Genomic DNA, 72,089 nt, shown 5'->3' on the forward strand with positions numbered 1-72,089 from the left:
CACAGCCATAATGACTGACAGCTGGATGGGCCAACATTCACGTCCCTGACCTGAGACAGAACCTGCTCAGTGCTGTTTCTCTATCCTGACCCACTACCCCCAGAGGTCTCCCAGATTAGAGCCCCCAGAAGAAGCACCACTCTGGAGGGTCTTTCCATCCCCCACCCCTCAGATCCCAACACTGTTCATCTTCTAGGAGAGACCAGCCCTGCCCCTGAAGCCTCTCCGACTTCCAGGTGGCACTGGATTTACCACATCTTGAGAAGCCAGGAGCCAAGAGAAGGAGCTTGGCATCCCAGTTCTCTGTTCTTTGCCCAACAGTTACCAAAAAAAATGTATGGTCTCACAGCAGGTGCAGCATCTTATTTCTTTTAAAAAATAAATATTTATAAACTTAGGGAGGAAGATTCAAAGAATCAGAGTATTTTTCCCTCCAAAAGCACAAATGTTTCATGTGAATCAAACCAAGGTAAGTCCACCAACCCAAGAACAAAACACCACCCCCCGAGGGCTCTGCCTTGAAGGGCAGAGGAGCTGGTTTTTGGCTCCGAGCCCTTCAGTCCCCCTTGGTGATCAGGTCCTCGATGTAGGCATCCAGCTCATCATCTGTGTTGATGTCTATGTCCTGGAATAGAAGGGAACAGTCAGCTGGGGGCCTGAAAGCGGTGGGGGGGCCCACCACCTCCCCATCCTTCTTGCAGCCCATGGAGCCTGAGCCCAGAGTCCCCTCCTCTTCCCCCTCCGCCCTGTCAGGCCTATCCCATCTTGGTCATTCTCCCCCCTCCCCATCCTCTATGCACAGATGACGCCCAGATTTCTTGCTACTTCCCTGCCTCTACCCCAGGTTTCTGGTTGCCTTAGATGTGTTGCAGGCTTCTAAGAATCAGTACATTCAAAACAGGCCAAATGCACCGACCCCCCCCCCCCCCCCGCCAGGTTGCATCCATCTCAGTACAGGCTACCACCTTCCCTCACCTAGGGATGCAAGACAAACCGAAGAATCACCTGTTTCCTTTTTCCCTCAGATATTACAAATCTGTGTTTCTCACTGTCACCAATCCAAGAATCAGGCCACCAAAATCTCTCACCCAAGTCCTGGGTTCTAACCTCTACCCCACTCCAGGCCTTCCTACAACCAACAGAGTAAATGTCTTGGATTGCAAACTGGATTGTGCCACAACCCTCCAGGGACATCCCACCTTGTACAAGCCCTGCCTCTTCTCCTATGGCCCACAACTCCCTGCCTTGGGCCTCAGGTCCTACTCTTACATCTGCCTAAAGCACTCACACAGCCAATCTTGTATGACTGATTCTACTCTCAGCTCAAATATTAATACCCCTTTCTCAGGTCATCCCTGAACACCCTAGTAAAGTGGCCTCCCTGTTTTTCTTCTCTTGTATTTACTTCACAGGACTTCCCATAATCAATATTCTGCGTCCCTTACCACTGTTGGGCCATGAGGATAGGGACCTTATCTTGCCTATCTGGTTCACCCGGTATCCACAAGACAGACACAGAGCCATGTCCTCAGTTTTCACTGCCTGGATGAAGGACTGAGACCCTCTAGGGGTATTCCCCACTTCTAGACAACCCAATCCCATCTGGGCGTCATCTGGAACAGTGAGAAAATCTTTGTTTCATGGCGTGGAGGATTTTCAAACCAGGCTATAAATCAGAAGATCTAAACAAGGGCAAAAATCTGATACCGTGGGTCTGGCTGGGATGAGGCCCAGGCAGCCGCACCACCTCCAGCCCTCTTGGTCAGGATGCTGTGCAGCCAGGGTTGAAACCACAGATTCCTGTGAGTGGGGAGAAGGGAGCAGGAGGTGCCCAGGCCCCCCTCCCTGAGACACCAGGTGGTCCAGCTGCAATGAGAGGGCTGCCTGGCTCACCTCCTGCACCTTTTGCAGGAGCGCCACGATGTTGGTCCTCAGCTTCTGCAACTTCTCCTCTGTCTCTCGGAGCTTTCTCTCAGAAGTGCGCAGGCTCTCCTCAGAGGCCTTGGCCCGTGAGTCAGCACGGCTCTGGTAGGAATGGCACAGATTCTGGAGCCCCACTTCATACTGCTTGAAGTACTCTTTCTGTAGGGGAGAAACCCACAGAGTGAGTGCATGGGCTTACAGGGGTCCCCAGGGCCCCTCTAGATAGGCACTAGTATCCCCAAGTAGCTCGGCACAAGGATGTGTGAAGGGATATCCATATAAGGGACAGTGGGCTCTTTAGTTCCAGAGTGGAAGACCCGATGCCCATCTCGCGGGGCTGCCATGAGGATGGAGATGAGATTACTCATGTGAAGCACTCAGCAAAACGCCTTGGCAGACAGCAAGCCATCAGGAAATGTGAGGCAAGATTCTTCCACTCCAGTTAGCACTAAAAAGATGAGTCTCCCTCCCAGCTCAATCACATCTAACTTCACCACAGCCCTTTCAGCAGTCCATTCCAAGTCACATCCCACAATGTCAGAACCAAAAATCCTGTTCCAGAAACATTTATCAAGCACCCACCAATAGCAGATACCTCAGATTTGTATAATATACTTATATAAGCAGGATCAGAGCTTTTACTATCTTTCCTGAGTACCTGAAACTTCCAAAGTGTGGGGAAATGATGTTAACTAGCAGTTTCTCTAGACATGAGGCTTTTCAAACTTTTAAAAGGTAGCAGAAAACTTGCTTCAAAAGCAATGTTACATGGAATCTCATTAAAAAATTTGAGCAGTAGCTCTTTATGTTTATTTTTAAATTCAAATTTATAACATAATTTACTCATAAGTCACCAATGAGAACGATAAAACCATTTTGATGAAAATGAGTGGTCCTGACTGACCATTGCGGTAATATCAACTCCTGCATTTACATGCTTCTATGTACGAGCTATTTGGCATTTAGCAGTTCCTTACTGCTGTTTTTAAAAACTATTTTGCTACAAGTACTTACCTTACAATTTTAGAATATTATCCTATTAAACCAAAATGGCAAGAGAAATTTCAAGTTCTGTGTAGAAAATAATTACCTTGGCAGCACAAATTAAGTGTTCAAGCAGGCTCCAAAGTATTAAAACTTTAATTGTATGATGTTTTGAGCCCATGATCTGTGTTCGTTTAACTCTTTAACTTTCTATCACAGATTTGCATGGTTATATTATTTTAAACATATATATTCATATATATTCATATATATGAATCTAACATTTGCAAGACCTTCTGATGGCTTTATGGAACTCCTAGTCCAGCATGAAGGGAAAAAGGATGATCTTTTACAGACAGACAAGAACATAATGACTATTAGACTGTTTTGTCTGTTGACATTAAAAAAAATCAGTTTGACTTATTTTACACATTCTGGTCAGCAGACTATAAAGTTGATGCCTTGGTGGTATACCTCCTTTTACAAGCATTGGCTCAGATGCTTCTGGCTGTGTTTATGGTCTGAGCAGCAGAGATCCCACTGCACCCAGAGTTTGCTCTGTGTCTGGCAACAACCTTAAGCCAAAAGCAACAAATCTGACTGACAGGATGCCAGGCCATCCTAGCCAGCCTATCAGCGTTTTTTTTTCCTGGAACTTTCAGACAGCACCTGCAGCCTCAACAAGGTCAAGAGTTGAGGTATGGAGCTTTCTGGGAAGCTGCCATGAACTCTGCCATCCTCTAGCTCCCTTAGCTTGCACCTGCCTTCTCATCTCACAGGGAAGCAAGGCAGCACTGGAAGAAGGGCAAGACCCTTGTCCTAAAGAAGCACCTGGAGTCAAATCTGGGCTCTATTACAACAGACTCTACCTCTCTGAGCCTGTTTCTTCAACTCCTAACCTCACTGTCTAATGGAGGTTAAAATCCCCATCTCTTTCCTCAAGCACATACCTGCCACATGTGGGCCTGACATCTTGAACATACTAGCCCTGCAGTTTTGATTCTAGTTCTATTTTCTAGAAACTCCTCCCTGAAAACTTAAACTATTCCAACCATAAAGATATCTACCTCATTTGATGTAGACAAGTCACAGATCCCATCTGCAGCCCTGGCCTTCCTGCCCCTCCAAGTTGAGAAGTTGGACTGAGAGTCCCCAGTCTCCACCTGCCCAATGGACACCACCAGAACTGTAGGTGCCGGTGCTTCCAGCCCAACACAAATCACAATTCATCACCTCTCTTGCCCTCACCCTCTGTTTTCTCTCCAGTTAATAGCTTTGTCATCATTTCCCACAGGCCTGAGACACAGGGAAGCATGTGGCCTCTGCCTCCTCCCCCATCACTTGCTTCCTGTCAACAACTTCTGACACAGCCCTTTTACTGGCCAGTCCACTTTCACCACTCTTGTTCCTGTTCCCGTTCCCTCATCTCTGACCTTTCACGACTGGACCCGCCCTTGCATCTTCCATCCACCCAAACAATCTGCCACCAGAGGTATCCTCTTAGGACAGGGTCAGTAAACTAGAGCCCAGGCCAAATCAGCTGCCTATTTTTATAAATAAAGCTTTACTGAAGCACAACCACATCCATTCCTTCAAATTATCTACTGCAGCTTTCACGCTCTAATAGTGGAATAGTCGCCACAGAGACTCTAAGACCCACAAAGCTGAAAATATTTGCTAACTGGCCCTCTACAGAAAAATTTTTTGACCCCTGCCCTAGACCGGGTTCAGACTAACAACAACCCCAAGCTCCAAACTTTTGCTGGCCCTCCACTTCACACAAGGTTTAAACTACTATAGCTAAGATCAGACATTCAAGACACACCATAACTTGGCTCTCAGGCCCTCTTCTTCCCTAAATGCTCACCACATGCCTGCTGCCTTGACTTGGGAACTTTCATTCCTCTGACACCTCACTCACAAAAGTTCCCCTGCCTCAAACCTTGCCCATCACTTACACAGGCACTTGCAGAAATCCACATCTTCTTCAGGCTGCTGCTCTCTCCTTCCCCAAGGCTCCCACAGGCCAACTACCTGCTTCCACAGCACTGACTGCTCTCATTGGTCTCTTGTCCAGCTACCTGGTAAAAATTCAGTCTCTACTAAATCTTTAGTCCCCTGCAGGCAGCACTCTCTTTTGTTGCTCATTAAAAGGTCCAGCAGAGGGCCTGTGACACAACAGCATACCACCACCCAGTGCTTGCTTCCACACATCTCTACCTTCCTCTAAGAGTCAACTTTTAGGCACTTTGAACCTAAGTTCTTCACTATTGCTTGGGACAAGTTTACTCCATCTGCCAGGATAGAGGAAGAAGGACATATTCATTGTAAAATGTGAAACTAGGCTTCTATCCATGAGGATTCAGCCCCAGCATCTTATGGTAGGGTGTGCTCGGCTTCTGCACACCACAATCCTATCCAGCTAAGCTGCTTCTTTTTCTACAGTAAGTCTCCTATTCCTTTTAGCAAAAAAAAAAAAGGGGGGGGGGGTACTGGCTGGGGGGTGGGAACACAGCTGAGAGCTTGTAATCACAAGCACAAAGGGGCAAGGGCATGTGCAGTTAAAAAAAAACAAAAAAAAAACCACCCCAAAGATTAGGCCAGACTCACCAGAGGAAATGATATTAGCTCATCTGAATTCATAACACTCAGCTCCTTCTTGGAGATGGGGAAACTTGGAGGCAGGAAGTACCGTAAACAATTCCTAAAAAAAGAAGGTGGGGACAGGAATTCAGAACAGCAAGAACAAGGTGGAGAGCCACTGCTAGCCCGAGTGGGAAGACACACGCACCGGAGGATCTGAACGAGCAGGTCAATGGTCTCGTGGTTGGTGCTGGGGGCAGTGGTGTCAGGCTCTATGCGGATGCAGTCAGAAGTGGAGGGCTCTGCCATGGCTACAGCCTGCTGGGCCACCAGCACCTCCTCTTCCTCCTCCTCTTCCTCCTCCTCCCCACCCTCCTGCTGAGTGTCAGGGCTCTGGTACTCCGGAGAAGGAGGTTTCATCAGCCGCACATCCTCACTGCCTTTCTCCACCCTAGGAGGCACACAGCATTTATTATGTGTCTCCCAGACTCCCAGGATGGGCTGTCTGCAGGAAAGCTAGGGACACACCCACCCCCCCACTCCCCCACCCCAACACCTGGCCAATTTTGTCAGCCTCTGGAAAGGGGCATTACCAGCGGTCTCTCGGAGTGGTGTCTGTGGGCACGTAGTCAAACTTCACCTTCCACCGCACCACATGCTTGCCCACCTCCACAGCTGTGACACGGCCTGTGTACCACTCCCTGTTCACACGCACCTCCACGTGCAACCCTTTATCTGAGACAATGAGGATGGAGTGAGTGTCAGAAAACTATAGACTCCCCCACTCAGCCAGGGTCACCTTGACAGAGGCAGCCCCAGGATTTGCAGGGACAAGAATCCCTAGATGCTTGCCCTGCACTTTTCCAGGAACATGCAGCGCAGCCACCCTAGTCTCCTTCCCCATCTACCATGAAGGTACCAAAGAGCAGCAGGATGAGTGACTGCTAGAGGTGCAAGCCAAGAAATTTGTGCTAAAAATACACATAAGGGTGTGTTCTCTTCAGACTTCTTCTTGGGATCAGACTTGGAATGATTGCTGCACAAAAGCTCAGAGCCAGGAAAGCCTCCAAGAGTCTTTAAGATAAGCTGTTGCTGGCCGAGGGGTCCGAATACCCGCTTCCCCCACAGGCTGCCAGGAACCTCCCCAAACTCACCTTTCTGAGCCCTCTTAAGGTCAGCTGGATCCTCTTCCCCAGCACTGTCCGAGAGCTGCAAGAAGAACAGTCTGTTAGAGGCATCCCCAATGCCCCTGAAGAGCAGATTTTTGCATGACTGGCCACCCAGGGTCATCAGCTATCACTTCATATTGCATTATATGGCTGTTTAAATCTCCATGCCTCACCAAGAGCTGCTCTCTAAATCATCTACCTTGTATAAACAAGATAACACACAAAGGACAGAAAATCACAGACACAGGGAAGCAAAGGGTTTCAAGCCTTCCTCATCTGTATGTGATCTCCAGCCTGTGATTAGAGCCAGAAGCCAGTCTCACTCAGAAGCCTACCTGACACCATGTTTCTAAATCATCTGCATAACTAAGAGTCCTACAGAGATGAACTGGGTTTCTGGAAGACTGAGGTCACAAAACAGAAACAGAGCTGGTGCAGACTGCAACCCTGGGGAAGGAGGATCTAACCTCACCTGGGACCACCTACCTCATTCAAGTCCTTCTTTTCCTCCTTCACAGCAAACTTGCCCCGCTTAGACCTCTCTTTCCTCCTCTCAGCCTCTTCCTCAGCTTCTTCCTCGTCAGAAACCCCAAGAGTCCGCTTCCGACTAGGAGTGGTCTACAGCAACAGGAGAGGGAATGTGAGGGGCCCTGTCAGCCCTTGAGGTGCAGGAAGATTTCATCTGGCCTAAAGGAGCTTTTCTACTTGTATGCTTCTCAGTCCCCCCAGGGCTGAACCTTCCCTGACATTACTCAGTACACAGCAACCTCCTAGTCCCTGTGCCCACGAGGACCTTTGCTCAAAGCTGTCGTAGGGGGAGCCTCTCAGTTCACTTCTCTCTTAGTCTGCCTGGCCAGCCAGGTGTGATGTCCCTGAAACATACTGACCATCTGCTGCGGCCCACCAATGCTGCCACCAGGCTGCCAACCTATGCCCACAGCATAGAAGCTGATGGAAGTGACTCAAATTTATGGCAGACCAATATTCAAAGGGAGCAGTGAAGAACTCCCTTCAATTATTTAGACTCCTCCTGAAGGGCAACAGAAAGCTCCCCCAGTACAGCTCTGACACAGCCTGATTCCACTCCTACACCACTGAAGGTAGGTTCAGGTTGGAAAAGCATCTCACTGGGGAGAGTTTACTAGGTGGCTCTGGCTTCTTGACCACTGGAGTCTTGATTGCTCTGGGAGCAGGGACCTCCCGAGGGCTCTTGGAGTTGGGCAGCAGAGATGGTGATAGTGGCTGCACCATGGGGGTGGGCCGGGATGCAGTCTTGACCGGCGTGTTAGAAGGCTTCCGGGGTGCCTCCGGTGGTTGGAGAAGCCTGGATGTACTGGCCTCCTCCCGGGCTGCCAGGACAGGAGGCTTTGGGGTGGTGTTGATGACAGCAGCCTTTCGGGGCTGGCTGGCTGGCCTGGGAGCTTGCAAAGAAGGGGGCCTGCTTGGGGCATTCTTGATGACAGCAGGTAAAGGAGGTGATCGAGGTCGCTGAGGTCTACGTGCAGGTTCCTAAAAAAGATCCAGAGAAAGTGAGAACACTGATCCTAGCACAAGACACCTAAGGAAAAGCTCCTCCCCTGTGCCTGGGCTTTACCTCAGTGGAAGGTCTGGTGGTCACTTCCAAAGGCAATTTCTTCAGGTCAGCTTGGGAACGGATAGGTGTGGTTTTCTGCACAGGAAACATGATGATCAGGTTGTTTGCATATCTTGGTACATTCAAACAAAACTCTTTTTGGATCCCTACTATGTGTCTGGGACAGTGGGAAAACAAAAAAGAAAACCTAGGCCTATTATAAAACTCCCTACTATGATAAGACTCCCATTCTCACTGGGGAGACAAAAAATAAAGTCACTAAACCATCAGCAAACTACAGGATTCTATGTCTGATTAACCTAGCATTGGAGAGACCAGGAAAAAGTGTCAATGGACTAAATTCCTACAAAAGAAGCCAGAAAAAGTAGGAAAAGCTTAACGGACAAGGCCAGAAGGGACAAGTGAGATTCAGCAGACAGGAAGGCACGCATAAGACATCCAGGTTAGTGTGACCATCTCCACAGACAGGGAAGCCAGAAAAAAAAAAAAAAAAAACTTTTATAATAAATACAATAAAGGATTAATACCTCAAATATATCTCAAAAACCTGACAAATCAATTAAGAAAAAAATAAATCTGAAAAAACAGAAAAGGAAAAAAATTATCCAATTTAGAAATATGAAATAAATTCTAAGATGCATAGCTTTGTCTGTCAAATGTGCAAAAAATACCCTAAAATAAATGTTCTGCTTGTAAAAAAACAGAAATTAACACATCTTCTGGAAGATAATTTGGAAGCAGTTATAAAAAGCCATAAAATTTTACAAACCCTTTTATTATTTAAAATTTCCTGAAAAATTATCCCAAGAAAATTGTGTGCTAAAAAAACAGTTTGTGTGTGTGTGATGACATTATATATATGTCGTGACCTCCATATTTTTATTAATATATATATATATTTATGACTATGTAGGCAATCATAAAAAATTAGAAGAATATGTTAGTGGCGGTTACCTCTATGGTAGGATATTTATTTTCTGACCACTTGGGAACATATAAATAAGACAGTTTGCTTTTTTAAAATGATCATCATGAAAAAAGAAAAAAGGAAAAAAAAAAAAAAAGGCCAGGTGCCTGGGTGGCTCAGTAGGTTAAGTGTCTGACTTTGGCTCAGATCATGATCTCACGGTTCATGGATTCAAGCCCTGAAACGGGGTCTGTGTTGATAGCTCAGAGCCTGGAGCCTGCTTCAGATTCTCTCTCTCTCTCTCTCTCTCTCTCTCTGCTCCTCCCCCACTTGTGCGTGCTCCCTCACTCTCTCAAAAATAAACACTTAAAAAAATTTTTTAAACGCTCATGGTGTACTCAAGAACCAGTGAGTCACTGAGGGTTCCTGTCCCATCCCAGACAGATCCCTGATACAGGCTGGCTCTGCCCATTGCCCATGACCCATGTACCTGCAGGGCCTCTAGCTTCTCCTGCTGCTGGCGAATTTTCTCTGTCAGCTGCTTCTGCTTCTCTTCTTGTGTCTTCAGGTCCTTTCTGAATGTCCCCAGAGGAACCTTCTGCTTCTGTTCAGAAGCCTCACATCTGTTGAGAAAAGGTGCTAGGACGGTTGTAGCAAAATAGGGCTCTAGGGGTGCCTGGGTGGCTCAGTCGGTTAAGCATCCAACTCTTTTTTTTTTTTTTTTTTAATTTTTTTTTCAACATTTTTTATTTATTTTTGGGACAGAGAGAGACAGAGCATGAACGGGGGAGGGGCAGAGAGAGAGGGAGACACAGAATCAGAAACAGGCTCCAGGCTCCGAGCCATCAGCCCAGAGCCTGACGCGGGGCTCGAACTCACGGACCGCGAGATCGTGACCTGGCTGAAGTCGGACGCTTAACCGACTGCGCCACCCAGGCGCCCCAAGCATCCAACTCTTGATTTCAGCTCAGGTCATGATCTCACGGTTCATGAGTTCAAGCCCTGCGTCGGGCACTGTAAGTGCAGAGCCTGCTTGGGATTCTCTCTCCTCCTCCCTCTCTGCTCCTCCCTGGCTTCTGCTTTCTCTCTCTCTCAAAATAAATAAACTTAAAAAACAGGGTTCTAAGTAGGACATGGTCCTTCTTCCTCAGTCAACCCATTCTCTTACCATAGTATAACAACCTCAGGGTTCTCAAATGTACAGAATTAATACTCACTGCAGGACAGACATGTATTCGTATTTCCAGGGCACTTATTATTTGCAGAAAGACAGAAATATGAGGATATCAGCAATGACTTCAAGATGTACAGCGAGTTATTTACCCAAAGAGTGGAGAGAATATAGTGGGAGAGATAGGAGATACCCACAATCTCCTTGTTAGAACAAGTGCTCACCGGTCCTGCTCAGGATCAGGGTTCATGGAGCAAACCCAGGTATCAGGGTAATCTTTTTCCACAGAACTCAGCTGGAAGGGGAGGGTTCGCCACTTCAGACACAAATCTGTGACACAGAAAACACCCCAACAAACATCAGCTATACCCGACAACAATTGTAAGCAGGTTCCTCCCAAGCAGGCACAAGGCAAAGATGCCCCCCGACGTTCCATGCAAAGATCTTCACTCTGGCTTCAACTCTGCCTCCCTTGAAGAACAGTAATTCTTCTCAGGGACAGTAATTCCAGCAAGAATAGACACTTTACATCGTGGACTTTCAACACTCCCAGCCCCTCTCCCTCCAACAGGATCCTGGCTCAGTCACTACTCACACTGTTAACAATGTGGTACCAAACCAAATGAGGTCTGGCAGGTTAGACACCTTCTGCCTCATTCAGGAGGGACAGGTAGAACCTGGCACAGTCCCAAGGCTGAGCTCCCAGGGCCATCACCAAACAGACATCCCCAGTGGGACCAAAAGTCCATGAATGTTAGTCAAGTCAGGAGGCCAGCAAGGGTACAGTAAAAGAGGTTCATGGACTATATCACATGGGAGTCAGAAGGGGGTTCTGACCACTGGCTCACCACACTGGATTGTGGTTGGGATTTCCATAGCTCTCCGACGCTTGTAACGTAGCTCACTGGATGGGGGCTGGTTCCAGTTGGCAGAGAGGTAGCCAAACTCATCCCAGAACTTGATGATTCCCCTCTGGGCTAGAAAGCAAACACCCACACATCATATTAGGAGCTAGCCTCTCGCTCTTCCTAAATTCACACCCTTGGGTGCTAAGAGTATCTTAAGATTGGAAGTGAACAAAAAGGTAATTACCAATGGCAATGTCCTTCCAGTACTGTGCCAGATGCTCCCCCATCGCCCTCAACAGGTGCCGGTACTCCTTGGCATCAGCAAAGTCCTGCTTGTTGTGTGTAGGTTCCAGGACCAGGTAGGGCACATCAACAACCCCAACAACTCCACCACATGCCCTGCAGGGAGAAAGAAGACATTGCTCTGTCACCCCATTGGCCAAAACCCTCCCTGCCATCTGCCTTGGGCTGAAAAGTCCTCCTTGGGGAATACTCACATGCCCCCTTCCAGCTGTGGGCCCACTTTCTCATACATCTTGATCAGGCGGCTACAGTTATAGATGAACATGCCATCCAGGTCCCGGTGTTCAATGTTGACCCCAAAAACAAAATTCAGTTCCTTAGGTTCTTTAAGTGCTCTGAGAAGACATGAGATAAATTCAAGCAGATCAACCCATTAACACACAAATACCATGGTGTTTAAGATATGTTAGCTTACGCTTGAAACTTGAGACACGTTAAGCAAAAAGTTTTGCATTTCCATTCAGTGTGTAACCTATTAGACTTGGTGAGGATACATGAAGCACAGTGACTCTAAACATCCCAAATTAAAAGCATATGACTTTGGCTTTTGGTAACAAAACAGGGATGGATTTAAGTATAAATGGGATACTGTGAAATGGCTACAAATCGCTGCAAAGATAGTTACATGGTGGACCAAACACAAGGTTATACCTATTCTACTAACGTGACAGTAATTAATCTTAAAAAGACAAAAATTCACCCGCACAATGAACGTGTATGTGAGAGAAGAGACTATCATGTGATACAGATCAACAAAATCATGGAGCTGGAAAGCAGATGAATGGAGCAGTGAAATGACTTAGAAGAAACCTGAAATTGATGCCTATGATAGGAAGGCCATGAAGCAGCAACCCAGGAATTCAAGGTCCAGAGCCCCAAGAAGCTCCAGACATAAGGTGGGACATGGAGATAATCAAATGAGCCAGGACAAGTGCCCATTCCAGATGAAAAAGGTCCAAAACTCAATTTACAGCATTATTCCACATTTGTAACCACAGATAAAATATTAAGAGAAGATATTACCAAATAATATAAATAAAAGGGAGTTTTAAAATCCTATTTCTTAAATGATCTGTGCTTTACAAGTTTTATACAATAAGCATTTTCTACATCCTTTAAATGAAAAGGGAAAAACAAAAAAGGACAAGAGAGGATAGAAGGAAAAAAAAGAGAGTGAGGAAACAAAAAGAAAAGAAAGAAAGGAATAAAGGGAGGGAGGAAGGAAGGAAAGAAAGGGAGTTTCCAGGAAGGAAGGTCTGGTGTTCAATTCCAGGGATTGGCCCTGCCCTGGCTTTTCCTACCTCAGCCAAGAAACCTGCAGTGGGCATGTGACAAGCATTTGGGATCACAACATCAACAGTTTTCTCAAAGCAATCTTTGTGACAAAAATGGCACAGGAGGGGGAAGGATTCCCCAAGCTCTTTGTCAATAACGAGTACAAAAGTTACAGAATTTTAAAAAACCAAAAGCCAGCCCTGGCACTCACCGCTGCTTGGCCTCCTTGATCCGCTTCTTGACATCAGCTTCCCTGCGCAGGGTAATGGCTGTGTTCTGGACCTGCCGCAACATTACCTGGAAATGTACATTGGCACAAGTGAGGGAGGAGGTGCTCTGGGCCACAGCAGGCAATATTATAACAAACATCTAAAACTTCTTTAAATCACAGGAATTCAAAACCACATTCAGAGATTTACTTCTTTCTACAGAAAGTGGTCTTGATGAGGACAAACTCAAAAGCTGTGTTTCACCTGACCAGGCTCACTCACGTGAAGGAGGAAACACCCCCAACTGAAATAATAGTCTACAGACATGTGTGTCAGACAGGGAAGGGTAGAAAACTGCTCAGACTGTCACTACTGTGTGTGACCCAGGGCAAGCGACCATCTTCACTTCAGTCTTCCTTTCTATAAACTGAGAATACTAACAGTATCCACTTTACATGGTTGTCAGGATGTTGAAATGATTAGCCAAGATTCTCACATACAGTGTATCCAACAGTGATTATGGAAACATCCCATTTTGCAGCTTTAGGGCAAGGAGTTCATGACTAGACTGGAGCTGAGCCAGGCCAGCTCTGGGATCCTAATGCCAGAAATGCTAGACAACAGCTGCTCAGATCTAGGGCCTTACCCTAGAGTCCCGTGTGAGGTCTCCACCTAGGCGAACTTCTAATGTCCGAGCTTTGCTCTCCGCCTCCCGTGCCTTCTCCTCAGCTAAAACCCAGAAGAAATCATGAAAAGGAATTCAAAGGTTCAAAATTCTTAGTCATCCTTCCTGAATCCAACAGTGTAGCACCCACTGGACAAGATATGTATGCACTTTCAAGGAATAGGACAGCTGGGAAAGCAACCTCCCTGCCTGGAATGTAGAGTTGGTACGAAAAGGAACATCCTTTTGTTTGGAGGCCCTAAAGAAAACAGGCACTATTTATACTTGAGACATGCTTAAAACTGCCCAAGGCAACCAGAGTTACAGCCTCAACAGGAGCAGGAAGTTATCAAAGTACTCAGCCAATCACTCTCCATCAAGCAGCCCCGAAGCCCTGTCAGCATGAGAGACCTTGAGATTTTTGCCCTGGAGTCAGGATAATCAGTTTCACAAGTATTTGGGCCAGAAGACAGTAAGATTCTTCACTCTAGGCAAGCTGAAGAGTTGTCACTGTTTTAGATAAGTCCCTATAAATGGCTGATAAAGAGAAAATAAAGTCTGGGGAGAAAAACTGCTGAGAGGATTGGCATGCAGGGGGAGGGGTACAAGAGGAACCAGACCAGTGGTTTAGGAGAACAACTTGCTCCTGGGTGCTGGACGGAGCTTTTTTGGATCCTGCTGTGGCCACAAGTATTCCCCAGACAACCCCAACCTGACTACTCCTGTCCAGGGGGTGGGGGGCATTACCAATCCGTGCCACATGTTCAGCTTTCTTCACCTCCTGCTCTGCACGAGTCTTGAAACGGCTTGATGTGTACTTGTACATCCTGAACAGGGGAAAAAGCAACCTGAAGACACAAGCAGCAGTGGGGTAGGACAGCAACCCGAGCAACTCAGGAAACACTCTGCCTTCCTGCCTCCTCCCAGGCTACACTGATAATGAGTCAAAAACAAACATTTCAGCAAAAAAGACTAAATTCCTTATTCCACTGGCCCCTTGCTCCACCTTTGATTAGCAACCCCACTACTCACCAGGTGTGTCATTAATCTCAGAGCAGAAATAAATCTCAGCAATCAGCCAGGGCCTTTGCTCTCCTGTGTAGTGTCTAAAGGCCCCTTGGCCCTGAAGCTGAGAGGCTCAGATAGTTCACGGTGCCAGGCAGGGCACCCTCCATGTCAGAGAAGGCACTCATGCTCAACGAGCTTCACCAGCCAACCTCCATAGCTTATCAGCCATCTGTGTCCCTCCCTCAGGACTCAAAAGTTTCTACGTGGTAAATCACAAGCAGCTTAAAGGCCCAAGTGCAATCAACACTGCCAGAGCCTCTTATCATCATTCCTAGCATCATTCCAACAATGCTCCAGAGAATCACAGCCGAGGCCCCATTCTCAGCTCAAGGGAAACAGCAGACCAGGGTGGGCAGGCCCCTACCTGGGCTTATACAGGCAGCAGGAGAGTCTCTTGGTCTGCACCTTGTGCCCATGAATGAAGATCCGCATCCGGGGATCAATATAGAGCACGGCAGCATAGGCGCGGAATGAGCGCCGCTCTGGCTTCCTAGAGGTGGCAAGAACAAAGGAGTGCTATCACCTACCCCACAATCAGCTTGACCACAGGTAAGGTAGGACAAACTCTCTGCAGGCCCTTCACCTTTCCACCTCACATCTTGGCTTCTCTCACCACCCTGAAGGGCTGCTCCTTCACTGTGGGCACCACACCCTTCACGTCTCCAGCACAGGCACTCCACAGACACTTGACCCGGCCCTACCACTGGCCCCACTACAGACCCAGCAAATCCTCTCCCCTCTCTAGACTCTGGTTTTTTCTGTCAAATCAAGGAACTGGGACCAGAGATAATTAACCTTTTCTTTTGGCTTAGCTGAAGAGCTGCTGTCCTATTCATCCCTCTGCTTGGGGCAAGAAGGCATGGGCATGCTCAGCTTCATCAACTCCAATACTGGGAAATTCAGGGAACAAGCTCTCCCCCACTCCCTGAAGTCACCTCCAGAGCTTTCCCTCCCTTCCCAGCCACACTCACGTGCCCTCTGGGGAAGTCTCTGCCATCTGGATATCTCTTGGATTTGAGATTATGTCTAGCTCTGGCTCTCCATTATCCATGAGTTTGAGATTGAAAATGATCACCAGTGTTCCTGGGAAACAAATCCTTTCATTCTCCAGGTGCCCCCTACCCATCCCCAAACTCCTCATGGCTCTGGAGCTACTGGATTCTAGGGGCTGCAGGCTCAAAGCCTACTTACCACTGTCCCCAGGAATCTTCATGAACTGAGACATAACCTCCTCTTCATTGCGGAAGGGAGAATACTTATAGATGAGTTCTGTCTCAATGGCAAACTTCTCCACGTTGTCTGTGACAGGTTCCCGGGTGCGAGCATTCCAGGTGGGCAATGGAACTATCACCTTTGGAGTAAACATGGGCAGATACTTTGAGGGAGGACCCAGAACAGCCTTCCCCCAAAATGTGTATCCATCTCATCCCTCTCCACAGTGGCTCCACAATGCCCCAGTGGTGAGGTCCAAGCTTTGCAGCTTGGCACCAGAGGCTCTGTGGCTTCTGCCCCTTCCCAAGACTCAGCGTCACAGCACTAGATCCTCTGGGATGTGATTTATGCTGTTGGGGGGGGTCTCTGCATGAGGGGTGCCCTGCTTGGGATGCCCCTGGCCTTCCTCCTAATCTGCTAATAATTCTACTCTACTACCAAAAAAATATTTATTATCTAGTAAGTCCAAAGATACATATAAACCTACAACTCAGCAATTCCATCCCCAGGTTATATCCTAGCAGAAACTTCCGCACTTATGTACCAGCAAACATGTAAGGGTAACACAAATATCCAATACACAATAGATAAATTACACTGTTGTATATTTATACAACGGAATACTGTGTAGTGACGACAATGAACAAACAGCTACTAACATCAACATGGATGGATCTCAAAAACAATGTTAGGTGAAAAAGGCAAAGTGGAAAAAAACCTATGGTAGGAGCCCACTTCTATAAAATGCGTACACACAATACAGGTGACAAAACTATAAAGAGAAACAAGGCAATCATCACAAAACCTACCTGAAGGCAGCTCCTTCAGAGGTGCAATAAGGAATACAACTGGTGAGGGGCACACTGGGAACTCCTAGTATCAGTCTATCATGGCAGCTATCATGTTCACTTTATACTTATTCTCCCAACTGTACCCATATTTTAATATACTCTTTCATATTATGGAATTTAATCTTATGTTTATGTTTTTAAAAATCCTACCCTTATCAACTATACCTCAATAAAACTAAGAGGAAAAAAATCCTCTTTTTTCTAAAACTGTATCCTCAAGTGCCACTCCCACAGGCTTAGATGTACTCCTCCCCCAGCCAGCTGCCCATGAGAGCCTAGGGATGGCTGACTGCTTGATCCCCTCTGTAGAGCAAACCAGTCCAGATACCTCAAAGGTTCAAATCACATGCCCCCCTCCACCTAAGGAAAAAGGGACACTGCATTTTAACAAGTGCCAGGGTGATAAAACTGTTGAGGGTTGGAAGAGATTTTACTGGTTTCTAAGAAGCTTAATGTCTGATGGTATTCATCCCTAGAGCTGGTTTGGACACATTCCTAACCAGCCAAAAATGATCTTATTTTGAAATCTTGGCTGAGTTTGCACTAGAGTACAATCCAAAATAGTGACCTTCTAGCACCAAGTAAGGAAAAAATTTCAACCTAGGTTTTTCACCAGGGGAACCGAGTTCCATTTGTGTTCTGTGAATCTGTACCTCACACTGCAACTCCCATTTTTCACAGCAGCCCCAGGTGATAAGAGCTTTTTTTTTTGTTTTTTGTTTTTTTGACAATAATATTACTTTAAACTGCATGTACTTCCACTGGCACCCATCCCTGCCATTGGGACACTTCTTTAGTTTCAATGTCACCACTCTACTGGTTTTCCTCCTACCCACTCCTGTCTTTTTTGCCACTTTCTCCTCTTCCTACACTTTAAATGTTAGCATCCCTGAGATCCCAAGTCCTCTTCTCACTCTGCATGCTCCTTTAGGTGAGCTCATCTGCTACCAAGGTTTCCAGAGCCTAGGCCTCCCCTCAAGCTCTGGACCCAGACCCAACTGCGTGTCCAGGAGAAAACTTAAGTTCTTCAGCAAAGACTAGCAGAAGAGGATGTCACTCTCTTCCATTCTTCACCAGCTCCAGACAGCCCACCATGCCCCAGCTGCCACATCAGAACCTGCATCGTGACCCTCCTTCCCCTTTCTGCTAATCAAACATCAGGTTTGTGGGCCCCACATGCTAAAGAGATGACAATTCTTCCTACATCTCTCGCCTCCCTACTGCAGCCCTGCAGGCTACACATAGCCAGGGCATCTCAACTAGTTTACTCCAACACCTCCATCTTTCCAATCTAATCACCACACAACAACCAAACTGACCTTTTTATAAAAGATACTGATACTGCTATGACAATTCTTCCTACATCTCTCGCCTCCCTACTGCAGCCCTGCAGGCTACACATAGCCAGGGCATCTCAACTAGTTTACTCCAACACCTCCATCTTTCCAATCTAATCACCACACAACAACCAAACTGACCTTTTTATAAAAGATACTGATACTGCTACACCTTTGCTTAAAATCCCTTTGAAGCTTGCCGTTTTAAGTCCTGCACACTCACCAAGGCCCTGAGGTCAAGCCTGACTGACCCTCCCTGATCTCCAGAGGCCACCACCTTTCTTCAGGTGGCACCTCTGCCAAGTCCCTTCCCACAAGGGAAGGTGATGGCCTTGAACAGATGATTTCCATGGACTTCACCACCCACCTCCTACCACCCACAGTCCATCAGGAAACATTCCTGAAAATCGCAGCATGGGCAAAAGTTCTCCTGCCCTACCTTCTCCCAAGAGATTGTTCTTTCCAGCCACAGCACCTCTCTCACTCCATGTATGATGGGTGAACTGACGCAGTGCACCAAAAAGGCAAATACATCCACCGGCTTGCCAAGGAAAGGCAGTAGAAAAAGACAACCTTTCATTCCCAACGTGAACTAGTTTGCTATGATTTAGGCTCATCTAAACAGGGCCAGCACAAATTTACCCACAGCTAACCACCAGAGATTAATCAGATTGAAAACCTGACCAAATTCACCTATTTATGCAGCAGCCATGGATTTCTCTCTGCAAACCCTCTTAACCCCCTCTCTAAAGCTCTAGTCACCACTTCTCACACATGTAAGAAGGTAAGAGTCCAGTCTGAGGCTGGGAAGACTGAGGCTATCCCTGATCCCCACCATGAGGAAGCACAGACCTCACCAGACCAGTTCTGCAGATATGTGAACCACCAGGCCACAAACAAAATCAATTGAGCATGTGTTTAGCTTGCATAGTTAATTACCAACACATTTTAAAATCAGAATATTCTAGATTCATTAGAACTTCCTTCCAATATAGCAATGATGACCTGGGGCTATTTGTCATCTGCCATTTAGTGAAGAACTTACAACAATGATTTCCATACACTCACCACCTGCTTCACTACCTACCCAGGCCCTATAGGGATCTGACTTGTACCTTCTGATACAGACGATTAAAGCAACATATTTCTTCAAAAGGAAAATACATTCATAGCACATTCCACAAAATCACCATCATATAGGAAAGACTATGCTGCTCCAATTATTAGTTCCTATTATTATTACAGCCTGTGGTCTCCACCCATAGTTATGAAGCCAAAACACTCCCCTTGATAAAACAACTCCATATTGACACCCTGCCAGAATGAATTCAGGCTGCAGCTCTAAAGAAGGTACAAATCCTTGGTTCCTGCCATTTGATGACCCCATTCTCAGAAACAGGACAACTGTTCGCTGAAGCTTTGAGATTTTACCTTCTCTTAAACTAAAAGGTCTGCCTGATGCTTCAACCAATTCATCCAACCAGCTAATCCAATAACAGGGGTGTGGCTGCAATCCTGCAACCTCAATGAGTCCAGCATCGATGGCCAATGACCTACAGAAAGACCCTGGTCAGATGTGTGAAATGTCTATTTGTGTGCTTGCTTTTAATGTTTATTTATTTTTGGAGAGAGAAAGAGAGGCAGAGAGAGACGGAGAATCCCAAGCAGGCTTCATGCTGTCAGTGCAGAGCCCGACGCGGGGCTCAAACTCATGAATTGTGAGATCACGACCTGAGACAAAATCAAGAGTTGGATGCTTAGCTGACTGGGCCATCCAGGTGCCCCAGATCTGGAAAATGTTAAATGGCAACTCAAACCACAAGGATAGGACCTACCTCATCAATGCCTTCCTCCTCATGAAAGGTCCTGGACAAGAAGAGGCAAGTCATGGTATCCTCCTTCTTGGTGAAGAGTATAAAATCCTTCCCAATGCGCATTGAGCCCCTGAAAGGGAAGCAAAAATGGATTATTCTCCCAGGGATTCAAAAACTCATCTGAAAAAGAAGCAAATTCACTCTCTGGATGTGACTAAAACTGCCTTTAGGAGGCTCTTCTCAAGACCTCCCTCCATCCTAGGACCCTGAGCTGAGGCCCACGGCCCTCATTCCTCTGTTCTTCCATCAACTTTCATCACTCCTCACAACTTGCCTGACCCCACTTACCCACCATACAGGGCTCCTTCACCACCCTTCTAGGGCACATTCACCAGCGATCGTCAGCCCCAAGTTAGTGTCACCCCCAACCTGCTGCCACAATGGTAACAAGTAATCCTGCTGCCCATGCACCAGGTTCATCTCAGCTACACAAGGGCTGCTGTACTCTTTGAATGTGTCACCATCAAGTTTCCCTCCAGGAATTGACACCTTCAACATGCTGACCACATCCAGTTCCCATCAGGTATTTCTCATTCACTCATCAAATGGCAGAGCCATCAAGGGCATAGCCCACGATCTATGCTCATAAGTTCTCAAAAAAAAAAACAAAACAAAAAAACAACAACAAAAAAAACAACGGTATGACCCCAAAGCTCAGCTAAACCTGACCCCCCCAACCATACACAATATAATTCTTAATCACAGTTTTTAAGGTCTATAATTGGCTCATATCTTAGAACTATAACCATCTTCTGTCTCAAAATTGTTTTGCCACCTCAAGCTCATTATGACATAGGTGGTCCCTGCTTCTGTATGCAACTGGTTCTGGGAAATGTGCCTCGAGGCTGGGTTCCACAAGGCAAAAGTCTGAATGGAATCGATTGCTTCCTTCCTCTGGCCACATTCAATCATCTGAGGAACAGGCAAGGACAAGCCTTTCTGGGCAACGTGGAACAGGGCAGAAGTTCTAACAGTTCATTGCCCAATGAACAATGGGACTGTTTAGCTCCCTTCTTCTGAGTAGCTTCTGGGGCTTTATGGCTATTATCTCATTAGTCTCCATAATACCCCAGGGAGAGGATGGCAATGGGAAGCCTCAATACTCTCTTCTATGTACAAATGCAAACCAGGCTAGCATGCCAAACACACAAATGAATGCCATGTCCCATTTCCCCCAAATGCTCAGGAAAACACCCAGGACACTATCCAGAGACACCCTGGGGGCTGCCAAGTTCTGTTTTTCATCCTCCAGTTCCTAAGACATTGGCAATCCTCCTTCCCCTGACAATTTCACAGCCCTCCTCCTTCTTCTCTGAAGCTTATGGGTGGCAAAATGAGGCACATTACCTTGCCTTCTGTCAAAGCTTACTCTTGCCCTAATTTGGCAAAAACTCTCACTTTGTGCCTCTTTCTTCCCTCTTTGAACCTGACCTTGGAGGCTGAAGAGCAACAACCCCAAAAATACCATGTCTGCTGGCTTCCTTGCTTCTCAGCCCTATTCTCAGCACAAATCACTCCCTCCCGAAACACTTTTTCAACTTCTGAATTGGTATCAAAATAAATACACTCTCAACACTAGATGGCTCCAACCTCAATGGGTCCTTTACAAATATCATTGTACTAAATTATGCTAATAACACTCTCAACTTCCTGGTCTTCTAATTCTAAGCACAGTCAGAGTCACATTTTGTTTGCTCCTTAAGCCTGCTTTGTAAGAGAGAATGTCAAAGAGTAGAACCCCATTTTCTAGATTAGGAAATAGATTTCAGAGACATGAAACAGCTTGCCTAAGGTCACAAAATTACTAAAACCAGTTAGGAGGAGGTTAGCCTATAATCCAGAAGGGAAGTCAGGGCTTCTTCTATCACACTGACTCTAGGAGACTACAGTCATTGGGGACTTAGAGCACCGGTGCTGGAATCACCTGAGGAACCCACGGAACCCACAGACCCAGTGAATCAGGCCAGGAAATCTGCCATGGAAAGATCAAAAGAGAAATAAAATAAGAATCCAGAAACTAGGGGTGCCTGGGTGGCTCAGCTGGTTACGCATCCAACTCTTGGTTTCGGCTCAGGTGATGATCTCACAGTTGTGAGTTCTGGCCCCACATCGGGCTCTGTGCTGACAGCACAGAGCATGCTTGGGATTTTCTCTCTCTGCCCCTCCCCTGCTTGCTTTCTCTCTCTCTCCCTCTCAAAATAAATAAATAAACTTAAAAAAGAAAAAAATCCAGAAACTAGTCTAGGGCTCTCACAGCAATGAGAGCATTTAATCCTTAACTTATTCAGTATGTATTATAATCCCAATTTACAAAGGAAGAAACTGAGGGCCGGGGCGCCTGGGTGGCGCAGTCGGTTAAGCGTCCGACTTCAGCCAGGTCACGATCTCACGGTCCGTGAGTTCGAGCCCCGCGTCAGGCTCTGGGCTGATGGCTCGGAGCCTGGAGCCTGTTTCCGATTCTGTGTCTCCCTCTCTCTCTGCCCCTCCCCCGTTCATGCTCTGTCTCTCTCTGTCCCAAAAATAAATAAAAAATGTTGAAAAAAAAAAATTAAAAAAAAAAAAAAAAAAAAGAAACTGAGGGCCAAAGAAGTAATTAAGTGGCTGAGGTGAGATTTGAACTTTAGTTTGTGTGACTGAAGTGAGATGGAGAACAGCTCCAGCTCTGCAGTCAGAAGGACCTGCTTCTTATCTCAGCTATACGCTCAGGCCAATATTTTTATAACTCTGGGGAAATCACTTCATCCCCATAAACCTCAATTTCCTCAGTAGAAAATGAAAATAATAGTCCCTACACCACAAAGGGGTATAATGAGAATTAAACGAAATCATCCAAGTAAAGTTTTTAGCATGGTGCCTGGCACATGGTAAGTGCCTGTTTTTTCCATTTGGTTTCTCCCCTGAAAGACAAATCAAAAAGTCCAGGTACCATGTCCCTGATGTCTTTGTAAGCATTCTCTTCCCCTGCCACACACCCAAAGCACACTGCATGTGAGGGACTACTGATACTGTTAACTAACCAAAGCACCATCCTCTCTCAAACAAAACAACACGTTTCCACAGCAAGACTGGAAACGTGACTCAGAATTCCATTTGTACAAACTCTAAATCTTATTCCATCCAAAGGTATGTACAGCTGGAAGTGAGCACTTCAGAAATAGAAACCTTTCTCTTGGGGCTTCACTGAAAATCAGAACAACACATTCCAAACACCAAACAAGTGGGAACCAAGGGCTGAGAAAGAAGTCCCAAGAGATTTGAAGACATTAGGTAGGTCCCTGCTACAGAGTCCAGCAGGACATATGAGTGGAGACCCTGTCTTCTGGGAGGGAGGGTTCAGATCTTTTACTCACCCTGGATCCCCATATGGCAGGCGCTCAAGGAACAGTGCTGTGACATGAAACAATCCTTTACCATCTCAGATATCCTAACCCCAAAAACAACCACCTCAACCACAGGGTAAAAATAAGAATTTTCCTCAGGAGGAGAGATGTGGTTCCAGAGCACACTGCCAAGAGAAAACTACAACTCCACTCACCCCAATTGATTTAAGATGTTCATACTTTTCAATCTGTAAGGAAAACTACAGATTTAGAACAACAGTTATTAAGTCCCCAAACTACCACTTCTTTTTGACTTTTCTTCTGTTCCAGAGTTACAGTGATGAAGGGATAAGGAGCAGGAAAATTTTCATTGGACACAAGCAAGAGAGCACTGCTTGATTTTGTACGGAGTCCTATGACAGGTTTCTAGTATACTTACGATTTTAACCCATTCCCATACTGCCCAATCTGGGTGGACTCAGGCGTTCGCTTGGCTGACTTCCCAAACTGGATCACACTGGCAGCATCACCTGAAGTGGCAGGCACAAAAGAAAGTGAAGCATTTGCATTTCTTTCCCAGGATCCTCAAAAATCAAAGGTCTGAACCTTGTTAAATCCAAGCAGGGCTGTGTGTTTACTAAAAACATTTTCTAAAGAAATTCACAACCATGAGGCAAATGGAGGCAATCTCAGACTGGCCTGTCAGCACCACCATCACTATGACCTTATTCTGTTACCAGAACATGGTATGAAGGCTGAGGGAGACCTCTGTAGTTCTAGCTCTAGGATGTTGTGCAAGCTGATAAGTACACTGTCAAGAGACAGGTAATCTGACTGACTTCAGGTTGCCACTCAGATCCTATCTCCCATGCTAGGACAAGACCTGGCAAATCCATTAGTGGAATTAAGCCTATGATCCTGCAACAGACCTCTCTCTCCAGATGGATCTTCTAATCACAATAGTGAGGTAACAAAAACAACACGGTAAGTTTTTTGTAAAAAGAGTTACGTCCTCCCCCAAAGAAGCAATCATCTCATCACTTACTTGGATCCATTCCTGCTCCATCATCCAAAAAGCAAAGCATAAATCCTCCTCGAAGGTCCTCTCGCCTTTCTGTAAAAGAAGCAGTTGCCATTACTGGGTAGTTACCTATCAGAGGGTGGCAACACAGGTAAAATCAGAATGTATACCAATGTGACGTTTGATCCAAAAAGGTTAGAATGCCAAATCTAGCTCCTCCTTCTAACAGCCTTAGCTAGTGTGAAGTAAATGTCAGAGCCTTGAAGGTGGGCCTTACTATCAAAGGTTCTCCAATGCTTTCTAGTTCATGACAAAGCTTGAGAGAATCTTTGAGGGCAGGAAATACCTGGTCCACTAGACTAACCACACCAAGGACCACTAAATATCATGTATTTCACACAAACCTCAACCATCCTTCTGCCTCTTTCCACCTGGATTACTTCTACCTCTGCCCTCTGCCATGGACCCCGAGCCACTAAAGCATTCCAACTACTACACACTCTACCTTATCAATATTCCTCAAATTCAACAGAGCATCTCCTTTGTGGGTTAAGTCTGGGGTAGCCATCAGACAAAGCGATCAAGCCAGACATGCCATGGGCACAGCGGTGACAGCTACTATCCAGACAAACTGCTATGTCTATGTGTGACTAGCCCCAGGCTAACTTTAGTTTCTGGGCTATATGTATTCATTGCCACATCTTCTGCTTGGTATGGGTCCTTGAAATGGCTCCCTAACCTAGGAATGAGATGGCACAAGGTGTAGTGAGAACTTCCTGGTTCCCAGCTGGACTTGCTCAACTGGAAGGAGGAGCAGTCTTTTGACAAAAGAAGTCCTTTGACAGTGCAGCCATGGCAAGGCTTCCTGGTCAACAGGAAAGGAACAAAACAAACTGACTGCCATTTCAGTAGGTGGAAGAACCTCTTCTTTCGGTAGCTGTCTTCTGCAGCAGCAGGTGGTTACTCAAAGTAGTCTGGGTCTAAACATCTCACAAACACTAAAGAAAAGATTCTCCAATAGGGAAGGGGACCATACTGGAGTTTCCAAGGTGCCTTTGACCAATGATGAGTACTGTGTTGCAAAGGAGGAACAGCACGGGCTTTGGAATCAGGAGAGCACTTCTATTAAAAGAAAGGTCTATGTAAGGTACTACGGAGACAAGCCCAAGACTGCTTTGGAGACTACTTCCTGAGAACTTTTTTGTCTCCCCTAAGCTGAGGTTCACCAACTTCATACACTATCCAAGCTGAGGAATCTCAGTTTAAAACACTCTTTGTCCTCTCCTAAGGCTAAAGATTCAAGGGAGTCATGATCACCTTCGTTAAATGAACTAGTTAGTGTAATTTAAAACGCTATTTCAAAAGTACTATAAACCACAGAGATTTTCAAGTATCACTAAGTGTTCAGGAATTTAGCTCTACTAAAACGTTAATAACAAGTGCTTCTTGAAAGTTCAAGAACAAGGATCTTCCTGGAAGTACTACTAGTAGATAAGAAAATTTCTCCTTATGGCAGTGCCTCTTATCAAAGTATGGAGAATCCAAATGAGATCTAGTAAGCAGGAGCAAGTGCAAGAAAAGTGCAAAAAGACTTCAAAATTTCCTTCTGGAGGAAGCAAGGTATCACATGGAGACTCAATCTGGGTCAGATACAGAACATGGTAAATGTGTTCTAAATCTAACCAAGAGCCATTTGCTGTACACTTCAGCCATAAAATGTACATGAAGACTCTGCTTCAGGATTCAGAAATTGGTTCAAGCCAAGTGCATTTCAAAAGTCTTCAAAGATTACTGGCATTTCTGGAACACTAAATAAGAAGTTACTCTAGGCCCTTGTGTTTGTTAGAACAGGATTTGCAGGCTGTTTTAACACAAAATCACCACTTAACAGGGGGTCTGAGATACCTTTCTTGTTCAAAGACTTCATTTTAAAGATTTTTCATATGGTTTACAAGGGTTAAGAGATCCACCAATAGAGAGGATCCTCCTGGCCACACAGTGATCAACAGCCTGTATGCAGCTAGTAGTAACCAAGTCCATGATCAAGGGCAACACTGCCTCAGGGCCAAGAGAGACTAGCTGACACAGCAGTCACTTCTTCAACTTTGTAAATATGCAATGTGGTATCTTTACCTGGCTACGATGCTTATCCTAATCACTCATTTATTCAATGAGCATTTACTGAGCACTTCCTCTGTGCCTGGCTCTGTGATAAAAACAACAGTAAACAATACAGATATGATCACTGCCTTCACAGAGCTTAGAGTCCAAAAGCTGCTACTCTCTGTAGGTTAGGTAATCAGGAGGGTTTAAGCAGGAGACCAAGAAGAGTAACAGCTAGAGCAAAATGTAGTCTGCGTTAAGAATCAGCTGAAGACCTTGTTAAAAATACAGATTCTGGGCTTTACCCTGGAAAGTCTGTGTGAATCTGAGGTGGTACCTAAGAATTTTTATTTCTTTTTTTTTTTAATTTTTAAAAATGTTTTTATTTATTTTTGAGACAGAGAGAGACAGAGCATGAGCAGGGGAGGGACAGAGAGAGAGGGAGACGCAGAATCCAAAGCAGGCTCCAGGCTCCAAGCTGTCAGCACAGAGCCCAACGTGGGACTCGAACTCAGGAACCACGAGATCATGACCTGAGCAGAAGTCAGACGCTCAACCGACTGAGCCACCCAGGCACCCCAGAATTTTTATTTCTAACAAGCTCCACAGGTGACGCTGTCCATCAACAGACCACTCTTTGAGAAGCACTGAACTAGAGAATAAAGAACCCATTGCATCCCTGCTTAAAACAATCTCCTCAGACATTCCACAAGTTAGAGATGTATTCCTAACACCTGATATTTACTTTGTCAGTCATTTGAGTGATATATGAAGCCTCCAAGCAAAGGATTTTGATGAAGAACAGGGAGTTCTGGAGAGAGGAGAGTTTAAGCAGCTGGGGGTTGTATGCTTCCACTCCCATCATACATTTTGGAACCAAGACAGGGAGGGCAAAGCCAAACTGCCTTCTTTGCAGTTGTGCCTCAGATCCTGGTAGCAGCTATGTAAGATTATCAGAACAAATTTGGATGGATGCACATCTAAGCTCCCCCCAATATGGCTAAGTCTAGCTTCTCCAAATCAGCCTGACATCCCACATCCCATCATCCAACTCTCACTGGGGAGAAGACAGGAAATAGAAGCAGAAGAAATGTACAATGGAGCTAATAAATCAAAAGTCAGAGATGATAAAATAATGTCCTCAGCAGAAGTTGTAATAAAATGACATCCAAGTTCTTGTTCTTTTGCCATCTGAGCACTATACATTTCAGGTTCACATGCTCTAATTTTCCATTTCTATGATTCGGCATCACAAAAGGGATCTTTCTTTGAGAAGTGACACTCCTATACAAAGAAGTCAAGAAAGTCAATAAAAATACCAAATCTACTTCTGACAGGCACATTATGGTATGACCCCATCTCATAGGAATGTTTTGGGTGAGTGAACACCTCTGTACTTTAAGAGCCTGGTTCCTTTGTCACCTTCTTAGGTTTAAATACAATCTTTTAAAATGTGAATTTGTAGTGAATTCAAACTAAATCTGATGTTTGAGGGGATTTCCAAGTTCAGTATCAATCTAGTTTCAGAACGGGAGACAGGAAAATACTTTCCCCTCTGTACCAACAATAAGAACTTTATAGTACTAGGATGTTACTGATTTTATTATTCTACTTGTAAAATGAAGTTGCTTTTATTCCTCTTGTTGAATGTGTTAATAAGGCTCTGAGGTAGAAAAGAGTGAAGTGATACCTCAGCCAAGACTCCCAATCTTGAGCTATTTGGAGTAAATCAAGTCTTTTTCCAAAATGCTGTAGTCCTTACTGATTCTATCATACCATTTAATCTTTAACTGCCTTGACAATTCCCTTAAGACCAAGTTATTGTTCTCTAATCATCTGCAGAGTGCTGTCTCTCCAATTAGAGACTTAAGTTCTCTAATGAGAACTTAGAAAAGGCCCCATCACATCCTCTCTGGACTCCTCCCAAAGCACAACAGCAGTAAGAACACTGAGCACAGAATAAATGCACAGTTGGCCCTTTTCATTTAAATTGAAATCCAACTGTTATGCTCCATTTTGAGTATAATGGACAAAATTTTCTTAGTGAAATTCACCCACCGAAGGTAGAAGGAGGGGACAGAGATGATTTCTGTTTAAAACTGTTTCTTTCAAATAGACTCAGCTCTGATGATTTTTCCTTTCAATGTCACTTGGAGTAGAGGCCCTTTCTCTGCTTTACCATCTGTGCAATGATTAAGACAACGGCTGATTCTTTCAGAGGTAGCTGTAATTGCTCCTCATCATAGCACACTTGAGATGTAAGATACACAGTAACTTGGGAATGGTTCCTCCATTTGGCCTTAGGGTTTAAGTAACCATCTTCTAAGACTCTTCTGCTATGCCTTTTTCCTGTTCCTTTCTTCTAAAAATAAAAGAAGTCTTATTTTCACCGCTTCGGCATAGCTTTTTGAGAAGGCTTTCAGAATTTAAACAGTATAGCTGACGTTTAGCTGTCCTGAATGATTTTCTTTGCTCTAAAGAAAATGTGCATGAGAAATCCATCATATCTAGGGAGATTCATCATAATTATATAACACTGAAGTTCTGAGAATCACTTCTTAGTTATGTGCTTGTTCCCATTTATCAAATGAGTGAGTCCATGAAGAGGGGCTATCTGATAATTGTATATTCCCACAAAAACTACCAGTATTCTCAGATGTTAGTCAATGTTATTCAGAATATTAGCCTAAACCTTTCAGAAGACTTTAGAAAAGTTTGTCAGAAAAACAGAGTATGCTAGCCAAATTGGATTTAAAAGCTATCTTCCCCTATTCCCCTTCCAAATTTCTAGCATTCAAATTACCAAAAAACATGCTGGTACAAACACTGAACAGGCAGAAAGCAAACTAAAAATGATCATTTAAAATTTTTAAAAAGCCAATGATAATGACTAAGAATTCTTCCACTGTTGTACCCACTCCAGAAAAAAAAAGAATTTTACTACCAAACAGCAGAGCCAATAAAATAAGCAAAACAGTAGACACTGTTAGTATCTATAAATTCCAAGCAAAGCAGCCCTCCTTTCTACCTGACATTTCTGCCTGAGAACATCTCAGCGAATTCCAGCACCAACCCAGTTAACCCAACTGTTTTAGGCAACTGACACCAGCAACCCTCCAAGTCCTTGCTGAGGTTGCAGAGAGAGGAAGTGGCCTCCAATAAGCTCTTTTTGGCCTCAGGTAGCGTAAAATCAACCAATCAGTAAGCCAACCAATCAAATCACTGGTACTTGGTCACTTTGTTCCCCACTACTCTACTCCATTAACCCATAAATCTCTCAGTGGCTACTTAAGTAGATCTATACATCTGGACACCACATGTTAGTTCCCTTGCACCAAAATTTTTGGTTTCTATTATATGCCTGACCAGGAATGCCCTGTTTCTACCTGTGACCTGGAATAATCATGCTCTTAAGCATTTCTTCTTAGACATAGCAATAAATTCATTCAAAGGAACTGAACGTCAGAGGAAAGGACTGACATGTAACTTAGACTTACCTGCATAAATATCTATTCTGGTGGCATCAGCATCTCTGCAAAATTAAAAGAAAAAAATCAAGATCTAGTTGAAAATATGAAGTATCAACCATCAAAATGTACAATATTTTAAGTGGGATGCATACTATTTTGAGTCTATTTTCAGGAAGTCACACAGAAATTCTGTATCCATTACACTTTCACACTTAGTAATACTGTTTTCCTTATGTGTCTGTGAAACACTTCTGAAGCTCTGAACTATTTAAAATAATCACATGACACATAGGGCCTGGATACATTTTTTAAATACAGATTTCACAGTAAAAACATCTAGAGAATAAGAAAGAACACCATCCTTTACACACTAAAAAATGACTCACAACTGTGTTTCTCTCACTCACTTGATTGCAATCATAAAAAATGTTCCAGTACCTCGTCCATTTTTCTTTGTCACAAAATGTTAAGGGAAAAAAAAAATCATCTGCCACGAAGCCTATGAAAAATCAGGTCTCACAGTATACACACTACAGTCAACATACTAATTCACAAGCCCATAATCTTATCCTAACCTAAAAGGAAGTTGGGGCACTCCATCAGACTCCAACCATTAGCTGAAATAACAAGTTCAGTCATCAAGAGCAGCTTGAAGGTAGTCTAGTCCAATTCTGCCAACTGCAGACAAGAAAAATGAGGCACGGAGAGTTTCATCAGTTTTATTTTATTTTTTTAATTTTTAAAGGTTTTTTATTATTTGGAGAAAGAGAGAGAGAGAGAGAGAAAGCACAAGTAGGGGAGGGGCAGAGAAAGGAGACACAGCATCCGAAGCAGGCTCCAAGCTCTGAGCTGTCAGTACAGAGCCCAATGCGGGCTTGAACCCACAAACCGTGAGATCATGACCTGAGCCAAAGTCAGACACTCAACCGACTGAGCCACCCAGGTACCCTAAGTTTCATCAGTTTTAAGTGGGAAAAAAAAAAAGCCCACTCAAGTCCATTCAGTTCTATATGTACCTATTCCTAAAAACATAAAAACATTTTCAAATATGAGAAAAATTAGCAAAATGTGTGCATGAACAGGAACATATACTCCTAGGAATCTCCAATTCACCATAGGATATAAAAAAAGACAGTCTGCCACAACACACCATGGTCTCACAAAGCTAGTAAGTGGCAAAGTCATAGTTCCATTAAGCTACAGCATTTTTAAATTGAATACAAAAATTATGACTCAACCAGGATTGAAACAAAATGGAACTTTTCTGGTTAAACAACTTATTAACAAGCACACTTTCATGAACAGTCCAGTGAATAACAATAAAAGTAATAATAGCATAGATTTATAGTATAGATATAGATACAAACAGAAAATTACCCAGCAGCTCATTAACTAGGGATCTGTTTAGAAAGTACTTCTACTCTCAGGGCACCTAGGTGGCTCAGTCAGTTAGGCATCTGACTCTTAAGTTTGGTCCAGGTCATGATCTCCCAGTTTGTGGGATTGAGCCTCAAGTCAGTCTCCACAATGACAGCACGGAGCCTGCTTGGGATTCGCTCTCGCTCTCGCTCTCGCGCTCTCTCTCTCTCTCTCTCTCTCTCTCTCCCTGCTCTTCCCCTGCTCATGTGCACATGCACATATGCATTCTCTCTCTCAAAATAAATTAACTAATTAAAAAAAATGGAAGTACTCTACTCTTAATTCTTACCCTCTTCCTTCATTAGTCATCAACACTTGGTCAATAAGCAATGTGTCTGAATTTTATGTCTGCATTCAGAAACAAAACTGAGAGAATATTTTCATAATTATGAACAGAATCGTGATTTGGATGTTCCTATTTGTTTATCTTTGAGGCAACCTAAACTTTCTAGTCTTGCACAGTAATATTTATAGACTTCCATCACTAAGAACTCAATATAACACAGTGCTGAAGACTTTCTTCCAAACACAGCTACTAATAACAGAAGATACTTTGATCAACTAGAGTCAATTAAATATACATTTTAGGAACACACTCTGGCATAATTTTAAAGACTTTAGATGGTGTACATTTTTGGTAACACAAATTAAATAAGATCTTGTCTGTCCCATTACCTTGATTGCTAAATTCCTATCTTAATTCCTTGCATTTCATTGCAATTATCTTGCTCTAATACACAAGGGAAGATAACTTGGAAGGTCATAAGTTCACTATTTTTAGGACAAGCAATGGGTAAATTAATCAAGTAAAGTAGAAGTATCAACTAACACACTATTAAAAATACTTTTGGGGTAAGAGGCCTCTTAGGAGGGAATTGCAGCTGCTTACAGAACTGTCTCCTTCCTAAGTCTTCAGAAAACAATAGTCACAAGGACCCAAAAAGTTTTCAAGCACAGCCTGTATGCCTAAAAGACTACATACCTTGCATTATCAACCAGTTCAGCAAGAGCACCAAACAAGAATTCATGAGTAGTTCTGAAATGATAAATACTAAGAATCAGCAAAAGAATTACAGAATTGAACTATGACACCTAATAAGTCAAGGTTATAAAATATTAAAAAGTTTTTAGAAAATCTAAAATTGCCATTTGCATTGTCACTTTACACTACTGAAATTTCCCCACAACTTGAAACCTTTAAGAGTTGCTAAGCCCCCTCAAATGTTAATCTATTAAATCTTGCTGTCTACTCATGTCTATTCTTACTATGTTAAGAAACCCACTTTGAAGCATTAAGATTCCTATGTGTATATACTATTTTAAAAGCAGCATTTTCCATTACTCATGTTCCGTCTAGAAAAATGTCTGTATTTTATTTCTCATTGCCTTAACCAGCTATCAGTTTCCGCATATCTCTAAGCACGCTCAATGGGTGACTTGCTAACATTCTGCTTTATCAGTACTTGTGTGTTATCTATTGGTAAAAGAAGAAAACCCATTTGCTTTTGTGCAGTTTATAAGCAAAATATTCCATTTGAAAGTGAGGAGAAAGGAGAGGATAATCTATTTCCTGACTTTCCAATTCTAGCCAAAAACAGCTTTCTCCACATTAAAGAAGGGAATCCAAGACTCTGTTGAACAATTCCTCTTAGGAGGACAATAGCGTGGTGTGTTCTAAGGTCCCTGTTAGCCCCTTCAAGGTCATCTCTCTTCCAGGAGGCTGCTCAAAGTTGGGTTAGATAAATACACAATTACCATTATTATTCATAACTCAATAAATATGTGTGCCTAAGATGCATCCTTAAATTACTTCTCCACTTACACTCTCTTTGTGCTATTTTCCATAATAGTCCTCTTTAGATATAAGAGTAAAATGCGTCCCCCTAGAAACCTTGACTTTTGATTAAAGAAAATGTAAAATCATTAACCTAAGTACATTACTATCATCAATTTTTCAAAAATACACAAATTATACCCATTGATTTTTTTTTTTTTGGTATAACTGTTGTAGCCATTAAACTGAAAATTTCTAAAAATTTAGAATGAAATATACCAAAATTAAATAACCAGTGTCCAGGATCTCTGATCACTTACTACATCATGTAAAACTTAAAACAAATTGTAAAATATTTGCTTATAAAATAAACACCCAAAGCTGAACTGTCCAGAAACCCTGGTTTCCCCTCAAGTAAACCTACAAATTTTTACAACTACAAATTTTGAATTAAAACTGTTACTAAAAGAAAAAAAAATATATTGGAATTTTAGGAAGAACTTTTCCCCCCGTGAGATCAGTGATTATATCTGTTGCTAATCCAAGATGGCATCAATAAATAGGTCTTAGTAAAAAGTAGAAATTTATCTCCAATTCACTTAGAAAATAGAGTTCAAATTCTTCTGACCAAAATCCAATCCTTAATTAATTTACATGAAAAGAAAAACAATTTCAGGGGCACCTGGGTGGCTCAGTCAGTTAAGCACCAGACATCAGCTCAGATCATGATCTTGATGCTCTTGGGTTTGAGCCCTGCCATCAGGCTGTGCTGACAGCTCAGAGCCTGGAGCCTGCTTAGGACTCTGTGTCTCCCTCTCTCTCTGCCCCTCCCCCACTGGCGCTCTGTCTCTCTCTAAACTAAATAACCATTAAAAAAAATTTTTTTTAAAGAAAAACAATTTCTATGAAAAAAACACCTGCATAAAACATATGTATCTTTAGTTAAAAATATTTAAGTTTCTAGAATCATCTTAAATTCTTCAAATTATCATCTGAAGAAACAAAGAAGTATTCTGTAGATTACTACACTAAAGAAATAGAAATGTTAGAAAATTAAAGGTGATTTACTAAAGGTAATATAATTTAAAAGTGAATCTAACATTTGCTCTCAAGCTTTCAGTCATTTTCCTGTCTGAATAGAAGTAGCTAAAAACTTCACAAAGTGAATTACTCTCCATCCTCAAAATTTTTTTTAATTTTGAGGATTGTTATATAAAATAACAAATTCTATTGCAATACTTATTTCAATAAAAAGTTATACTTTAATATAGTCAAGGAAATTCAGAAATAAAACTCCTGTAAACCAAAAAAACCCAAACAAACAAACAAACAGAACAACCATAAGAATGGGACTACAATTTATATGCAGGAATCTCTGGAATACATCAAAGAATCAAGAACTGGCCTTTGGTAGTGAAAACAGTGAATATGAATAGTCTTCAAAACTTACTCTAATACCCTTTACTATCAGGGCAAAGAAATCACAAACAGAAATGGTGACCATAGGGGCACCTGGGTGGCTCAGTCGATTAGGCGTCAGCTCAGGTCATGACCTCGCGGTTTGTGAGTTCAAGCTCCACATCAGGCTCTATGCTGACAGCTCAGAGCCTAGAGCCTGTTTAGGATTCTGTGGCTCTCTCTCTCTCTCTCTCTCTCTCTCTGCCCCTCCCTTGCTTGCTCACTGCCTCTCTCTCTCTCTCTCTCAAAAATGAATAAACATTAAAAAAAATTTAAAAAAAGAAATGGTGACTGCTTCTCAGCAATACATATTTCTGATTGCTTCACATGAAAACTGCTTCACATGAAAATGAGAGACATTCAGAATTCAAGAAGATCTCAACAGGGAAAGGACAAAGTATCTCTGGCTAAGTTTTCACTGCTTTCTACATGACATTTAGAAATGTGCCTTGTATATTTAGAATTTAAAGAAAACATTCCAAATGGCTTTTGTTGTTCCACATAGTATCAATGCTGTTCCACACGTAACTATTTCAGACAAGCTAACAAATATCTTTAAAATGTAACCAAGGGAGGGGCACTTGGGTGGCTCAGTCAGTTAAGTGTCAGACTCTTCAGCTCAGGTCATGATCTCATGGTTCATGGGATTGAGCCCTACATTGGGCTCTGTGCTGACAGCACGGAGCCTGCTCGGGATCCTCTTTCTCCCTCTCTCTCTACTCCTCCCCTGACTAGCTTGTGTGCGCGCACACACACACACACACACACACACACAATCCCTCTCAAAATAAACAGACATTTAAAAAAAAATAAAGTGGGAGCTCCTGGGTGGCTCAATCAGTTAAGCATCTGACTTCGGCTCAGGTCATGATCTCATGGTCCATGAGTTTGAGCCCCATGTCAGGCTCTGTGCTGACAGCTCAGAGCCTGGAGCCTGCTTTGGATTCTGTGTCTCCCTCTTTCTGCTCCTCCTCCGCTCACACACACGTGTGCTCTCTCCCTCTCAAAAATAAACATTAAAAATATAAGAAAATTTAAAAAGTGTAGCTGAGGGGTATTATTGTGATGTATACTGACACATCACAAAAGGGGCCTTTTGTGACAACTGCTGGGAAAGTCAGAGACAACACACATCTCTTCTCCAGACCTTCAACTGATTGATTAATGGGTCCTACTAACAAATTCTAAAATCAGAGTTCTAAATGTTTTTTAAAATCAGAAGAATCAAAAACATACTGACTGCATAAGTTCTCTCCTTTTTTCAAATAATATTCAAAGAGGCACACTCATTGCTTGCTAGCATTTGAAACAGATATCTGAGCAAGTATCAAAGAAAATTATTTTCACAGATGTAAAGATTCTTTGCATGTTATCAAAGAAAGGTCAACCATCTGGAAAAAGACAAGGATTTTTAACAAACTCTCACTTTCAAGTGATCTGGCTTTTATGCCATTTGTGCCATGATCAAAATAGTTTTGCAGCTCAGCATTTCCAGTGACAAATTCACGGGTAAATCTACTCATTACATAAGGAATATGGTGTCCCTATTTATATTCAGCCTGAATTTAAACCAATAGATTATCCACAAGTCTATCATACAGTGATAGCTTCTGCTGTGTTCTTGGAGATGTTGACAACAGTTAATTGCCTTAACTGCTAGAAAATAAAGCTGAGAAACTAGAGCAACAATTTTTACATTCAAATAGCTTTAATATATTTAGAGCGTGAACCCACATTTCAACAGGATTTTAAGTCCCCCAAACTATTAAGTCTCTAGAGGTGACAGGTTCCTCTATGTTCATTCACTACATATATAAATAAAACAAACCAAAGTATCATATGGCCAAGATAATTTATCAAACGTGCCAAGAGGAAAAGACATGGAAAGCAGTCATCTTATACTTAAGCATCCTGCTCTCTCAGACCACTTAGCAGTACTGCAAACAGTGACATAAGACACGCATCTTGTCACAAAGGAACATCACTACCATCACTATATCTGGAGTCTAGCACCTAGATTGCCATGAACTTTTTACTAACAGTCACAAAACCCACCACTAAAGACCAGTAACTGTATAAAACTCCTTTTATTCAAAAACTCTTATCATTTCGTAATTGAAACACCCAGTATTAAAAGGAAATAACCAAGACTAAGACTTTCATGTTATGAAAATTTCGCAGGCCTGCTTTAAACCTTAATGCTGATGTAACCAATAACCATCAACACTTACCACAGACATCATACAAAAAAAAAAAAAAAAATTCAAGACAGATGTTTACTGTCTCCAGTAAATGCTCCTAAGAATGTATCTGTCTAATGAACACCACCAAACAGCAACTTGCTACCATATTGACCAACCTGTGGTTTATATAAATCATACACTGAATAAACAATAATCACCATCTATTCAATGATCATCATGTACCATGTATGAGCTAATTACTTTATAAACATTATTTAACATACTCCTCATAAACACTGTCAGATTAGCTCCATTTTATAGATGAAGAAACAGAGGCTCAGGGAAATCAATCTGCCCAAAAACTCAACCAGGAAGCAGTCAAATCCAAGCTTGGCTGGCTCCCAAGCCTATGCATGCTCTCTCCATTGCACCACACTGATTTCTATCCTTCTAGTCTGCCTGTGTTCCACCTGCAAGTCTACGTTACACGGGAGGTAAGCAAAGGGCCATACCTTACATAATTCACAATATGGCAATATCGTAGATGTTCAGACACTCTATAATGGTTTTGTGTTTTAAAAATTGTAACAGAACAAAGGAGAAGGTACTCTAAGAAAAATCTTCCCATTTCTGAAGGTGACCTTGCATCACTTAACACAGAGAAGATCCATCTACCATCATAAGGAGTAACAAGTCACGGCTTAGGAAAATTTAAACATTTGTTTCCTCTAGAAATGAATTTCTAGTCACATTACCGTGATAAATAAATCTTCAAACTGGTTACAAACCAACTTATCTTGGTATTCCAGGGTTCATATTTTCTTCTGGCAGGATTAGATACATCCTAAAGTATACAACTTCAAAGGTGTGATCCAGATTAGAAAATCTAGAGCTTCCAAAATGATACATTCAACCCTCAAATGTTCATGCAAGCAGGTGGTTCCAAGTCAATATGGGAAAGTCAAATTCACAGAGAATTCTCCAGTTGTATTTTAAACAAGTGACTTAACTAGAATTTTATTCTATACCTTAGTTCTGTTCACCTATTGTTAATAAGTTACAAAATGGCAATATGAGTATTCCAGAACCTCAAATTTAAAAATTTGAGATAAACTAAAATTGAATAGACTTTCAAAGTAGGAAGTAAACCCTTTGCTTTATAAGAAAACAAGCCCTTAAAAGTATACTCGACTAGAGTTAGTACTGCCTGATAGCTAAAAACACTAACCATTATGGCCAGGTAAAACTTATTGCCTTAAATCTTGATGCCTTAAACCTGCCACTTAGCAGATGTGTAACTTCTGGCATGTTACTCTGAGCCCAGTTTCCTCAAATGCAAAATAGGAATAATCCTTACTCCAGCAAGGTTACTATAAGGATTATTTTACACATTTAAAAGTGACTGGCAAGAAGCAATTAATTGTTGTTACTATTATTATCAAAAAGTCTTTGGGGAAGCTCTTCCAAGATTATCATATAGTCTTGTCATTCCAAATTTGGCCCCTCATTCCACAATTCAGAACTGAAGTAACCAATTATTAAATACAATCACTGGTGAACATCTAAGTGGCCTTCAAATGCTTGTTCTTAAACACAATTCAAATATAAAAAAGGATACTGAGGGTCTTGCCCAAGACGTTATTAATTAGCTAAATAAGCATCACCAACCTATCTAAGTGGGCTTCAGATTCATCTTCCGTAGCATGAGACTTCGCCTCTCAGGCCCTACAGTACCTACTCTAAAACCAGTTCTAGTTCACTAATAAGCTTCCTAAACAAAAAATAAAACCAGACTATTACCATTTGGCAATTCACTACTCAAAACTTTTATTTACTTGATAGGAAAAAAAGCAAAAAAAATTACAGACGTCATAACATGTTGCCCTTATCCATAAAAAGCTAAAAATTATTTTACTGTTACTAGATGTTTGAAGTCTATCATCTCAACCCTCAAAGCGGTTCTTCAGATCTGAGCCATTCATGTAGCTGCTCATCACCTCTGCAAATACTAAAATGGTAGAATACTTACCTTCATCTCAAAAGTGATGAATGAATGTATTAGAACACTAGTTATGACCCCACTGAATTACTTCCAAGACAGTGGCATAACAGTTAACCCTGAAACATTCCAGATCAACACGGAATAATGATAATCTAATGAGCTCAAACATAAACACCATATGTGTTCTGTGATTTGCACACATTTTGGGGAAAGGCTACTTAAATTATGGGTTTAAACAAGTTGCTATTTTCTGCCTAGCACATAAAAATTTCATTGGAATTAGGGACGAATTTCCCAGGAAGATAAAGCCAACTGTTTGCTGACAACAAAAATTAGTAATTTCTTCTCACAAGTTGTCATTTAAGATCTTCATTCTTTTCTTTTTCTTGTTAGGAAAAAAAAGACTTGTTATAACCCAACTGTTTTGGCTGTTGTCACTAAAAAGAAAGTCGATATGAGAACAGTCCAACTCCTGGGGATCCAAAGAACAGCACTTGTTGGATTCCTATCAAACACTTGAATCAAACATCTCAATATATTGACTTCAAATAACTAAAATTTGCATTTGATCAAATAAATTTTGATCCAACAAATGAAGATTGTATTCTTCTGGATTAGCAACAAATATCTCACTTATCTCAGTTCTTCAATACAGAGCTCAAGACTCATCCAGTGATACATCCCAAAAAGTAAAAAAAGCAGAATTTTCTGGGAAAATGATTTTCGTATTATCAAGGAATGAGTTATCAGTGACCTCAGTGGCACCTAAAGGATACTTACGAATTTGTATGTAGATATTCAAAGGTTAGCTGAGCTCGATTCAGACTGCTGTAATTTGTGAAAGCCATGAGTGCGGTGAGGTCTCCAGTCCTTCACCCACTAACTGGGAACTATAACTTTATAATGGAATAGATTTTCCAGGATTCCTCCCAGTAAAGGTTTGGTTAAGTCTGTGCTCCTTACTGTTACACAAGGTTAACTGGTGTCTATCCAAAATATATTGAAAGAGATGTCTAAAACTACAATTGATCTCTCCAAGCTTTTTTATCTTCTTAATGACTATGATGTAATATTCTGAAGAAAACTATGTCATAGATTTGTAGTCTTAAGCTTTAGTTTAAGTTGCGATAGCTCAAGGAGTCGAATGTGGATGGTCTTGGAGTAGACACTATTGGACTTGAGAGGTTTTATTACTGCTCCATCTTCACGTTCTTCGAGCTTTTTTGTTCCTCTAAATTTCCGGCCAGGAAATTTATCAATCCGGAAAGCTACCAACTTCTGTCATAAAACTGGACAGCCACCCATGTCTTCACCAAAGATCCTGTGATTCTTAAAGAGGCCCCAGGCTGGCGGCCACGAAGTCGACGGAGTGCATATGGCGTTAGTTCCCGCTTCCTTCACCACCTCCCAACTGAAGTCTCCTAATCGCTGACGCTGACGGAGATTTCCGTTTCGAAAGCCCAGACCAGACCTAGCTTGTGGTCCCGTCGCAATCTCCTCAGGGTAGTAGGTCAAATTACCTCACACTGACCCACAAAAACGCCTCAGAATTGACCCGCCCAAATCACCTCAGGCGGGCAGCGCCCCTCCCCCACTTCCCTCAGACAGAGGCCTCCGGCTCTCAGGCCCTTCCAGGGCCTCACTCCCGAGGCCGTCGCCTCCTCCTCCTCACAGAGAGGAGTTAGTCCCAGCTTTCAAGGCCCGGATCGAGGGCAGGGTGGCGAGCGCAGCACCCGACCCGGCGTTGCCGGGTGCTCAAAGCTGCCTTTGTCCCTCCCCACGGAATTGGAACCCAACAACCGCAGCGCGCTCTTGGAACCATGTGCTGCCTCCGCCTCCGCCGCTGCCGCCGCCGCGAGACCAGCCGCCCACGCGCCGCGCTGGATGAGATGACAGGACTCAACACCACAGAATTCGGCGTTTATAGGTGTTCTGCCGCCCCTGCCGCAGCCGCCACAGCCACCTCAGCCACTGCTTTGTCTCCGCTAGAGCACACAACCCGAGCCACCTCGCGCACTCCCCGACGCCCCAAGCCCCCGAGGCCTCCGCGGTGCATTAGGCCAATCACAGAGCCACAGCTCCTCCCGCCCCCGCCCTGATGCGACGCCTCCTCATTGGTGGGTAGCGTGTCTCCACGTGACCGGATCTTGTTAGCCGGGCCCGCCCCTGTCACGTGAGAGCGCGCGCCTCTCTTCCTGCTTTCATGACCCTCTCCGCCATTTAAAGAAACAGTACCGGGGGCGGGCCGAGCGACGCAGCCGGGACGGTAGCTGCGGCGCGGACCGGAGGAGCCATCTTGTCTCGTCGCCGGGGAGTCAGGCCCCTAACTCGAAGACGCCCTGGCGCGCCCTCCCCCCCTCCCCGGTCTGGTAGGGCGAAGGAGCGGGCGCGCGGTCGATCGAGCGATCGGTTGGCGGCTCTTTCTCCTGCTCTGGCATCCAGCTCTTGGGGCGCAGGCCCGGCCGCCGCGGCGCGCGCCCGGTGGCCGTTGGCGCTCGCGCCGCGTCTTTCTTCTCGTACGCAGAACTCGGGCGGCGGCCTATGCGTTTGCGATTCGACGAGGAGTCGTCCGGGTGGTTGGCGGCGGCGGGCAGCTGCTCCGCCCCGCTCCCGGGGAGGCGGCGGCGGCGGCGGGATTTGGCGCGGCCGGGGAGGCGGGGGTGGCCGGGGCCGGCGTGGAGGCCTGGCGCCACCCTTCGGGGCCTGCAAGGACCCAGTTGGGGGGGCAAGAGGGGGCTGGGGGATGGTTGGTGGTGGGCTTTCTACTTTGTCTTTTCCTCCTCATGCCCCCTTAGTGAGGGGCGGGAGCTTTGGCGGCAGCTCCGGGGCGGGGAGACAAGCCCCGGAGTCGGAAGAGCTGGGTTTGCTTCCGGGCCTAGCCACCAGCTGGCCGAGTGACCTTAGGCAAATCACTCTGTAATTTGTCAGCGCCTCAGTTTCCTCCTCTGCCTATCAATGTTTGTAGGGTTGAAAGCGCTTTGTAAACTATAAAGCGTCGGTGTACGTAAGGGATGATTATTGTTTGTAATGGGTTTTTTTTTGAGTTGTAAGAAAAGTTAGCAATTGCCCAGTTCTTGGATTTTGAACCTGGGAACCTTGGATTGGAGTTGGAAGCCCCCAAGTTCCCCTGAAATTGTATGCAGAAATAGTGGGAGTGTGCATTTGGGGGAATGAGGATCCATCGCCAGCCAGTTTTCAGAAGGGGGCATGTGACCCACAAGAGTTAAGAACTACAATTCCGTAATGCCACGAGGAGGAAACTGAGGCCTAGATGTCATTTGGGACCCTTCACAACCGATTTGAAGCCCCTATTAGGATCCCTGGGATATGTGAGCTGTTTCTATGCATAATGGATATTTGGGGTAACAACACTCCACTGCTTGGCTTCTATTCTGAGTCCTTTCCTTTTACCATGGGGTGCCTGAACGCTGGCTGACGTGTATGGTATGGTTTAATGGCACCCAATATAAAGCAGCTGAAACTAGAAATGGATGTGTTCCCTAGTATCGAGAAACCTATTTAATCCTTGGCCCAGCAACTCTTGTTTTTCTGCTGCTTATACTGGTACCTGACTACCTTTCCCTTTCATTGACCATTTTCCACGACCATGGTTGCGATCCATTACTTGCTTCTATTGTATATCTTTAGTCTCTGCGGTTGGTAGTGAGCAGGCTTATTTTTAAATGGTGCTGCCGAGTCCAGCTAATTAATGGTGCAGGTGGATTTTTAGCAAGCTGGCTCACTGGAACAGACTAAACCAGGCATGGAATTCTTGAAGATGTTTGGGGGCTTATCTTTATTAATTGAAGGTTAACATTCTCTGAAATTTTGTTATGACTTCGGCTGAACTTCAAAATCAGTAGATTTGGAAGTGTTTCAGTGCTTACTTTTTTCCTGGCCTGCTTTGTATTCTATTTGCTTGCAAGTGTGTTACTAAGATGGCCAAGATGCCAGTTATTGCTTCTTTGTTAATTGTCAGCTGCTTTTATCAAATTCCAGGCCATTATCCAGCAAACACTATAGAAATGTTTGAACAGTTGTATTTCAAACATTTTCTCTTTGTGGAGTGGTGCTTACCAGTGGTACAGCTCTAAGCAAGTGAACATAAATACATATAAGTGTATTTCGTCTGGTTAGGTGTTCACCTGTTTTGTTATTTCATACAAATGTCTGAGAAAATCAATTGACTATTCCTTTTACGTAAAGGGCAGAGACAAATGATCTCACTTCCAGAGAAAGGACTGTTGTAGAGAAAAATGTGTTGGTCTTTTAGCTCCTTTGTTGTTATCTGGATGTACCTCAAAAGAATCTTAAGACTGTGGTGATCTTAGAAGATGCTTTCCTCAGGAGAGAAGAGGAAAAAAAAACAACTGGAACTCAAAGCTTGAAATTCTGTAACAAAACATGAGATGTCCAGGATAGGAGGCCGAAAAGATTTCACTACAGTGTTCTGCACTAGCTGCAGCAGATGCTTTTCTGTGTAGCCACGGCGTGGACTCCAGATTTCCAGATTTTCAAGAACTGCACCTGGGACCTGAAGAGCTCGTCAGGATGTGACAGGGACTCTGGAGCTGAACATACTTGTTTTTGAATCTGGGGGCTGTTGACCTTGATTTGAGAAGAGACAACAATGGAGCAAGCACTGCCACCAGCGCTATTACTGGGAATTTTGAAGACCTGAGTTTCTGCCAGAGCTTCATTGCAAGTTCTAGTGACGCTCCATCCAAAGTGAACTACGGTACTTGCTATTTTCCAAAATGCCTTATTCTTACATCTCTGCACTTAAACGTTCATGCTCTCTTCTCTACCCTGGAATGCTCTCCTCTGGTTCTTCACCTGTCAGAACAATGCCATTTCTTCAATATTCAAGTCAGATATTCTCTTCTTCATGAGTCTCCCTAACTTTATCTTTTTTTTTTTTTTTTTTGAGTATTATGTTGTTTACCTTTTAGCTCTCTATGCAGAGCATACCTCGTAGTCATTTGCAAGCATTTGCTCTCTTTCCAGATAGTAAGCCCTTGAAAGCAAAGGCTTTGTTTTAAGAGTCTTTGCTGCACATACTACTATATGTAATCAAGCATTTCACAGAAAGGAGTAATTTAGAGACTAGGCTATCTCAGAATAAACATTTAGTAAGCATTTGTTTAATTGCTGTGTGGTAATCTAATTACTCTTAATTAGGCAAAAGATCACTAGTATGGGCCATGTTTCTTTCTGTGTTTCATGTATTTCTTTTTTTTAATTCTAAGTTTAAAAAGATTTAGGGAGCCCTCAAACATGGAAGAGAAACTGGTACGTTGCATAGGGTATTTAACAGAAGGATGCAAAGAACAGTGCCTTATTTCCCAAGTACCTTATTCTCTACCACTCAAGATGGCATCTTGTTAAAATCAAAGTAAAAGCTTTTGAAAGCGCAAGGTCCTGAAATAATTTGAGCAAGGCATTGGAAAAGGAAGAAGGACAAAATCTAGGTTCGTGTTCTATGTAAATTTAAATTCAGTTCTTGTGCTATCCATGGAGCCACTTCTTCCCCCTCCCCCCCCCCCAAAACCACTGCCCAACAGCCTGAATACAGTCACATTACTCCCCCAGAATATGAGACTTAAGGCAGTTCCTTGTTTGCTGCTTTCCTGAGACAGTTTGTTCTCAAGAGTCAGGAAGCAGTCCCTGCCAGAGAACTGTTTCTGTTCTTATCACTAATTGTTAATCAGAAGGCTTTTTTAAAAAAAATTATTATTATTCCCCATTTTCCCATCTGTCATCTTTTTAGTTAGGCTTACTGAGAATTAGTACCCATCCAGCAGCTGATAATCCTGACAGTAGACCCACTCTAGTGTTAGGAGTCCTGTGTTTGTAATTCTGTGCATTTGTTATCTTACCTGTTTTGTTCCTATCCCTTCCAGTCCTGTGCCTCCTGATGGCTGAGTGTTCACCTGGACCTTCTGACCACCTTCCTTGTACTGTTCCATCAGCCTATAGATCTGGTACCTGGATTTTTGCCCATGGTGATTCCTTCACCTTACTGCTGAAGAAGACACCATTCCAGTGGACCACGGTGATCCAAGAGGCATTCAACCATCATGATGTGGCCTTCACCTCCACTCCTGTCCTGTTCTACCCAGATTCAGCACAGCCCTTTATAGTGAAGTCAAACTATTCAAGCCAGATAGCTGAAGCTATTTTATCACAGCAAAAGGCCCAGTTTGTTCCATGAGTGTGCATTTCGTTTCTTCAGTTAAAGCCTTCAGAGACACATAATAAATTTGGACCAGGGGATTTTTAGTTATCAACACTGAAGAATGGTAACATCTTTCAAGAACGACGTTGGATCATGCCCCACAATTTCGAATGATTGAAATTCGTGAAGTGTCTAGGGTCCTATCCAGATCACGGGACCCTATTCTTTTTCCACTTCAAGTCTGTAGTAGCCTACTGAATAGAAAGCAGATATAATGACCAGCAGATACTGGAATTAAAACAAAGGCACAGTGAACTCACAGCATCTTTGGGATTACTCAGGAACCAGAACTTTTCACACAAATGTAAGAAATTCTACCAAGGAATCCCTTTATCTAACAGCATCTCACAAAGCTCCAATCAGATTCCAGAAAAGGCCTCTTGATACATCCAGGTAGAACCTATCATGGTAATCCCTTATGTTTATATAGCACTTTATAGTTTCAAAGCACTTTTACATGCATAAATCTCAATTATCAAAACAACACAATAGATTATAATTTCTTTTTGCAAATGAGGAAATTGAAGTTTAAAGGTTATCCAAGGTGACATAGCTACGAAGTGATAAAGGTCAGGCCTTCTGACTCCCAGTCCAGTTCTCTCCATGGAATTAATTTAGCCTCTACTTTACCTGCAGTGTTAAAATGACTGGAGTTTGGTAACCCCAGAAAAGTTTCCCACTTCCTGATCTGGTGCCCTCAGTCAGTCAGGATGTCATAAGTGTAATTTTATGATGGCTCCATCTAAGCCAGAATTCCATGGCACTTACCCCTAAGGTTTAAGAGCAGACTGTCTCCTTAGTGGTAGATTTATCCAGTCAACATGGCACATGGTCATCTGACAGTAAGACTACACCACATGAAACACAAAGCTACTTCTAGATCCGTTGTTCACATAGTCTTCTCACGTTCCCAAATGGCCTGATTGGAAATCCCTTTTCATGTTTTGTTCTTTGTAAAATTTTTTAAAAAGTTTTATTAGTACTCTTGGACACTGAGATCTTATCTAAGGTCCTCTATCCCTCAAAATTTACTTAAAATGGATCCTCTATTTCTTTAGAGCAGTGCTGTTCACATATGTGTATGTATGCATGTATATGGTGCATGCATACAACATCTATATGTAGAGCTTGTGTAGTCTTGTAAGGTGGTAAAATACGTGTTCCCTTCCCAATTGAGTGTAGCATATTAAAGGATCTCAGAAGACTTGCAACAAAGAGCCTCATTGAGCTATTTAGCCTAGTGTGTAGTAAGTTTAATCAAGGACAGACTGTTCTTTTGGGAGCATTCCTTTTAATAGAGAAACTGCTTTGGAGCAGTATAGCCAGTGCTTCCTGATTGCCCTGAAGACTCAGGAGTAAACGGAATCTTTGAAACCACCACCCTCTTTTCTTACTTTTGTCAATAACTGCTTGAATTTATATGTCTTTATCATCTGAGAGTCCTACATCTTGACCATTACCTCTTATTTTCTGTGAAAGGAACCTCTGGAAGGTTTGTGGGGATATGTGGGAAGAGAATGGAGAAAAGTTTATTTTGCCCCCAAATTGGTTGAATTCCATGACATTTAACAACATATTTTTCTGTCCCTAAAATTGTGCTGTAAACCTAGTTTAAGGGCATTGTATCTCAGGTGGGTGAGGAGATTGGGAAGGGAAGGGAGGAGGAAAAGGATGGTGGGAGAAAAGGGGGAGGAGAATAATATTTTCATAGAATTTGAGTTGTGGCCCATTGTGATCTTCAAAGATCTTGAAGAGAAGTCATCTAGCCATGGACTTGGGATAATACTTGCAAAGAAATGAAAGCATTTTGCAGCTGTATGCTGACTGCAAAAATCCCAGTGCTATTGTCACTTAAAACCAATAGCCCTGTTCACTGATAGTCACAAACCCAGTTTGAGGCAATCAGAATTTATAGCAGAGTTGAATGTTAACTTCATCATTCTGTAATGTGGTCCGTATTAAGGAAAGAATGAATAGGAAAACACCTTGGCTTACCACAGGCTTTGCTCACAGTTTCTGGTTTCTGTGACCTATTTTTTGTATTTCAGCATTTTGTGAACAACTTATTCTTAGATCATTGGTTTTCCAAAGGCTTTGTGACCATGAAGCCCTTTCAATGAAAACTATGTGGAAGCCCAGAATAAAAGAGAAGCTGCTGTAGATGAAGCAGGAGTGGGGGGCCTGAAACCTGCCACAAGCATCTTCCTTTACCACCATGGTGACCCCTAAGGAGACTTCTTTACAACACCTAGAATTCTTCAGAACACAGTTTGAAAACCACTGCCCTAGACAACATGTGCAACCTGAATGGCATTCTGATCTGTACCTCTACCCAACCCAGTCCATGTTCAGTTGATGCTGCACATTCTTAGGAATGCTTACTGTGGGCAAAGTCAGAAAAGTGCAAGAAGATGGGCATATCTTTGCCACCCCAGGGTAGTCAAGTGGGCTGAAAGTGGTATCAAATGGACCTAGATTAACAGCCCTGTACCCCCAGATGGATTTCAAATGAGTGATTCCTGGCATTCAATATAGTCAGAGAGCAATGCATACGTACTCTACACTGACACACTCCCTTACCCAACTTCTATCACAAACACCACATGCTCTAGTGGTACTTGAAATACATAACTTTGAAGTCTTGATCTCCTGGATACCTGAATCGCCAGGTATTGAAGCTGGTACTAAAGTTGATGATGCCTCGTTGAGGCCATATAAGACCAACTTGTACATTGGACCTCCCATCATCAGCCATGGTACTCTACTTCGTGTGCAAGGGATAACCATTAACTATGAAAGCAGAACTGAAATTCTGGCAACATTACCTAAAAAGGTACCTGGTTATTCATGTTATTCTCAAAACTGCAAGTCACTATGACTCAACCAGTGGCAGTTACACTGCTCCTTGGTTTTTATTCAGTTTAACTGCTGTTTCCAGGATAAATGAGGTAATAACCTTAAAAAACAAAATTTCCTCCATCACTGGCATATCTGCTCCAAAATTATGAATATTCTGCTCTAACTACAGGTAACCTCTGGTCCACAAGAGACAATTTTTGAACATCCTCTGGTGTATGTGATTTTAAATGTGACCCTTTGGAAGATTTTCTTCTAACCAATGAGAGATGTTCTTTTATGATGGACCTTTTGATGTCAGGTACCATCAACTACAGGTGTTAGGATTATTTGGAGGTAGACCTTTTGACCAGGCCATGGAGCTTGCTTGCTGGGCATCTCAAGTTGCATATCTACCTTTTTGCTGAAAATGTAGACTGACTTGAAAAAAAATCTACAAAGCCTGCAGCTAAGAATTTTATCAGTAGACTCAAGAGCTTCCTGCAGCTTCTTCCTAATGTCACAAGACCACAGTGTCTTGTCCTTGTGGATATTTTAATGGAATTTCATCTGTCTCAATATTGTTTTACACTGATTCAGAGTGGCTGACTTCATTCCTTGCTATGAGATACTCTCAGGCATTAAGACACTTATCTGTTTCTGCAGGATGGATTCAATTCATGAACTCCCAGACCAGATCATGTCAAACAAGTAGACTTCGATTTTTGTCATGAGAAAAATCTGATTCTCTTACTTCACAGTCTACTTAAGGGGCAGCTGTCCTCAACTACTTTAATGAATGCACTGGTTAAATGTTGGGAATGATTTCTTTGTATCTTTGTCTCTTACTCTTTAGACTAACCCTGATTACATGACTCTGTCTACAAATCATCAAACAAGGCCTGCACATCCTCAACTAATAAAAATCTAATGACTAGCTGCTTGTATATACAACTATTGTTTGTTAATAAGAAGTTATCTACAGACTCCATTTTTCTACTACCTTCGAAACATCAGCTCAATTTTCTCTTTCTCCTGTACATTACAGAAAAAGACATTGATCTACACTGCCAGTCATTCCCTTTAATCCTGTCAAAATGAGGGGCTTAAGGTGAGGATGATCATCTGTTCAAGAGTCTAATATACTCTGTGTATAAGAATTGATAGTTGAAAATGCAGAAAGCCTAAAACTGAAACCTAGGATCTTACCTACTATCTCCCTGCTTCAGATCTCAATATAAGTCTCAGCAGCACCACCCACCAATCTAAGGCCTTGTTTATAAGCTGATTCTCAGAGATGGACTGAGTTTCAGAAGGTGGAGACTTGATTACCAAAGAGAGTAGGGCCAACCTTGATGAATCTGGCTCTCCCAACCTTGTCATTCCCAGATGTAGCATAGACTCCTCAACAGAACCTCAAGTCTGAATTGAGAATATAGCCTTCTACTGAGCTGAAAGTTCCTGGGCAGATAAACAGGAAAATTAAAGCTGCTATACCTGACCGGCCCTTTAAGATCAGAAAATGGTATCCAGAGTCAACCCTATGGAATAACCCTGGAGGACTCAGGGTAAAAGCTAATTTACAGAGCTTTGATATTAATCTGCCCATTCTTCCAGATCACATCCTGGCTATTGGCGTGGCTAGCCCTGCTGAAGGTACTCTATTTACCTGTTTACCTGACTCAGCCCTCGTCTGCCTTTTTTGACACGTTGCAATCAGACCGGCTGTGCTTGAGAAGACTACAACTGGTATCAGCCTATCTTACACCCAGTTCCACCAGGGAATTTTGAACAGAAGCAACCTGCACCTCACCTCCCCCCCAACCCCCAGGACTTAACTGTTCATAACTGGAAGGACCATGCTATGTACTCCTTGACCAGCAGCCTTTTGTTTGTTTGTTTGTTTTGTTTTGTTTTTAATGCAGAGTAAGCCTCTATGCCTATATATATTTGATCATTTTCAGCACCTGAGATCCTTTCTACCCAATCTGAAGGAGTACAGCAGATTACAAGCTCTGTCCATTCCTCTTTTCTGCAATAATAGATGACAGAAATGTTCCAGTTCAACTTGGCAAAAGACTAAAGAAACACAAGAGCTTTCCACTGAACGTAAAATTTACCACTGACTTCAGTAGTCTCACAGAACTATTTGCCAGTGGGAGGCTAGTTGTCCTGCTTCATGTCAGCAAGATGGTTGGGCTGTCAGATTCATGGCCACTGAGTTTTACTTTTATTGAAACTTTATTGCATCATCCAAAGTATGCTATTGGATATGATTATTCCATTCAAATGGATTACAAGCTTCCTGAGTACAGGACAAACTTACTCATGATGTTTTTTCAGAATACTTTTATTGTCAAGAAAGTAACAATGCCAGCTGTTACTGAACACAGACTAAACTTTTTTAGTATCTGGTCTTATCATTGGCATCAGTTGTTTTTGACCAGCATTCATTCCATCTCATTGTAACAACTCTGATGTTTCTTGGAACCACTTCCCTGTTTCTAGTCCACATGGTTCAAACAGTCTGGCCTAACTTTAAGCTTCTTGGGTGGACATGTAATTCAGACCTGATCAATCAGCATGGTCCATCTCCTTCACCATAGTAATTGGTTCTGGAATGGCCATGTGATTCAAGCTGGTCCAGTGATACTCAGCCCTAGGAGTTTTACCGAACTGTGGAGGAGAGGCTCAGGAGCTCTCTTTACTGAGATTGCTTGACTTTGTAGTATGAAAAGTTCTAACCAACAGGGCCCACCATATCAAATGAGCCAGAGAATGAAGCCAGTGCAAAGGAAAGCAGAGCCAAATGATGGAGAGACTTGAGTCCTGATGACAATGTTTATGCCCCTGGATCCAACCGTGCCTGAAGCTAGTTTATCCCTATGGACTTTTCAGTTATGTGAGCCAATAAATACCCTTTTTTGCTTTAAGTTACTTTGAGTTGGGTTTCTATTGTTTAAAATTGAGTCAGCCCTGACTAAATACTATCTACCAATATCAAACCTTGACAAATCCAAATATTTATTAAACTAGAGGTCATGGCCACACTGAAATTTATTTTCCATGCCAGAAGACAAAGTGAAACAAGAAGTGACAATGTTTAAGTTACTACAGAAGCATAAAAATTACATGGTAGAAAAATATAGAGGAAAACCTAAGTGTTTATCCATAAAGGATTGTTGAATAATATATGGTTCAGCCATATAAGGAAATCTACATGTCTGTTAAAATTAATAAAGTACATGTATTGTGTATGGACATGGGAAAATGGCCATGATATATTAAGTGAAACTATTAATAGAAAAATGTATAGTGTGAACTCACTTAAAAATTTGTGTTTATGATGCATAGAAAAGTCTACTAATGGCTTTCTTCAAATAGTGTAGATTACATGAGACTTTCAACTTTATACATTTCTGTATTTGAATATTTTACACTACTCACATTACTTTTAAACTTTATTTAAAATAAAAGAATTTTAAAAATTAAATTTATTGCTTATTGTTTGACTTTGGCAAGTTACTTACCACCAAGCCTATTTTGTCAAATATAATATACCTATCTTCATGTTAGTGAATATTTAGGTAAATATATTATCATCCAGTACTGAAGCTGACAAGGTCATTGTACCTTGTTTGAGGAACTCAGAATTCAGTAATTGTTTTTTTAATTATCCAAGCCTATCTCTTTAAATGAGTGTATTTGGATTATCAGGATATCATAGTATCAGTGTTCATCAGTGATTCACCAGTTCTTAACTGATATTGATCTACTAAGGCCTATTGCAGTGTTCACACTGGGTAGGTAGAAGGGGGGAAAATCACATTTTCTTTGAAATCCTTGATTATTCTTATCTCACTACAGTCAAGTTCGATAGTGGCCTTTTTATTGCAAAGTCCACTACATGGTACCTCTTACCTGAACTTCCAGCAGACTGCTCCCAACACACCTTGGCACTCTTTTTTCCCTTAGGTGTTGTGACATTTCTCATTTTCTTCCTGCCTTTCTGGCTATGCTCCACTGTAGATACTTTTCTTCTCCCCATCATTTAAATATTAGTATAATGGTCATCCATTGATTTTTGCCTCCCTGAGTCATTTCTCCTTTCCTTTAGTGATAGATCCCCACTTTTCTTTGGGATGACTTTTGAGTCTTAGGTGACCCAAAATCAGGAGCCGGGTCATTCTGATGGTAGTGTTCCAAGGAAACTATATCGGAATTGGTGCAAGTACATCCCTCTTGGTTCCCTGGTTCCTGTTTTCAAGGCCCAGCTATCCCAAGTTTTACTTTGATTTTTATAGACCCCCATGTATCCATAAAATATGTTCCCTTTTCATTTGTTAGCTAAAGCAGGTTTGTATTGCTTGCATCCAAATTACTGAATGATAACAGGAATTGATACCAGGGAATTAAGCTTCAGACCCTGAGGAACATGGAAGATCTGGAACTGAGACTGAAATACAAGCAGCAAAAACTTGCTGTGTGTCCCAGGGTTGGGGGAAATGAGCAATTCTTATTGGCAAAGGAGCCAGTATAGGTACTTCCCCCTTGTCATTTGCAAGCATGTGCCTAGTGACAGCAAAATTTGGATAGCCAGGTAGCTGTTGACAATAGAACAATTTTAAATGGATAAGAAAGCTGTTCTACTGGCAGTGTCTTTTCACTAATGTATACAGGTGTGTTGGTGATGGTGAAATATGCCAGCAGATGCATAAGTTGTACATTTCAAGGCACACCTTAGTTTAATAACTGAAGGAGACTATCACCCAGAAATCTTAGGTTTGACACTGAATGTGATACGTGGAAATTATTTTTAAGTTCTCTCCTGGGGGAGAAGAATCCATTTTCTACAGTATATTGAATGGAAACATTTCCAAAATTATTAATGTTGAAGAATGCATGTTCTGGACAGCCAAAGGATGTAACATAATGGACAGCTATATTCATCTGCCCAGTGCCTTTTTCCTCCTTTGGAAGCAGCACTTCACCTTCCCTTTGGGAAACTGCCCTTCTCCCATGCTACCAGAAAATAATTTGTAAGGGGCATATGAGTTCATGTTACTGAGACTTCCTCAGTTGCCCAGATTTCCTGATTTCCTTGAATGTTAAGCTTCTCTAATTCTTGGGAACTGCTTTATTATATCCTTCCAATAAATTCCATTGGCCGTACAGGCTGTTACATATGGCTGCGAAAGATATCCCTGTATAACCATATGCAGAGGCCCTTGTAGCCAGGGTCAATTTTTGTTGCTTACAGTCAGAGAACCCCAAGTGAATCAGTGCCCCTCCTATGTCTTGGGCTTTCTTGCCCTACTCTGAAAAATCTCAATTTCCATGGCTTTGGTGTCCAACTATATGTTGATAACTTCCAGAGTCCTATTTTCAGCCCAGATGTATTTCCTGAGCTCTAGATCTGAAAGTCCACCTGGCATTTGGATGTCCCTCTGCTTGATGAACACACAGATACTTCACACTGACCCCATCATTTTCCCCCTCAAAATCTGCTCTTCTAGTGTTCTGTTTTTGATAAATGGCACCACCCTCCACCCTGTTTCTCAAACCAGAACACAGGAATTATTCTTGTCACTTCCTTCTCCCCTGTCACCCCAGACGTCCCTGTTAGTCATTAAGCTCTCTTGGTGTATCATGTAAATAAATATACCTTAAAACTGTCTGCTTCTATCATCCTTGTCCAATGTATCTATTGCTAGGACTACTGTGATGCCATTCTAGTGTCACTGTCTCTGCTGTTGTCCTACTATAGTCTGTTCTTTACAGAGCAGCTGGAGTAATCTTTGATATGCAGATCTGATTGAGTCACTCCCTGCCTAAAACCTTTTAATGGTTCTCCAATTGTTTCAGAATAAAATCTCAATTTTTATTCTGGAACTTTATCCATGTTTACAAGGCTTTTTGTTATCTTAACTCAAGCCTTTTATCTTTCACCACTTCAAACAGGAACTGCTGAACTTCATATATTGGAGTTTCTTATAATATTTCATATGAAAAAAGGATTCCATGTGGTTTCTTTTAGTTTTTTATTTATTTATTTATTTATTTATTTATTTATTTATTTATTTTTGAGAGAGACAGAGCACAGCAGGGGAGGGGCAGAGAGAGAGAGGGAGACACAGAATCCAAAGCAGGCTCCAGGTTCTGAGCTGTCAGCACAGAGCCTGACACAGGGCTCAAACCCAAGAACTGCAAGATTATGACCTGAGCCAAAGTCAGACACTTAACTGACCACCCAGGTGCCCCGGATTCCCTGTATGTAAAGAGAAGATTCCATTAAAAGAATAAAATCAAAACCCATTGGTATTCAGAACTACCACTTGGGGCACCTGGGTGGCTCGGTTAAGTGTCTGACTTCAGCTCAGGTCATGCTCTCAGTCTATGAGTTTGAGCCCCGCTTCAAACCTGTGCTGACAGCTCAGAGTCTGGAGCCTGCTTCAGATTCTGTCTCTCTCTCTCTCTCTCTCTCTCTCTCTCTCTCTGCCCCTCCCCCACTCGTGCTGTGTCTCTCTCCTAAAAATAAACATTAAAAGATTTAAAAAAAAAAATACCCAATTGATTACCTATTTCTGTGAATACTATATTTTCTTCCAAATATCTCTTTCCATGAAGTTTCTAAATTAAATATCATATGTTACTACTATATAGAACTACAGTAAATGCCTAAAACGCAACCAAATCCCTGACTCAAAAGATACACAATGCCAGAGGGACTACAAATTTAAATGTTAAAATGAAATATTGGAAGCATTTTTAGGAGACTTTGTAATCTTATGATGGGGAATCATAAGCAAAACAAAATCTAGAAGCCCTCAAGGAAATTATAGACATATTTGACTACATGAGCAACTTTGGGGAGAACAAGTCTTGGTTCTATAAAAGACACCTGACAGATGGGAAAAATTTTCCAACACAAGTGACAGAAATAGGATTAATATCCCTGGTATACAGAGAATTCCTACGTATTGATTACTACAAAACAGTCATCCCAATAGCAATGCAAGAAATCTAAAAGATCAACAATAATTATCACTAACCATTTATTTAGAACTTGCTATGCGGTAGACATTGTTTCAATCACTTTACAAGTATTATTTACCCTTGGAGATAGGTAATGTCCTTATTTTACAGCTAAGAAAACAGGCTCAGAGGAGTAAAGTAACTTGCCCAAGTCATACAATAGGTAGCCCCACGTCTTGAGCTATGACACAAACCCAAGTAATTTGACTCTTGAGTCCATGCTTCAAACCATTATTCTCTCTGGCATTTCAATAAGCATATGAAAGCGGATCAAGTGTACACATGGTCAGTGAAATGTAAGTCAAAACCCAGTACCATTGGTCACCTGTCAATCAGATGCAAAATTTAAAAACAATGATCAGTGCTGGCAATAATTAGGATAAATGACAACGTTGTACATTGTTGGTGCGAATGTGGATTGTTCCAGTCTTTTAAAATAATCTGGCCATATCAATTACAATTTTTAAATGCATCTTTTAACCTAGCAGTCCCACTTTGAAAAACTGTCTCAAAGAACTAAAAGCACTGAGATACAAGGACATCAGTAGGAGACATTAGCTGCAACACAGCCTGTGGTAACAGAAAAATGGAAACAATTTGAGAGTCCATCAAAGGGGAATGGTTGAATCATTTATAGAACAGCTACACTCTGGAGTATTACGGTGCTGTATAAAAGAATAAGTGAGATTTCTAGCTCTTGTGGCATGTCCATGATATATTTAAGTGAAAAGACAAAGTTACAGAATAATGTATATCGTGAGCCCCTTTTTGTGAAAACAAAACCTACAAATGTCTCAGTGAATAAATGATCATGAAAGAAAGGTGGACACACAACAGACTATTAGGTGTAAACTGAAGAGTTTGAAGAAATTTAGTACTTTCTACATATTGGCATTGTTTCACTAGTTGTGGGAAATATATGCCTTTTTAAAATAAAAAACGAACTCCTTTATAAGAAATTATATATATGTATTTTTTTTTAATTTTTAACGTTTATTTTAGAGAGAGAGAGAGAGACAGAACGTGAGTGGGGGAGGGGAAGAGAAAGAGAAAGAGACACAGAATCTGAAACAGGCTCCAAGCTGTAAGCACAGAGCCTAAGTGGGGCTTAAACCCGGGAACAGCGAGATGATGACCTAGGCTGAAGTCAGATGCTTAATCACCTGAGCCACCCAGGCACCCCAATTTAAATATATTTTTAAAAAAAATTTTTTTAACGTTTTTATTTATTTTTGAGACAGAGAGAGACAGAGCATGGATGGGGGAGGGGCAGAGAGAGAGGGAGACAGAGAATCGGAAGCAGGCTCCAGGCTCTGAGCCATCAGCCCAGAGCCCGACGCGGGGCTCGAACTCACAGACTGTGAGATTGTGACCTGAGCCGAAGTCGGACGCTTAACCGACTGAGCCACCCAGGCGCCCCTAAATATATTTTTTAAAGAAGCAATTAAATTGCAACTGGACATTTTGTAATTAAAATATGCTAATTGAAGAATGATCCTCAAAGGGCAACAAAGAATATGGTTAGTTACATTTTACATATTTAGGGTTGCTTTTTGAACATGCTTGGTTTCCAGGTAACAGGTCCTTAGCCTTTGGATAGGCCACTCTGTGCAACAAAGAGCTGTTCATTAAGGTGCCACGTTCTGACAAAGATTGGTTGTCTCCTTGTGTCTGTTCCGCCCAGAATAAACACATTTCCCAGCCTCCCTTGCATGTAGGTATAGCCCACTGACTACATTTTAGCCAATAGGGCATAAGCAACTGCTGCAACTTGTCCATAAAAGAATGTGTGCCCATCTCTTCCTTCCATTCTGCTGACTGCAATGTGGGCTTGGCGGCTGGAACTTGAGCATGTCATAGACTATGAAGGAGAAGGAGCTGTGTGTGAATGGTGATGGAGCAACAAGCTGGAAGGAGCTTAGGTTTGTGATGAATATGGAGCCACCATACGCCTGAACTGTTTACCTCTGGGCTTTGTTTATAAGAGAAGCTTCTATCCTCTTTACCTAATTGGTGATTGAGGTTTTCTTTCCTTCACAGCTGAACCTAATCTGCCCACAAATACTTTGATGGGAATATTTCTTAGTACCTTCTCAATCCATCTGTTCTAATTTTTATGCTACCGAAGCAATCTGCCCCCTAGCTGGACTGACAAAAAGTGCAGTGCCCTAGGTGGATGACTGGTCAGGTCAAGAACTAGGCATGTGTTTCCCATCATAATCAGTTGCTTTATTAGCCAGGTGCCCATTCTTTATGCTCCGGGAGTTCCCACTGCTGTAGACATCTATTGCTTTTGTATTCTCATTATCCATCGCCACTTCTTTTGAATTTCCCTCCAGGACTTTTTGTATGCTAACCACCCCTGGCTCCAGGGTGAGCACATAACCAAGACTTACTGACCAGAGCCCTGCAGCCCCTTGATCAGGGTATTTACGTAAGGGATGAACACATGATCTAAGCCAAACCAATCGTATAGAAACTATAAGTTAATTCTGAGAGGTGAGAGGATGGGGGCGGGGGTGTTTAAACAATGGAGAAAGGCATTTCTTTTTGTTTTGGATCCACCAAATTTAGAACTGTAAGGCTATCAGTCTGGTACTGCTGGTAACCATCTTGCTACCTTAAGGAGACTGCCTGAGAATGGAACATGCACAGGGGCCTAAGAAAGAGCATCCTCAAAGATATTGTTGTCCCCCCGGGGTCCAGCCATTCCTGAAGCTAAACTAACCCTGGCCTTTTTTTGCAAGCCAGTAAATCCAACTTTCACCTATTTCATTTGAGTTGTCTTCTCTTTTCATGAAATGGACAAAGTCCTAACTAAGCCATCCCATTTCAATTTATTACCAGCACCTGACATGTAATGTTTAGAAAATATTATGAGATCAGTCCATAAGAGGCAGAAACTTAGAACCTGTTAACTCCAGTAGATTGAGCCACAGAAGTTTTTGCGTTGGCAGAACTGAAGACACTGGCAAGCTGCTTAACCTCTCTGAGCCAATTTCTTTATTCATAAAAGGAAGAATAGCAACAGTCCCAATCTCAAAGAATGTGAGGATTGGGACACACAGTACTGAGCACAGTGCCTGGCACCCAATAAGCCCTTAGTAAATGGCAGTTGTTGTTAGTAGTAACATTAAGGCAACAATAGCCTGGAAGCCTCTCAGCTCAGCCAGCCAGCCATTCCCCTGCCATCTTTTTAATCTCAACTTGCCAGTGTCAATGGCATACATGCCATCATATTCAATCTCTTTTATAAGAAAAATCAATTCCTTATTTGCCCTATCACTCTTGGGAGTGCTGGTGGCAGCAAAACATGTCACATTCCATTTCTTTTGTGAGCTGAGGTCCTTGGATGCCACCCATGCCAGCTGGCCTGTTAGCAAATGTGGCAGAAAGCCTGGATTAAGGAGGCTCAATTCTCATTGATAGAAACATGTTCTTCCTCATCTGTCAGAGCAGGTGGCCAATCTGGGCATGCTCCAGACAGATGAGTGGCTCACCACTTCACTGTCACATTGAGACTCAGCACTCCCAACTGCTCCTCGTTTAAAACAACAACAACAAGCAGGTTTAAGTCACAGTTAAGAATCCTGATCATTCACACCAACAAGAATAAAAGGTATTTTTCTGTTTTCTGTTCAGGTATAATTCTGACTATCCCAGAAGACCTATGGCTTTATCCCAGGTTGCCATCCTGGACTGCCAGGACTTCGAATCTTAAGGAAAGTAGCTGAAATCAGACCTAGTCATTAGGTCAGGGAAAATTGGCCAAAGCCAAATTTCATCAAGTGGCAAGCACTGAGGGGCCTCGGGAAGCCCCAGGCTCGTTATTGTCATTCTCCTGGGGCAAAAGCAACAGAACAGAAACATCCAGCTACGTTTGCCTGACTCAATGCTTGGCTTCTTTGGACAGGAACTCTGATTTCTCAAGTTCAGAAGATGTCTGGGACTGTCTGGATTTGGGGAGAAAATAGTTTTCCCAGAGAAGGTATTCAACTTCAGATGCTGTTTTAGATGGTCCAGGACTCTGGAGATATACACAGATCAGGGCTTCAAAGACTGCGGAGTTGGTGGGAGGGAGGGAGAGGATGATAGGAGGACCATCAAGCCCACTTCACTCTTACCACAAAGATTTCCTGACATGGTCAAAAGATAATGACTACAGTCCTCAAGATGGTGTTAACTTCTGTCCCATCTTCAGAACACATTGCCTGTAGCGTACTATGAATTAACATGTTTAAATCCTTTGGTTGCATTGTGACCAGCACAATTATGCTGAAGTATATTGTTGTGTGTATGTTACAAAATTCATTTTACAATGTGATCAGTTATACCACAAATTTTGAAAAGTTTATGACAAAACAAGCATGAAATTAGAGTCCAAGGCCACCCACACATATCTGCCGCCATCACCACTGAGCTGAGACAGCCCAGAAAGCCATCCCAAAGGCAGGGCTCAGCTGGGGTCTCCATGAAAGGCAGCCTGTGGCAGGAGACCATCAAACCTCCTGTGGTCCCTACAGAGGATCTAATTACATGGCTTCTTCCTATCACTCCCTGCCCCAAAGCAAAACCCCTAGCCACTCTGAGATATTTCATTTTCTCTAATGATGGGAAATCTTTCAGTAATCAAAAGTAAATGTGGAAAATTTCAAGAAACCTCAAGTCTATAAAAGCAAGCATCCTTGGCCTTGGCTGACAAGCAAGTTGATACCAAGGTTTTTTTAGTGCTTCGCCAAATGGATTGCTGTTTCCTCAGGCCTTGGGCACCCAAAAAGGGAACGAAGGCTCAGGCTATATTTATGGCTCTTTGCCTAGATACCTCTCCCAGTCCCCAAAGAGCCCCACTCTAATCATATTTTGTCCTCCAGAGCCAGACCTTACCTATTTGGACCTGTTTTATGATAAGTAGGTACTTTTGGCTTTATTTTCTGTGCTTGTCCTTGGGCCTAAGAGGGAGAAGCAGAACCTACTTGTTCCCCCTCCCTTGCTTCTCTCATTCTGGTCTTTCTTCCACTTAGAAAATTTGAGTCAAGCTTCCATGTTCCTCACATATGGGCCTTTCAAGAAACCAACTTCCTTTTACACATCTCTGTGTACCAAGTTGATATGGAGAAGATCCTCACATACTCTGCCCCTCTGGTTCTCCCCCTTTTCCTAATCCTATTGTGTCCACCTTCTATCCCTACCTTGTGAAATTTTTTATGGAGGAAGGTGCTCAAGATATATAGAGACATAAGAAAAATGGCTGTAAAAAATTTGAAAACTATATGCAGGTTACTACTATGAACTTGAGTCAAAATGTGGTGTTACAGGTCCAGTTACATAATTTGTGGACCCCAGTGCAAAATGAAAAGACAAAGGACCTTGTTCAAAAATTATTAAGAATTTCAAGATGGCTTAGGGTGCCTAGGTAGCTCAGTTGGGTAAAGCATCTGACTCTTGATTTCAGCTCAGGTCGTGATCTCACAGTTTGTGAGTTTGAGCCCCATGTTGGGCTCTACACTGACAGCACAGAGCCTGCTTGGGATTTTCTCCCTCTCTTTCTGTCCCTCCCCCCCACAAAAATAAATAAATAAATAAATAAACATTTTTTTAAAAAAGAATTTCAAGATGGCAGCAGCAGAGCATTAAGCCAATGTGAGGCCCTCCTGAGCACAGGACTCTCCTAAGTATGGGGTCCTAAATATGCATGCAGGCCCCATGCCCAGGAATCTGGTTCTGGTGGTATATTTCTCTCAAATACCCTTTGGTTAACAGCCTGAAACACATCCATGCCACTCAGTCTGCCAATTCTGGACAGCATTTGGTATATCAATATTATAATATGTACTAGTAATTATCATTTATTAGTGCTAAGAATGGAACTAAGCCCTCCGCCTGTTAACTCAGTTAATACTCAGAATATTCTAGTCATTACAGAGGAGGAAAACCTGAGTCCCTCAGCTTGTAGGTGGTCTTCTACTCAGATTTCTAACCAAAACCCCATCCTCTAAATGACAGATCTCTTTCAGCGTGGAAATCAGTGGGACCCATGGTGGTGGATAAATAACAGAGGTAAGAGTTTTATAGGCATTCAAACCAGGAGATTTTCACATAATAGAATAATAACTTTCATTTAAGAAAAAACCTTTAATTCGTGCCAGGTGCTGTGCTCTGCAGTTTACACCATCATCTAATTTGACACCTTTCTGGTGTGAGTTTTATTCCCTAGCCCTAGTGCAAAAAGTTCCTTAAGTCTTTATCTCTCTATAGGTCGTTTAATACTGCCCTGAGTCAGCTTGCCCACATACAGCCCCACCGCAGCCATGGACTCTTTGTAATGTCAGAAAACAGGCCCCACATGGAGGCTTCTCTGCCTTCTCATGACATTATGGCTGAGGACTTCTTTTCCTTCTGGTACCCAGGGACACTGGCCCTTACCTCAGTTCCTCAGACATACACCTGGACCTTCCCCTTCTTCACTGCCAGTGGTTTATTTCAGTTCCCCCCAAAAAGAAGCAATGCAAGGACAAGTAAGACCCAGGTCACTTCCATGTTTGAACATGTTCCAAATCCTGTCCCCCTTCTGATTTCAAATTTTCCATGGCCTTGAAACATTAAACACTAAGGGGATGGGGGTATAAGGCAGAAATTCCAGCCTCCTTTTGCTAGGGCTCAGCTGCAGAAAGGAACTACTGACATTAAAGGGTGTTTTTTTTTTTTTTTTTAATTTCAGTAACTTGCCACATTATATCAGATTAAGAAACTTTGGCTGAGAGGAGAAGTCACTGATCTCAGGTCCTATAGATAAGAAATGGCAGGGCTGGGGATTTGAAGCTGTTGACTCTAACCTTCAACTGTGGTCTCCCTACCCCAGCATTAGAGTCACCATGAGAAAGCTCATTAAAACTTCCCAGGCCACACACTGGCCTACAGAATGAGAAACTGAGAACAGTCTGCATTTTTTAACATCCTGTGTGTTACCTAGAAGCTTTGGGAATTTTTACTTAAAATTCCAGCCAGCTTCACAATATTAACTGTGGCAGACAAACTCTAAGGTGCCCCCACTATGATCAGTGCCTTCTGGTGTTCACACCTGTCTTAGCTCAGGGTGCCATAAGAGAATACCACAGACTGGATGGTCTACTCAACAAAACTTATTCTCTCACCGTTGTAGAGGCTGGAAGTCTGAGATCAGGGTGACCTGCCAATTTGGTTTGTAGTGAGGGCTCTCCTCCTGGCTTTCAGATGACTACCTTTTTGCAACAGCCTCACATGGCCTTTCCTCAATGTGTGTGTGAGAGGACAGAGTGAGATCTTTGGTGCCTCCTCTTACTTCTGTAGGGGTCCCATCTCCAAATACAGCCATGCCGGGGGTTAAGGCTTCCACACGATTCTGTTCATAACACACAACATTCAGTTCATAACAACACCTTTGAGCAATCCATTGGGCTTCAGCTGGACTTCCCCCTGAAGTGGGACTTGTGATTTGCTTCTAACCAATAGCATCTGGCAAAAGTGATGGGATGTCCCTCTGTGATTTCATTGCATTATATAAAACCCCATCTTGCTAGCAAAATTGTTCTACCAGCTCTTCTTGCTGATTTGTTGAAGTAAGTGGCCATGTTGGGAAAGCCCACATGGCAAAAATTACAGACAGCCTCTAGGAGCAAAGGGTGGCCTCCAGACAAAGGAAGAAGCTGGGGCCCTCGATCTTACAGACTTGAATTCTGTTAACAACCTTAGTGACCTTGTGAACAGGTTTTTCCCCATTCATGCCTCTCGATGAGAATGAAGTCTGGCCAACACTTTGGCTGGTGCCTTGTGAGTACTTGAGAAGAGGAGTCAGCCAAGCCATGCCTGGATTTTCAACCCACAGAAACCGTGAGGTAATAAATGTGTGCTGCTCTAAGTCCCTAACTCATTTGTTACACAGCAATGGAAAGAAAGCTAATACATTAGAAAACATCACAGTCTCCTCTAACAGGGCTCCCTCTCTTTTTTCACTTCTACCTAGAAGAGCTTGTGTACCTACTGAGCATGACAAAGAACACATGCCAAATTGTCTATTAAAAACTTTTTTTTAATTTCTTGATTATGCAAAGTAATAGATATTCATTGTAGTACATCTGGAGGCACACCAAAAAGAAAATAAAAATTACCAGGAATAATTTCCTCCCACCCCCTCAGATAACCACAGATAACATATTGGCAAACAGCCTCCCCCAGCTTGGTTCTATGCAGAGAGACCAGATAAAGTTACGAACAGAGAACACTCTGTACGGACTGTTTTGTAGCTTGTCCTTTCCACAGTGTCAGCCCATATTTTCTAAAGAATTTGAAGCATTAGAGGGGTGAACTTGTTCTTGGTATTTGGGGAGATTGCCAGACCCCACTTTTAATGACCTCAGGTTTTTCCCAGGCTGGGCTTTGGCATAGGGGACTCATAAAGAGAAAAGTGAGGCCAGAGAATGGGTGACATGCCCAAAGCCAGACAGCCTGCTGTCATCCAGAAATTTCTCCCCCCTTCAAATGCCTCATAACATTGTAGTTGAGCTGTTATATCCCCAAATCTGTTACTCTAGAAAATCTTGGGAGAGTTTGGTTCGTGTAATCCACAACCTAACCTCTAACCAAGAGGGGTGCTCAGAGGGGCTTGGAATAGAGACAGTCAGCACCCCTCTCCTGAGACCTGGCCAGCCCACCATTCATGAGGTCTGATTACCCCCTGGCCCCCAGAGCAGCTAAAACGACCCCTGGTGCACCATTTCAGAACTTTTAGGGTTTGATCTTTTGAATGTGAGAGGGAAGGTAGTAAGGAAGGAGATGAGAAAAGGAAGGCAAGAATCATTTATCCAGTAAATTTATCATGCTTCTGGAAGTCCAGGCCTTAAGCTAGGTACTGAAGCCATGGAGATAAGTACCACAAGGTCCCAACCCTAAACAATACTTCTATATTTGAATGTGATACAACAAACAGGTGTTATTCCTGCAATAAAAAAAAAAAAAAAAAGTTTAGCAAATATATATTTTTTAAGATTTATTTATTTATGGGAGAGTGTAAGCCAGGGAGGGGCAGAGAGAGGGAGACAGGAGATTCGAAGCAGATTCCATGCTGACAGGCTGACAGCAACCAGACTGATGCGGGGCTCAAACCCACACACTACAAGATTGTGACCTGAAGTCGGACCCTCAATTGACTGAACCACCCAGGTGCCCCAGTAAAGATATTTTTAAGAATGCCTGAGTTAGTTTAGGGGCGCCTGGGTGGCTCAGTCGGTAAGCATCCAACTTCAGCTCAGGTCATGATCTCACGGTTCATGGGTTCGAACCCCATGTCGGGCTCTGTGCTGACAGTTCAGAGCCTGGGGCCTGCTTCAGATTCTGTGTCTCCCTCGCTCTCTGCTCCTCCCCCATTCATACTCTGTCTCTCTCTCAAAAATAAATAAACATTAAAAAAAATTTTTTTAAATAATAAAAAGAAATAGATTTTAAAAAAGAATGCCTGAGTTAGTTTAACATTTATAATTGTGTGATTATTCCAGTTGTTTATTATTATGTAACAAACCGCCCCAAAACTTCATAGTATAAAATAACAACCATTTAATATACTCATGATTCTATAGGGTCAGAATTGTGCAGAATATAGGATGGATGTTTCATCTCTGTGCTTAGATATCTGAGACATATTAGGCAACTGGAGTGCCTAATATGGCTATAGATGGCTGAAACAGCTCACCTAGGGCCATCTGTCTGGGGCCTCAGTTGTTCTCTGTGATGTATCTTCTAGGTCAGGAATGACCAAGATGGCTCCCTCATGTCGATGCATGGCACCTAAGCTGAGAACAGTTGGCTAGCTGGAGGCAGGTTGGGTTACTTTCTGTGACGCTGCCTTTCCACATGACTGGCTTGGGCTTCGCCTCAGCATGGCAGTCTCAGGATAGTCAGACTTCTATGTGGTTATGTGGCTTCCCCCAGAGCAAGAATTCCAAGAAAGAGGAGATCCTGTAATCAAAACAGAAGCCACAGTGCCAAAGTCACATACCATTACTTCTATTTTATCTTCTGTTCATTAGAAACAAATCACCAAGTCTAGTCCACACTTAAGAGAACTAAGTCCTATCTCTTGAAGAGAGGAGTATTAAAGAATTTGTTATTGTTGTTGTTATTTTTTAAATAGGCTCCACGCCCAGTGCGGAGACCAATGCAGGGTGTGAACTCTTAACCCCGAGATCAAGACCTGAGCTGAGATCAAGAGTCACTGACTCTTGATCACTTAACCAACTCAGTCACTTCACCAACTGAGCCACCCATGTGCCCCAGGAGTATTAAAGAATTTATGGATGTATTTCTTCAAAAGCACCACATCAGCCATATATTTCACTACATCCTGGGCATTAGACAGGCACCCCCTCCAATCCTCTGCTCTCTTGGAACCAGTTCAAATCTCCAGCCTTGTCTCATAATGAGCAGTGTGGCTGATATCCTTTTCTCCCTGGTCTCTCCCAAACACTCCTGCCATTCTCTTCTATCCACAAGAACTTAACAGTATATATTTTCCCATCCTTTAAACAGTCCCCTCCCTTAAATGAATTCTGACACCAATTGTTAAAATAATAAAAATTCTGTTTCTTACATGAAACTTTGTATGGAAGAAATTATTCTGAAAGGAAAGTCCCTTTCCAGCCATACTGTTAAGCAAATGTGAGGACAAAAGATATATTTCAGGGACTCTGAAACTTTCTCTTATACACTCCCTCTGAAGAAAACCACTTGAGAAAGTACTCCAAAACTGATAAAGGAGTCCAGGGGAAAGACTAGCAGGAAAAAAGAAACAGGTGACTGTGTAGCTCAGTCATTAAGCATCTGACTTTTGCCGAGGTTATGTTCTCACAGTTCGTGAGTTCAAGTCCCGCATTGGGTGAGCTCCAGCCCTGCTTCAGGTAACCCCAATGGACTTTTCTGGGGTTCTCTCATCACTCTCTCTGCCCCTCACTCACTTGTGCCCTCTCTCTCTCTCAAAAAGAAGAAAGAAAGAAAGAAAGAAAGAGCCAAGAACAGTGGAACTAAAGCAAGAAAATGTTTGAAAAAAATCCAACCTAACAGCTATTCACCAGACTTACAATACAATCTGTCAAAACCAGAATTGGATATTAGCTGTCTTTGGGACAAAAACTGTAAGAAAGAAATAGATGTCATTGTGCAAATTAAGTAAGTAAAAATCTGAAAATCCTTAAAAGTGAAGATAAGGGCTTCTGGGTGGCTCAGTCAGTTAAGCGTCCTACTTCGGCACCGGTCATGATCTTGTAGCTGGTAGGTTCAAGCCCCACATCTGGTTCTGTGCTGACAGCTTAGAGCCTGGAGCCTTTTCAGAGTCTGTGTCTCCATCTCTCTGCCCTTCCCCTACTCACACACTCTCTCTTTCCCTCTCTCTCTCTCTCTCTCTCTCAACAATAAACATTAAAAAAAAATTTTTTTTAAGTGAAGATATAAGACTCTCTGCCAAAAAAGGAGAATGTAGTTAAGAAAATTGGTGGAAGTTAAGGAGCACCTGGGTGGCTTAGTTAAGCATCAAACTTTGGCTCAGGTCATGATCTCACCGGTTTGTGAGTTCAAGCCCCTCATTGGGCTCTGTGCTGACAGCTCAGATCCTAGAACCTGCTTCAGATTCTGTGTCTCCCTCTTTTTCTCTGCCCCTCCCCTGCTTACACTCTCTCTCTCTGTCTCTCTCTCTCAAAAATAAATACACATTAAAAAAAATTGGCGGAGGGAGGTGGGGTGAAGAGTGAGATACAAGCTACACTGGAAAATCATGGTCAGGCTAAAATGCACATGATTTTGGACAAATGATTGTGATTTAAACAGTGAGAAACAAAAATCACCAAATAGTCTAAAACAAAGCTGACTTTATTGCCTTCCTGGCACAGGAGAGCCATGCCACTCAAATGCAAGTTCCACAGGTCTCTCTGAGTGAAAATTGAAGTAAATAAAAGGGCAGGAAAAAAGAATGCATCAAATAAGGTGAGATTCTGATTTATGGTCTAGCTGGCTCACAAAGCAGATTGTCAAAACGTGTTTGCACATGGTCACCCTTAAATTCGGTATCACGGATAGTAGGAATCTGATTTCAAGTAAGTCCAAAACGTTACAAGATTCCCCTGGGTCTCAGGTCATTCAGCAAGGTGCTTGAATGTACATGTTTGAAGCATAGCAAAGTGCTGTTTGTTTGTTTGTTTGTTTGTTTTTTAACAAGTATGAAACTGCCCATCCCTTATTGGGCAAAAAAAAAAAAAATGGATAGAGAAGTAAGATTAATATTCTGAATTCACGATTGACTTTGTTGGGTTTAAACTAGCAGGAATAAGTATTTTCACAGGATGTCTTTTTTTTTTTTTTTTTTAATCCCTACAAGCAATCTGTCACTTTTATTGGATCTTTTCTTGGATCAGCCTTTCTCAATTGCTTTCTTCTAATAGGTTCAGGTTTAAATCCTTATTCTGTTCAATAAATCTTTTTTAAAGTGTATGTGTGTGTTTACTGTCTACTTAGCCATGACAGTTGTCTTCTGATTTTCATTTGGCAGGTGACAAGGTTTTATTACATGGAAATTTAAAGTTATAGCTATTAAGTAAACAAAGTTTAATCAAAAACACAAGGTTCCCTGGGAATGCAAGCTGGTGCAGCCACTCTAGAAAACAGTATGGAGTTTCCTCAAAAAACTAAAAATAGAACTACCCTACGACCTAGCAATTGCACTACTAGGCATTTATCCAAGGGATACAGATGTGCTGTTTCGAAGGGACACATGCACCCCCATGTTTATAGCAGCATTAGCAACAATAGCCAAAGTATGGAAAGAGCCCAAATGTCCATTGATGGATGAATGGATAAAGAAGATGTGGTATATATATATACAATGGAGTATTACTCGGCAATCAAAAAGAATGGAATCCTGCCATTTGCAACTACGTGGATGGAACTAGAGGGTATTATGCTAAGCGAAATTAGTCAGAGAAAGACAAAAATCATATGACTTCACTCATATGAGGACTTTAAGAGAAAAAACAGATGAACATAAGGGAAGGGAAACAAAAATAATATAAAAGCAGGGAGGGGGCAAAACAGAAGAGACTCATAAATATGGAGAACAAACTGAGGGTTACTGGAGGGGTTGTGGGGGGGGGGATGGGCTAAATTGGTAAAGGACATTAAGGAATCTACTCCTGAAATCATTGTTACACTATATGCTAAGTAAGTTGGAGGTAAATTTAAAAAAATAAAAAATTAAATTAAAAATTTTTTAAATTAAAAAAATTAAAATAATAATAAAAAAATAAAAGTGAAAAAAAAAAACCCCACAGAGTTCCCATCCTTACTATTTCAGAATCTCTTTTTAGCTATAGAAGGGAGGCACCAGGGTGGCTCAGTCAATTAAGTGTCTAACTCTCGATCTCAGTCAGTTCAGGTCTTGATCTCAGGGTTGTGAGTTCAAGCCCCACACTGGGCTCTGCACTGGGCATGAAGTCTACTGAAAGAAAGAAAGAAAGAAAGAAAGAAAGAAAGAAAGAAAGAAAGAATTTGAGGGAGCCAAAGGGAGACTTTGGTTTCACTTCAGTTCTTTTTCTTCTATTAAATTCTAGTAAGATAAATTAAATGTTTTATTTTAAAAAGCTGAGACTCCATATGTCATGGTGATGAAATAAATGATGATTTTTTATTTTCATCTGTATGTGTTTGTATTTCTGTAATTTTCTTTAAACATTTAACCACAGATGATCCTGACTGGCTAAGTCAGTAGAACATGTGACTCTTGATCTAGGGGTTCTAAGTTTGAGCACCACTTTGGGCATAGAGCCTACTAAAACAAAACAACAACGACGACAACAAAATTCACTCCACCCTAAAAATAAGTTATGTTTTATTTTTTTTTAATTTTTTTTTCAACGTTTTTTATTTATTTTTGGGACAGAGAGAGACAGAGCATGAACGGGGAAGGGGCAGAGAGAGAGGGAGACACAGAATCGGAAACAGGCTCCAGGCTCCGAGCCATCAGCCCAGAGCCTGACGCGGGGCTCAAACTCACGGACCGCGAGATCGTGACCTGGCTGAAGTCGGACGCTTAACCGACTGCACCACCCAGGCGCCCCAAAATAAGTTATGTTTTAAAAGAATAATTATAGGGGCACCTGGGTGGCTCAGTCAGTTAAGCAGCTGACTCTTGATTTCAGCTCAGGTCATGATCTCACGGTTTGTGAGTTTGAGCCCGACATCGGGTTCTGCTCTCACAGCGCAGAGCCTGCTTGGAATTCTCTCTCCCCTCTCTCTCTGCCCCTCCCCTGCCCTCTCTCTGTCTCTCAAAAATAAATAAATGTTAAAAAAGTTAATAATTATAAAAGAAAAATAAATAAAAATTTAATCACAAATATGCATTATTTTTAAATCATAAAATGTTATTTTATTTAAAAAATTCAAATATATATTTTAATGGATGCTCATGACAACTTTAACCTTAAAAATAAAACTGCCAGTTATTTTACCAGCAAAAATTGGCTTGTTCAGGAAGGCAGGGAATTGCAATCGGGGACAAACAACCTATGGCAAAACCATAGAGGCAAGTCCACAGAACAAAGAAGAGGAATGTTTTGTTATTGAGAAAAGGGGGAGATTGGAGGGACTCTTATAAACAAAAAGTCCATTGGGGTGCCTGGGTGGCTCATCTGGTTAAACTAGTGACTTGGGCTCAGGTCATGATCTCACAGTTCGTGAGTTCAAGCCCCGCATCAGGCTCTGGGCTGACAGCTCAGAGCCTGGAGCCTGCTTTGGATTCTGTGTCTCTGTCTCTCTCTGCCCCTCCCCTGCTTGTCTGTCTCAAAAATAAATAAACATTTTTAATAAATAAAGAAAGAAACAAACAAAAAGTCCATTGGAGTAAACTGGGAGTTTGAAGTATAGTGGCTTTTCATTGGCTGAGCTGTGACAGTCTCTCCTTGACTAAGCTGTTGCCAGGGGAGGAGGAAAGCCTTCCTCCTGCTGGGATAGTAAAGAAGTATCCACATGCAAGGTGTGTCTCTTCCTGTAGGGTCTGCAATTGAGAAGTGATAGGGCTTGAGAGTGCCCCCTGTCAGCTTCCTGACTTCATTCTTTTTTTTTTTTTTTTAACATTTATTTTATTTTTGAGAGACAGAGAGAAAAGTGCATGAGCCAGGTAGGGGCAGAGAGAGTCAGAGACACAGAATCCAAAGCAGGCTCCAGGCTCTGAGCTGTCAGCACAGAGTCCGATGTGGGGCTGAACTCACGAACTGTGGGGTCATGATCTGAGCCAAAGTCAGATGCTTAATAGACTGAGCCACCCAGGCACCTCCCTGACTTCATTCTAGATGAGGTTTCCTTTTATTAATTTCCACACAACATCGTTCATAATAACAAAAAATGGCAAGCAATGGAAAGCTCTGTCAACAAGGGAAGAGAGTGGTTAAAGTATATTGTATCCTCATAAGTGATGATATAGCTATTAAAAATATTAAGGTAGTTTTACATGAAGGGACTTGGAAAAATATTAAAGAAAGCAAATCACAGAAAAAATATAGTTTCATGTTTGTGGGGTATAGAGAGCAAGATGGAGTCACTCATGTCAAGCAGTAACTCATGTTAAGCAGTGACATAAGCAGCCAAGGGTGTTGCAACTAAGACCAGATATCACTGAAACCAGCATAGTCTGGTGGCACTCAGACAACCAGCAAAGCCAAGAAAGCCTGGAAAAAGCAAGAGCTGATAATCACTAGAACCAGAAATGGTCTCCAAAGACCCAGGGCTGATTAAACTCCTTTAAGAAGGGAGGACTTTTGGGGCACAGGCCAAGTCATGATTTCAGGTCATGATCTCATGGTTTGTGGATGCAAGCCCCATGTCAGGCTCTGTGCTGACACCTCAGAGCCTGGAGCCTGCTTCAAATTCTGTGTCTCCCTCTCTCTCTGCCTCTCCCCTGCTCACACTCTGTCTCTCAAAAACAAACAAACATTAAAAAAAAAAAAAAGAGGGAGTACTTTTGTAGCCAACTGTCAGATTCTCTAGATGCTGAACCTTCCATGTCTGACTGAATTTGAAAGGCAACTTCCGTCAAACCTTCTTCTTGGGGTGCCTGGGTGGCTCAGTCCATTAAGCAGCCAACTCTTGGTTTTGGCTCAGGTCATGATCTCGCAGTTCGTGAGTTTGAGCTATGCATCGGGCTCTGCACAGAGCTTGCTTGGGATTCTCTCTCTCTCTCACTCTCTCTCTGCCCCTCCCATGTTCATGCTCTCTCTCTCAAAATAAAGTAAAAATAAAATAAAAAGCTTCCTCTCAATTGATCTCTGAACATAATAGAGATCCTCCACTGCTTCAACATAAGCAATAACACCCTAGAACAGACCTGGACCAGACTGAGTCCTCATTTCAACTGCAAGCTCACTGACCGATTGGTATTCAGTTCATTAACTTCTTACTCCTTATTGTATCTTGTTGTGCTGGCTTGTATTGTGCCTTGCTTTGTGTGACATGTGTGAAGCCAAGGTAAATGCCTACTGAAATGTCATTGAGTTTGGAATCCTGGTTAACAATTACGTTAACCTTGCTTTATGATAGAATAAGGGTGACATTATGGAAAGACATAACTTGTGTCTTTGTAGTATGCTCAAGACATGGGCTACAAGAGTTCAATTTAAATTACCTAGGTATAACTCAAAGGATTTGGAGATTAAAAAGAGAGAAACATAGAGATATATGTGTACATGTGTATATTTATATGTATGGAAACGCAACTTGACCCCTAAATGCAAACTGGTACTCAAGTGGAAAAAAATGATCTGATTTAGGAAAACTAGGTGGACTTACTAAAGAAGGTACAGTATATCTTAAGAGCACATATACTGAACTGTATGAAATGTGAAATCTTTTAGGGGTAATTTTGACAATAATAAAATTTTACATTATGAACTGACTTTAGAAGCCATCACTAAACACCATGTTAGGACATAACTTCACTCCTTATGTGTGGACGAGAAATTAACATCTGATAACTGATGTTAACCTTTAGTTAACAGTCCCTGGGAGACAGACTGTTACTTTGTTTTTTTTTAAGAATTTTTTTAAACATGTATTCATTTTTGAGAGACAGAGGGTGAGTGGGGGAAGGGCATAGAGAGAGGGGGGAGACAGAATCCAAAGCAGACTCCAGGCTCTGAGCTGTCAGCACAGAGCCAGATGTGGGGCTTGAACCCATTGACCCTGAGATCATGACCT

The 72,089-nt window shown here is 42.6% G+C and overlaps 2 protein-coding genes across 7 annotated transcripts; one reads left to right on the forward strand and one right to left on the reverse strand.

Moving 5' to 3' along the window:
* Positions 1-348: 348 nt before the first annotated feature.
* On the reverse strand, positions 349-41,054 carry MORC2 (MORC family CW-type zinc finger 2). Of its 6 annotated transcripts, none has more exons than XM_058690845.1 (27): positions 39,503-41,054; positions 32,288-32,341; positions 29,914-29,948; positions 24,338-24,406; positions 23,732-23,822; positions 19,934-20,042; positions 15,890-16,049; positions 15,670-15,781; positions 15,063-15,188; positions 14,378-14,457; positions 13,613-13,695; positions 12,969-13,054; positions 11,677-11,817; positions 11,424-11,578; positions 11,180-11,308; positions 10,556-10,661; positions 9,651-9,783; positions 8,254-8,328; positions 7,788-8,168; positions 7,146-7,277; positions 6,645-6,699; positions 6,084-6,225; positions 5,699-5,941; positions 5,518-5,611; positions 1,903-2,082; positions 1,708-1,770; positions 349-625 (listed from the first exon to the last, which is right to left on the reverse strand). In XM_058690845.1, the coding sequence occupies exons 1-27, from the start codon at positions 39,568-39,570 to the stop codon at positions 557-559; spliced, it is 3,171 nt and encodes a 1,056-aa protein (XP_058546828.1). In that variant the 5' UTR covers positions 39,571-41,054; the 3' UTR covers positions 349-556. The 6 variants fall into 6 exon arrangements, with proteins under 6 accessions (XP_058546828.1, XP_058546827.1, XP_058546826.1 ...); XM_058690844.1 differs by having other exon boundaries at positions 1,894-2,082; XM_058690843.1 differs by having other exon boundaries at positions 1,708-1,800; positions 1,894-2,082.
* On the forward strand, positions 41,053-50,728 carry TUG1 (taurine up-regulated 1; the record flags this gene model as incomplete). The annotated part of the gene is made up of 2 exons (XM_058690849.1): positions 41,053-43,460; positions 44,626-50,728. A coding segment is annotated over one exon (465 nt), but the record flags the coding sequence as incomplete, so codon positions are not given.
* Between the last annotated feature and the right edge of the window lie 21,361 nt (positions 50,729-72,089).

This window comes from Neofelis nebulosa, chromosome 11, assembly GCF_028018385.1.
Source record: "Neofelis nebulosa isolate mNeoNeb1 chromosome 11, mNeoNeb1.pri, whole genome shotgun sequence".
Classification (NCBI taxonomy): Eukaryota; Metazoa; Chordata; class Mammalia; order Carnivora; family Felidae; genus Neofelis; species Neofelis nebulosa.

Bases quoted from the DNA above. Each gene is read 5' to 3' on its own strand.
- MORC2 (XM_058690843.1), bottom strand. From the start codon at position 39,570: ATGGCTTTCACAAATTACAGCAGTCTGAATCGAGCTCAGCTAACCTTT. The intron at 8,329-9,650 runs GTACATGGGTCA...TTTCCTGTGCAG, and splicing joins AGAAGCTAGAGGCCCTGCAG to AAAACCACACCTATCCGTTC. The intron at 8,169-8,253 runs GTAAAGCCCAGG...GATCTTTTTTAG, and splicing joins CCACCAGACCTTCCACTGAG to GAACCTGCACGTAGACCTCA.